The following is a 72,089-nucleotide window of genomic DNA, read 5'->3' as shown; positions in this document are numbered from 1 at the left end:
TGCGCCCATGTGTAGTGGTGCATATAAGTCACCAATATGGCGCATGCATCATGTAATGAATAGGAAAAGCCTTCATTTTGACAAGAAGAGGATCTGGCATGGGAGGGGAGGGAAGCCCTTGAGTAGAAGTGCAACTTGTTGTTGCCCCCACGTATATGCACCTCAAATCTGGCTGGCAAGTGTGAATTTGGCTAGTAAGGCTCGATCTCTTGCAACCATGGTTACTATAGCATATGTGGTCTTGGTTATCCCCCCTTGACCATGGTTATACCTTTTGTTCAATGCAACATTTGGAAACCTGGAGCCATCTGGATTTGCTCTATGTTAGACATGATGATTCTTTCTTGCTAAAGGTTTTGAAAATAGGTTTTGCAATGCCACTCTCTCTTCAATCACTTTCCCTTGGTGCTCAAGATGCATAAGCATCCTATCCATCCCTTTCAATGCTTTCTAAGAAAGTTGCCTTTGAGTTTTAATTCCTCTTTCCTACCACATAAGATATTTGATAGTAACATGCAATAGTTACTACATCAGTTTTCATGAGATCTTCGATCTCAAGGTGTAGCCTCTTATGATTTGTTGATATATAATGTGTACACACTTGCTAGACAATATGAAATGCATCATACTACCCTCCACTATCATGCAAATTATTGCTCTCTATGGGAAACCTACAGATTTCTCATGCATGATGTGGTAAGGAGTGCATGGGATAGGTTCGCAATAAAACTTGATATGCAAGATGGATGAAGTACAACAGCACTAAATTGTTTCAAACCAATGTAGTTCAAGGGCATCTCTCCTAATGTTTATACCTTGGCTTGCCATTTGAAGCTTGTGAGCACTTGAGATATAGGCTAGGAGTTACATGATAAGGTTGTTGAAAATGGGTCAGTGGAAGAAGACATGGCTATGTATGCAAAATGTGGCTTGCTCGCAAGAGCACAAGAAGTGTTTGAAATATTAATGTTTCTTGTCAAAGCTACAAATGCATTAAATGCAAGGAATTGAGAATGTCAAGAAGACTAAGCTCTAATGCCACCACTTGAGCACCATAGTCCTTGGGTATCTCTGGCAATGAGATAAGAAAATAAGGCAATAGAAATGATGATGAAGAGTGGGTGCACACTTGATGAATTAAACACACATGCCTTGCTTTGAGGAAAAAGAGAGTGATTTTTGGGTTTAAGGTTTAGTGGAAAGTAAGCATGAAAAATAGGAGACAATTTGGAAAGGTTGATGCTTTTGGGGAAGATATCTTGCAAGTCAAAAAAAAGAATAAGGTTGTAGCTCGTTGCTTCTACCTGTAGTAATACCAGATAGTAGAGCCATTAGATGAGAACCATGAAGCTTCATAGTTCGAATGCTCTTTTCTTATATGTTGTGAACGATCCTCCATGAACTTAGAAGTCCTTCTCTCAACTAGCGTTCCTGCCTTAAAAAGCAATGTGGGAATCAAGCTACAACCTTCTCCTTGCATCTAGTAAAATATGAGCTTCATAAGCCTCTTCATACACACTAAGAAAATCCACATATGCAATGGTTGACTCCTCCATCACAGACTCTTCTAAGGCATTTGTGGACTGGCTAGTCAACACATCAATAGTGTCTCCAAACTCTTTTTGCTTTTTTGCATCCAGTAGTATATGAGCCTCATAGGCTTCCTCATAAGTACTCAAAAACTCTCTATATACATGGTCCATCTCATATGCTTTAGGATCATTCAAGACATCTTTTGCAAGATGTATTATCTAGCATGAAATCTCTAATTTGTTGAGCATACTTCTCGTGGGCCTTATTTTTACCCTTATGACGTATACTTCCTAGATCTTCAAGGTATGGTTTGGACTAGCAAATAAGTTTGTAGCTCATATGAGACGTGGGAAACAAGGTACGACAGGGTATTCAAACTATATATTGATGTTTTGAATTTTTGACATGAGTCATTGAGCACAAGCATCAATATCTGATGCATATGCTTGTCTATAGTGAGTGTATGCTTAAAGTATATGAAGAACCCTCTTTAGAGTGCTTTTGGAACTACATAAAGGAATTATTTTGCTACTACATAATACACAAGAAATATAGGGCTGAAGTGTTGTGAGCAAAGAATTCAAGTATATGTGGCTTGATACGAGTGCTTTCTTCCCCAAAGGCTTAACCAAGCAAAGACAATTTCAAAATAGATTTGCGTTGTTGAACATCTACCATTGTAGGTGAGTCTTGACAACAAAAAGAAAGGTTTTTAATCACGGAATTCAAGAGTTTTGGGACTGAATAGTATCTGGGTGGCTATATGCATCATTTGAGTCATTTAGAGTGATCCAAAACCATTGTTTTGAATAAAGTACTTTGTATCATTGGTATAAGCTCCTTTTAGACTGAGATAAGAGTCTGAGTTATTGTCTCAAGAAGAGTTTTGTCTAAGCCATTGAGTTGGATGCAAAGTTTCTTAGCTTGATTGATTTTGCTCAATTGTACATAGAAGTGTTTATTAAGAGTTATGTGGAATTCTATCACAACTCTATAGAAACAGAATTTGTATCCTTTTTCATTAATTTGTCTATATAATGATTTATTAAATTTATTTCATTTTCACTAATTAGATATAAAGAAAAGTGCATTGGAGCTGGCCACTGATGAGTGGTCATAGGTTATGGTGGACCCACGCGGTGGGTTAGAGAAAAGATAGTTCACACTTCCACCTATATGACCCGATTGGGCGCCTGTGACTAGAACTCACGCATATCAGGGTTAGACTCGCACACAGAAAGGATTGATGCCTTGAAGTGTGGGCTAGATCCACCAGAACAAACAGTTACAATCAACAAGATGGCATGATCATGAAATGCTTGTATAATGTGCATGTGTGGGCTGAAAGCTTGAAATGCACATTTCTTTGCATAAGAAAGTCACATGAAGATTCGGATACCATTTTTGCGATGTACACGGAAAAAGCTTTCATATGACACCCATATTGGGGGGGTCCCTAAATTTTAGGAGATCCCTAAATTTTAGGAGGTCCCTAAAATTTAGGAGCCTCGAATTAGCCTAAAAATGCTAGTCCTAAAAAATAGGGATGTCATTCTAAAAATAGTAAGTTCTGTACTCTGACTGTGCTTACTAAATTTGGTTGTTTCTATTCTTGACAGTATTCAATCCAAAAAGGAAGGCCATAGAGAAGAGACAAGTGTCAAGACACTTGTCACACAAGTTTCCAAGTGTCCCACCACTTGTCACATCTCATGACATGTGGCTGGACACTTGTCTTGTGCTACTCCACTTTCCCCTTTTGTACTAGCTCTCCCCTCTCCTATAAATAAGAGCTCGTTTTTCTTCATTCAACATCATTTTTCTTTGCTGTAAACTCATGTACAGCACCCACAGATAGCCAGAAACTGGCCCCATCCATCCCCATCATCATCCCCCACTTCTCCATTATCAAATTCCTCCATATTCCATCTTCTATCACTGTTGTTTTACAAGACAGCAAGCCTGTAAATTCATTACAACACCTCCTTCTTGAGCTCTTTCTTCCATTTTAGCTACAAGAAGCAAGCTCTATCCATGTACTGCTGATCAACGATGGAGAAAGGCTGAATTCTCCTTTTTCTTCTCTCATACTGTAAAGAAATCAGTTCTTATCATTGCATAACAGATAATGCATGTGTGTTTGTACATCTTTGCATGATCTTGTGAGAGTGAGAATTACTTCTTCTCACTCTCAGGTTGATTGTAACTGAGCTCTTCCCTAAGGGACTTGGGTTGAGCAGAAATACATTCCTTCGGGGGGGGGGGGGGGGTTGCCCATCTTCAACCCTCAATCTTGTCTCCATTACTTTTACATTTTCATGGCAGTAATTTTGTGAGTAATTTTCATTTTCAGCTTTAAGTGTTCATTCTCTTTTATATTAAATCTCGAAAACAAGCAAATATCATAATTGTTAAGCATACTACGTTGTTCAGGGCGTTTACAGTGGTATCAGAGCTTTGGCTTGGTCCTCACCCCCAACACTGGTAGTGCTTACAACTATAAGTTTGTTTGTTTTCAGCCCTTGCATTGAGTGCTTGAGCATATTTTTTTTCTTTAGTCTCAATGGATCAATCGAGTGCTATCCTTCAAGCCATTCAAAGTCTTAGAGAGGAGAATCAGCAAATTCGTGAGCAACTTCTCAAACTAGAAAAAGTTGAGAATCCCAAAGAATTCAAGGAAAGAAGCCCATCTACTTCAAGGAGACAAAGCCATACCAATGAAAGGAGCCGATTAAGAAGTCCAACTACTTCTAAGAGGCAGTCCCATTCTACTTCAAGACAAAGAAAGAGATCACGTCGAAGCTCATCCTCTTCTTCAAAGTCATCTGGCGCCTATTCTGATGGATCCTCTTCTAGTAATGAAGAGTCACACCCTTCTCGTGGAAGACATCATCATCGTCAAAGGCGTCGACATTCTTCACCCTCGTCTCCATCTTCATCCCCATCAAGCACTTCATCATCTTCAACCTTAATATCTGAGCATGGACGAAGGCATAAGAAGAAGAAGAAGACTAAGTCACTATCTCAACTTGAAAAGAAGATCAAGTTCAGTATGTATGATGGTTCCCGAAATCTTGATCTTCTTCTGAAGTTTATTCGTCAATTTCAAATTTTGTATGGTCGTGACAAGTATAAAGAAAAAGAAAAGATTAAGTTTACAGCTTTACATTTAACCGACTTAGCCCATACTTGGTGGACGGGGTTGGAATATGATCATGCTGCCCCAAAATCATGGTGGTCCTTTGTTCACCTGATACAAAGCCAATTTCTTCCTGTTCATTTCAAAAGAGATGTAAAAATGGAATGGGATCGGCTTTGGCAAAGGAAAAATGAGTCACTTGGTGACTATACCAAGAGATTTTGGGAGCTACTTTTGAAGGTCCAACATTTCAAGAAGATCAACAGTTCGGAAAAGCTTAGGAAGTTTCAAGGAGGTTTGCATTTTAAACTTCGTACTGCTCTTAATCATTATCATTGTTCTAGTCTCAGGGAACTCATTGACCATGCTGAGACATGGGAAATGGAGCACAATGGCAACAAATCATTCCAAAAGAATGATAAGAAGAGAGTAGCTGATGATGAGGAATATTCAGCCCCAAATCAAGGACAAAAACAGTGGCAAAAGCAGCCATCAAATCAAAAGAAGATGAAGCCCTATGCACCTCCTAATGCTCCTCAATTTCGCTCCAATCTATACCCACAAGCAAAGCAATTTTCCGAAGAAGAAAAGCAACGCTTCATGAAAGAAGGGAAGTGCTTTAAATGTGGACAAACAGGCCACATAGCAAAGCAATGTCCAAACAAGGGACAAAGCAAGGTTTCTAACAACAAGCCTAAGTCGCCAGTAAAAATCAATGCTATCAGTGATGTAGTTGCAAACACAACTCACACTCCAGAGACACGGAAATTATTAAAAGCTTGGGGACAGTTGCAAGGTAAGCAAGCACTATTCTTGATAGATCTTGGGGCGAATGAAAATATTATTTCCTTGCAATTAGCTAAAGAGCTTGGATTAAAGAATGAAGAGATGGACACTCCGCCGGCAGAAGTTCGCCAAGCTTTAAATGCTGATGAAGGTGACACAGTGAAGACTGTGATACCCTACATTGGCAAGCTCAAGTTTCAAATTCAAGGCTACAGTGACGAAGATACCTTCTGTATCGGAGACCTTGATGGTTGTGATGTGATTCTTGGCATGCCCTGGAATCATAGAGTAGATTCAACCATCTTCTCTCAGAAAAAGAAGGTAGAACTCACCAACAAAGGCAAGAAGTACGAGATCCAAGCTGGAGTTTCTGGAGACACCATACCTATGATAAGCCATATGCAAGTCTCTAGAGCAATTAAGGATTGTGTTCAATGTTGTCTACTTTATGTCACTGATGTAAAAGATAATATGAATGCTGAAAACCAAGAGCAACTTCAGCTCTTGGAAAAGTATAAAGATTGTTTTTTGGAAGATCTTCCTTATCAGCTTCCCCCAGAAAGGCCAGAAGACCATCATATTGATATTATCCCGGGCAGTTCTCCTCCTAATATAGCACCATACCATGTGAGCCGTCCTCAACAAGAAGAAATCAGAAAGCAAGTCGAAGACCTACTCAACCGTGGGCTAATTAGGCCAAGTAGCTCACCATTTTGTTCACCGCTTCTTCTTGTTCAAAAGAAAGATGGCACATTCAGGATGTGCATTGATTATCGAGCCCTCAACAAAATCACCGTGAAGAATCGGTTTCCTATTCCCAGAATTGACGACATTTTGGATCGTCTAGGAGGCTCAAAGGTTTTCAGCCGCATTGATCTAAAGAGTGGTTATCATCAAATTAGGGTAATACCACAAGATGTACACAAAACTACTTTCCGCACTTCATACGGTCTTTATGAATTCTTGGTGGTTCCTTTCGGATTAACCAATGCACCAGCCACCTTTAATCGAATGATGGAGCGCATCTTTAGAGAGCATCGACAATATGTCGGTACTTTCTTTGATGATATTCTTGTCTTTAGCAAGAATGAAGAGGAGCATCATCAACACTTGGAAATTGTTCTACAATTACTACAACAAAATCAACTCTTGGTAAATGGTAAAAAGAGTGAATTTTTCATGCATAAAATAAATTACCTTGGGCATGTCATCTCTTCTGAAGGGATTCAGATGGATCTTGAAAAGATCAGGATAATCCAAGAATGGCCTCATCTTCATGATGTACATGAGGTGCGATTATTTCTTGGCTTATGTTCTTATTACCGCCGCTTCATCAAGCATTTTGCACATATGGCTTCTCCACTTCATGACCTTACAAAGAAGAAGATCTCTTTCCAATGGAAGGAAAAAGAGAAGGCAGCCTTCACAAAGCTGAAAATAGCTCTTACTTCTGGACCTGTTCTTATCATTCCAGATCTGGTAAAACCATTTGTGATGGAAGCAGATGCTTGTGGTGATTGTATTGGTGCAGTGCTAAATCAAGAAGGCCATGCCGTAGCCTTTGAAAGCCACCATCTAAATGATGTAGAGAAAAGGTATGACATTTATGAAAAGGAGCTCTTAGCAGTGGTTCATGCTTTAAAGATATGGAAACATTATCTTTTAGGCAATGAATTCCTTATTAAAACCGATCATCAAAGCTTGAAGTATTTCAAGACTCAAAAGCATTTGCAGGAGAAACATGCAAGATGGGAAAATTTCTTGTCTATGTTTCATTTTCAAATTATGTACACTCCAGGGAAACAAAATGTAGTTGCTGATGCACTTTCTAGAGTGCCTCGCATTGCAACTATTACAGTGGCTCATCATGAAGATTTTCAAACGATGAAGAATACTTATGATGAAGATACTGATTTTGCAGCAGTTTGGTCAAATTTACAGCAAGGAGGTTCTCATCCAGATTATTCCATCAAAGACGGTTACCTTCTCATGAACAATCGCCTTTGTGTCACTCTTCCTGTTCGACAAAAGGTGCTTAAAGAAAGTCATGAACCCCCTTATGCAGGGCATAGAGGGAGGGCAGCCACTCTAAGTGCAATTGAGTGCTACTTTTATTGGCCAACATTATGAAAAGATACACATAACTTCATCGAGGCTTGTCTGGTATGCCAAAAATCCAAATATGATAGGCAGAAGATTCCAGGATTGTTGCAACCTCTTCTAGTGCCCAAAGATCCATGGGAATCTATCACAATGGATTTCATCTCAGGTATTCCAAGAACACCTCAAGGTCATGATATGATTTGGGTCATAATTGATAGATTCAGCAAACAATCACATTTTATTCCATGTCATAAAACATTGAAATCCGCACAAGCTGCAAGACTTTTCATTCAACATATCTTCAAATTACATGGTATGCCTTCTGAGATCATTTCAGATAAAGACTCCAAATTCACAAGTAACTTTTGGCGTGCTTTATTTGAGAATTTGGGAACCACTTTAAAGTTCTCCTCAGCTTTTCATCCTCAAACTGACGGCCAAACAGAGGTGATGAATCTCACTCTTTTGGATATGTTGAAAGCTTATGTTAGTGAACATAAGTCGCAATGGGAGAAATATCTTCCATTATTGGAGTTTGCTTACAACAATACAGTGCACTCATCCACAGGGAAAGCTCCAAATGAAATAGTACAGGGTAAAGTGATTCCTCCTCCAATTATTCGCACTAAAGATAAGATTTTTGCTGCCGATGAGTTTGCTTCAGATTTAAAAACCGCAATGGATCAAGTTCGAGCCACTATCAAAGTTGCCCAAGAGCGACAAAAGAAGCAAGCAGATAAACGAAGAAGACCTTTGGCTTTTGAAAAAGGTCAATATGTCTTGCTAAAGTTTGATAAAAGCAGGCTCAAACAAGGTTCTGGTCAAAATTCATCTTTTCCAAAGCTCTCTAGTAGATACTTTGGACCCTTCAAAGTGATTGAGAAAATAAATGAAGTTTCTTATCGACTTGAGCTTCCTACTCATTGGAAAATACACAATGCTTTTCATGTAAGTTTACTAAAACCTTACATAGGACCAAAACCAAAGGAACCCATTACTGAAGATCCCCCAGAAGTTGAAGAAACCGAGCAACTCTTGGAACCTGAAAAGATTTTGTTTCTCAAGGATCGAACCACGAGAAGTGGCCTTGTGACACGAAAATTCTTACTAAAATTCAAGAATCTACCCACAACAGAAGCACAGTGGGTAGATGAAAAATTCATGAAGGATTACCCAAATATTCTACAGCAATATCAAGAAGCTTTTCAGCTGAGGACAGCTGAATAAAAGCCAGAGGGCTGTCACAACTCTATAGAAACAGAATTTGTATCCTTTTTCATTAATTTGTCTATATAATGATTTATTAAATTTATTTCATTTTCACTAATTAGATATAAAGAAAAGTGCATTGGAGCTGGCCACTGATGAGTGGTCATAGGTTATGGTGGACCCACGCGGTGGGTTAGAGAAAAGATAGTTCACACTTCCACCTATATGACCCGATTGGGCGCCTGTGACTAGAACTCACGCATATCAGGGTTAGACTCGCACACAGAAAGGATTGATGCCTTGAAGTGTGGGCTAGATCCACCAGAACAAACAGTTACAATCAACAAGATGGCATGATCATGAAATGCTTGTATAATGTGCATGTGTGGGCTGAAAGCTTGAAATGCACATTTCTTTGCATAAGAAAGTCACATGAAGATTCGGATACCATTTTTGCGATGTACACGGAAAAAGCTTTCATATGACACCCATATTGGGGGGGTCCCTAAATTTTAGGAGATCCCTAAATTTTAGGAGGTCCCTAAAATTTAGGAGCCTCAAATTAGCCTAAAAATGCTAGTCCTAAAAAATAGGGATGTCATTCTAAAAATAGTAAGTTATGTACTCTGACTGTGCTTACTAAATTTGGTTGTTTCTATTCTTGACAGTATTCAACCCAAAAAGGAAGGCCATAGAGAAGAGACAAGTGTCAAGACACTTGTCACACAAGTTTCCAAGTGTCCCACCACTTGTCACATCTCATGACATGTGGCTGGACACTTGTCTTGTGCTACTCCACTTTCCCCTTTTGTACTAGCTCTCCCCTCCTATAAATAAGAGCTCGTTTTTCTTCATTCAACATCATTTTTCTTTGCTGTAAACTCATGTACAGCACCCACAGATAGCCAGAAACTGGCCCCATCCATCCCCATCATCATCCCCCACTTCTCCATTATCAAATTCCTCCATATTCCCTCTTCTATCACTGTTGTTTTACAATATAGCAAGCCTGTAAATTCATTACATCACCTCCTTCTTGAGCTCTTTCTTCCATTTTAGCTACAAGAAGGAAGCTTTATCCATGTACTGCTGATCAACGATGGAGAAAGGCTGAATTCCCCTTTTTCTTCTCTCATACTGTAAAGAAATCAGTTCTTATCATTGCATAACAGATAATGCATGTGTGTTTGTACATCTTTGCATGATCTTGTGAGAGTGAGAATTACTTCTTCTCACTCTCAGGTTGATTGTAACTGAGCTCTTCCCTAAGGGACTTGGGTTGAGCAGAAATACATTCCTTCGGGGGGGGTTGCCCATCTTCAACCCTCAATCTTGTCTCCATTACTTTTACATTTTCATGGCAGTAATTTTGTGAGTAATTTTCATTTTCAGCTTTAAGTGTTCATTCTCTTTTATATTAAATCTCGAAAACAAGCAAATATCATAATTGTTAAGCATACTACGTTGTTCAGGGCGTTTACAAATTCTTGTTAGAGTTTTCTTTAATATGATTTATAGAATATCTTGACTCTCTTTCTCTCCCTACTCTTTGCGTCCCTTTTTTCCTAAACCCATATGGTTAGGCCTTCAATCTTACGCACTCCAACAATGGGCTTCCTACATGGGCTTTGAATCACCGAGAGGTGGGAAGTTTCCGTTAGATCGGTTGGTTGCACCCCTTTGGGATCTTCCATAGTGAGGGAGGGTCACATCTCTTTTGTCCCACCGTCTCCCTCAACATCTACCTTTTCCTCACTAGGTATCTCAACATGGCAGTGGCACTCTAATCAATCACCATGATGTGCAATACTTGAAGTAATCTTCTAGCTCATTCCATGTAATGCAATAGAATGGAAATGGAATTGATAAAATGGGTAAAAAGAGGGATTTACCATGCAGTGACTCACTACTTGACTTATCTTTTACAATGAAATTTCATTTATTTTTTCCATGGACAAACAAGTTATCAGTAAGATATTGGATTAGGTCAATAAATCCAACAACAAATGTATCTTGAGCAAAAGGGATTAAATGCAATGTCATAGTAAATTGATCGATTATTAAAATGAGAAGTGATTTATGATCCACTCAAGCAATGAGGGTTCAATCCAATGCTCACTAATTCTTAAATCTCTCTAGCAAGGGCTTGATAGCTCAATAATATAATGAGATTAAGAGAGACCAAGAAATAAGTACCTTTTTTGTAATCTGTGAAGCTTGATAAATCAATTTAAGCCAATAGCATCTCTCACATTACTCCCATATGATCCATAGCTTCAATGCTTTATCTCCTAGTGATTGATTCACTATATCAATCCCAAGAATAAATAAATCCTTCAATTTAAAGAGTATCCAGATCTCTTTAGCCTTCTATGATTTAAAATATGAGTGATTGCTAAAGAGCTCCCCAAATCCAAACTCATAAGAAGCTCTTTGTGCTGATGGATCTCCCCATATGACCAATTCTTGTTGCAGGATTCACAAGTAGCCCTGATGTAGATGATGTCTCTGACATTGAAGGAGTAAAAGCCCCAAATCTTAAAGCATTAATGGAGGAAATTCAGTTATCATTGTTGTCCATGCTTCATAATAGAGAAATGGTGCTTGAAGAGGAGAAATAGGCCAAATCTTGGCTTGAATGGTAAAAAGGAAGGTTGTAGATGGCTCCCATGAGCATTTAGAATGAGATAGAATCTTGAATCATTGACAATTGAATCAATTTTACTCTACTTTGGATAGTCCTCCCTAGCTAGGGTTTACCAAGCTTCAAGAGAAGAAGAACATGCCTTCAAGAGGAACAATGTCTTCCTTAGCTTGTTGCCTATGGTATAGACTAACATTGAGCAATAATAGATGCTATCTAATGCTTCAATTTTGAAAAAGATGAAGACATTTGTGTAGCTCCTAAATTGAAATATTCCTTGAAGAGGTAAGAACTCAAGCTTGTGTAATGAAGCATGGAAGAAGAGTAGTAAGGCTACTCTAGAGAGTACTTAAGCCCCCTTTAAGAGCTACAAAACATGTTTGGTCTTCAACTTCAAGATTAGGCCTCCACCTTGCAGATGGCCCCATTAGCATGGATTTGTCCTACAACTAGTCCAATGTGGGGATTGCCAAATAGCGAGTGAAAATTGGTGAGAAAGAGAGCAAGTTACAAGTGTGATTGTGCTTGTAGGCATTACCATAGTTGTAGTTTTATTAAGAAACTACAAAATATATCTAAAATTATAAAATGCAGGCAATAACAAATTGAAATGTTGTCATTGCGCTTTGTACATATCCCAAAAACTATGTTTGCATATAGATCATCCCCAAATAAAAAACTTTACGATACAGCCTGCAGGGGCGAAGGTTTTGTGTAAACAAAAAAGAGACTTACATCGAATCCATATAAATAAGCTATGCATAAACTTAGGTGCCTGGAGTTTTGTTTAAGCAAAAAAGAGGGAAACTAAGAGGTAAATGACAGCATAGAGAGGAATAATAACTATACATTTCTAGCATAGAGACAAAATAGCTATGTGTAGACATTTGAGGGGTTATGCTTTTCTTTATACACAACAGAGAAAAACTAAGAGAATCATTATAGCACTAAGAGTGATGATGACCTTAATTTGCAACTTGAGAGGCATAGAAAAATCTTGAAGACATCTACTTGAGATCTTGATGTAGCTCCCTTGTAGTGAATGCACCACGATGTATGAATTTATGTACTCCTACATTGAGTGCCAATATCTCTGTGAATATATAGTAAAGGTGAGAATATGCAGGTTGGCATAATGTTCTTTGTTACCGCAAGCATACATTCACCTAAGTGCCCAACTCTTGCATGCCACCATACAAGCCAAGTTTCTAGCATTGGCAATTTCAAAACATTTGTATGACCATCCTTCAACCAACTCCTCAAAGATTGCACCTCAAATTCAGCAACTTGATCTGAAGGAGCATTTTCCCAAAGCTACACTTCTTGGTTGTGAGGGGGAATGTATTTTTATGTGGTGTTGGAGACTTTAATTTCAACTCTTCTCGATTGTGAGCGGGAATGCAATTTTTTTCGTGGTATTGGAGACTTTGCTCCCAATTTCTTTGGAATAACCTTGTTGGGATCATCGTTGAACACAGCTCTCACTGCATGCCAGTTCTGGCCTAAGCTTCGTCACCCATTGTGAGGTGCCCACCCATCGGCTGTCTAGGCACGCTTTTAGCGATCTATAGAGAAACGAATCTAAGTGTCGCTGCCTAGCACTCCCATGGAATATTCCGGGTTTTGTCACCTAGGGTTTCCTGAATCCGCCTCACAACGGAACATTCACGGTCGAACCCACTAGGATCGACCTGAAATTTGGGCTCCTAGTGGCCAAGGTCTCCTAACAGCATTCTAGCGTCGGATCTTGGACATCTTACTTTACGCAAAGACACCCAAGCCGAAGCAGACCCATGCCACACTTTGTTCAAAGAGAATGGGAAACGAGAGGAATGCACTACTCAACCTCTCTGCCCGTAGGGCATAGTCCCATTCTGGTCCCCTAAAATGGCATGAATCAGGGTTCTAATCTAACAATTCCTAAAGGTCAAACAACGGTAAAATCTTGTGAGAATCCTCCCAGTTATCTAGGACCACCCTGCCGTAGAACGGACCCGTTAGGGGTTCCGCCCACCCGCTTCCCTTAATAGCTTTAGTTTTCTAATTAGGTCCTACCACATTTATGTGTGATACTTAAAGCTAGCTTCATTAATTAAGCCTTTTAGGGAACATGGTTCGTTCGCATAAATTAGGTCCTACCACATTTATGCGTGATACTTAAAGCTAGCTTCATTAATTAAGCCTTTTAATTAAACCATGTTCGCATAACTTTTAGGGAATATGGTTCATTCCCGTGGTTGGCCTTTTCACCACTCGACCTTCGGCTCATGAATTGAGCAGTGTCCTCTTTGGATTAATCCGCAGTGCGATCATGGAGTTGATCCACCCGTGCAAAATATCCTTCCTTAATTAAATCCTTTAAAATCAAGCATAAACAAGGCATTCAGCCCTAATATCAGTTTCTAGAAAAACATTCATTTATCCCCATGGCAACTTGTCATCACAGACCCTTGCCATGCATTTAGCATAAATCACAAGCACTTGGAATAATCATCCAAACAACAACTAACAACCAGTTGAATATAAAAGCATTTAGGATGTTCGATCAACTAACAAAACCAATTGCATTCTTTCCAAACAATGCAAGAATAGATTATATAACATTTCCATCGTATATTTGCTGTCCCCCTTGGGATCTAAGAGCAATACTATGCAAAAACGTTTCTTAACACTTCCTTCCTTTGGCTAGGGCATATGTTAAGGATTCAAACACTATTCATGATGTAAGTTCTATAGGTCACTTACCTTGATTGATAACCCAACCCTGAATTTGGATTGGCAAAAGTCATCATTATCTGACGGATCTCAAGACATCTTAGTTTTAACCCTTATGATTAATTTCTTGTACTAGCTCTTTGTCAAGTCATGAGGCAAATAGGAAATTATCCTCGTATATCAAAATATGTTATAGACATAATGTGTAAATACTTGATAAGATAAGTGCGAGATTATCTCAAGTAATTAGACTCCAACAGGTCTTGCCTTGAGCTAGAATCTAGTTCTTCTTAATATTTGGGCTCTTAGGCTAAGTACTTTTGAAGTATCTAAACTAGTACTTTCTATTCATGATTCTTAATGTCATATTCTTTTAGCAATTATGCTATTTATAACCCTTGAATATGCTTTAACCTAGCACTTGTATGCACAATCTTTTAATGTCGTTCTTTTAATGACTATATCCTTCATAACCCTTGACTAATTCTTCCTTGTAATTGCTCTACCAACAAATAAGCCATATGCAAGTAGGTGCAATTAACTTTCCTTGATATATGCACTTCGCAAGCTCCATCTTACGAATATGTGAGATGAAATGATCTATACTCGTGCATCATAGTATGGGCCTAACATATCTCATACGAGAATCAAAACAAGCATTTATCAATTTGGAAATACATTACTTACGACCGGTACCACAATTTGGATTGACGATGATGCCTTTGTCTGAAGCTTCGTCGTTGGTTATGGGATTGCCATCCGCACGTGACATTCTTCGCTTGGGGGCCATCATCCGTAAGTAGACTCAAGAGATTAAGAGGGTGGAATAGATTCGAGATAGGAGTGTGTAAGAGAAGATGGCTAAGTCGAGAATCAAGATAGAGGGAATTGAGCTAACTCTCTTCCTTGCAGCCTCTCGGAGTGACTCTTCTCTCTCTCTCTCTCTCTCTCTCTCTCTCTCTCTCTCTCTCTCTCTCTCTCTCTCTCTCTCTCTCTCTCTCTCTCTCTCTCTCTCTCTCTCTCTCTCTCTCTCTCAAGCTCTACCTCACAATCTCTTGGAGAGGTATCCTTCTCTCTACCTTTCTCTTGCAGCCTCTCAGGTCTCCTTATCCTTCTTATGCATTCCCCATGCCTCATATTTATAGTGGATTAGAGAAGAGGCCTTGTGGCTAAGAAGTGGAGCTCTTTGTGGAGGGGGATCTTGGAAAGATCAGTGATCTGATGCTCAGATCATAAATCTGATGGTTCCATTGGCTCCGAAAGGGGGATAAAACTCCAAGACACTTGATTAGAAAGCTCTTAGTTCACTCCTTCTTCTTTTCTCTATTTGAAGTGTTGTTTTCTGTCTGTAGACTGCGATCAGGCGCATGCGATTTCGCCAGTTATTTTTCTTTTTATAAAATCTCCAAAACTAACTTAAACATCACTTATCTTTTCTTTTAAATGACATCCAGTTCTAGAAATCTCCATATCTTTTTTTTGGATAATATCTAAAATATCTAAAATATACTAGTTTTGCCCAAAATCTAATATTTTTGGACCATCCAAACTATACACATTAATACTAGTGATTAATATAGCTCATAAGTCTCGTTCACATGTTGTAGCTTACGTGAAGGGTGGCTACAGTCCTTGTCAATCCACGAAAAATATCAGATTTATGACTCTCGATTTTTTAGCATATATTTTTAATTAAATAAAAATCCTTAATTATTAATGTAAGTTAGTTTTTACCTTAGTTAGTCTTTAGTTAGTAACCTTACTAACTTATTAATTGACTAACTAACTTTCAAACTAACCAACTAACTTTTACTGTGTGGAAATATTACACCCATAAACCCTCTAAAGGTTCCTTTCTCATGGCCTTTCTTTTCCATAACCCTGTTAAGTAGTTTCCAAAACAAAGTTGGCCTCTAAGTTCTCCACCTTAAAATCTCGAATTGCTATTGTTTATAGCTCTTATATATGTGGATTGTAAACATAGTAGGCCATAGTGTTCCAAATCCTTCATTGTTTTCACAAAATTAAAATACATCTAATACTTGGAAAGCTCTCCCCAAGGTCCCATTTTGTTTACCAAGTCAACACCACTTGTAGGGCCCTAGCTTAACATCTCGACATAACATCTCTCGAAAGATGAGAACTCAAGCTACTCATGAAACACCATGCTCTGAAAGTAGTCATGTGAACATCCTTTTTAAAGGTGAAGCAAAGCATCATAACCATCAATTGTCATCCCAACATCTAATGAACTTCATTTCTTCATCATGATATTTTTATTGTATCAAGAGTAGGTTTGAGTCAATAAAAGGACTCATATAGTTTTGTGCCTCCAGTAGGTGTGCTTAATAGAATTGACTCCATGACTATTTGTTTTGTTGTTTTCTTCTGCAAGGACTTTGGTCTCCCTTGCAAATCTTGTTGCAGATAATGTTGAACCTTTTCCTTTGTATCCTACATTGCTAGGTGGAAAATATCTTCTTCCACATGGTACATATGATATCCCAAATGAATGATTCCCTTTGTGATCCTCTTGTTGCCTTCTCCATATGGAAAACATAGGAATAATTTGCATGGACAAGTAGAAACACATATGGGAGGTGCATTGCAAAAGAAATGATTCAAGCTCCCACAAGATTAAATAATTGAGTTTTATTCATAAACTTTGATCATGTGGCCTCGCCATTGATACTCATTTCTTTGTCATATTCTCAAGAATCCTGAACGAATAGGATTTACAGATTGTAAATGTCTAGCACATTTTCTTTATCTAACAACTCTAAGAAAGGTAGAAATACTGCTAGTCATAGCACTTGTCCATACATGCCCATAGAATCTATTTTCGAGGCCCACCCACCATGATGAAGGTTGTGCATAAGGAAGTTCAAACAAGATGTTTACATCGTACCTCAATGGCAACTCCTCAATCCATACGATCTCCTTTACCATTGTGAATGTTAGTTTCAAGAAACACTTGTGTGCTCTAAAGCAAAGTTACAACACTATTAGTTGACTAGCTAAAATTAGGTCAAGATGTAGTAATTACATTGATGGTTGCACCATGCACAACAAAGGTTCTTCCAAATCGAGTATCCAAATTGTACACAAGATTACCACTTGCTGTTGTGCAAGGCATCTCAAAAGATAATCCACTAGATTGTGAGTCAGACACTTTTTGTTCCTAATGTTAAGTGACCTAATGTTTGAACAGGGGCCCAAAAGCCTCCCTCCCTCCCTCCCTCCCTCCCTCCCTCCCTCTCTCTCTCTCTCTCTCTCTCTCTCTCTCTCTCTCTCTCTCTCTCTCTCCAACATGAGTTGCACTCGAGCCAAAGTGAGCCATGGTCAAAAGCCGAAGGGAGTTACAATCAGCAGGTAGCCAAGCGTAAAGTGGAACCCCCATCACTAGCACATTTGAGCCATAGTGAGTCGCAATGGAGTTAAAGCAAGCCAGAGCTAGAGTAGAGCCAAAGTGTGTCATAGTCGACCATCAACAAAGTACGAAGCCAAGGCTTTCATTCATGACCTCAATCAGAATTATTATGGCGAAACTATGATTGGGCCATATTTAAGCTTGCTCTCATTCAAAATCGTTCCTAATTTTGATTGGGATATAGTCCACAACCTTTAGTCGGTGGTATAATCAACTTTGCTATCCTAATTGTTTTAGATGTAGTATACAAGGACTCTTCATGGTTTCAGGCTACAACAATCGAATTTAAGCCATTTCCCATGTGGAAAATCAAGCCTCTCCTACATTCTCTCACCTTCTCCAACCCATTCTCAAGTTATCTCAGCATTTCCCAACCGTTTAGAGATCACAACTAGATTTGGTATTCAACAAGAGAATTTCTGCTATAAACCCTAAATTTCTACATAATTAAGGTTTAGCAATGACCTCAAGACATGTATTGTTGAGAGATAGGCATGTGAATCCTATGTATTCAAGGGTGGATAAGGGTAGATGAGTGTGAATGGACTAGAGGTCAAAGGGAAACCCTAACCCTAGCTATCCACAGGCTATTTAAACAGCCTAGAGGTCACTCTCAAATGTAGAGAGAGTGTACCATTTGTACTTGTGAACTCATTAAGCAATATCTTCTTCTTGTACTTGAGCTCTCGCCCTCTTGTGCACACCTCCTGCTTTCTCTAATATTTCAACATGGTATCAAAGCTATCTCTAATCCATTGAACTTCCCACAATCACATATTGGCTTAAGTGCACAAGAGATTTCTATTTCCTCAACCTGTCCTCCTTTTCACCATAGCCAGTTCAGACCTACCTCCATTAGAGGAGCTAGTGTGAGCAAAGGAAGCCATATCTGCTCCTGATTCCTTCTTGAGATTTCTTCCTACACTTGTGGCGTAGCATCCTGGTATATCAAACCCCAACATTGTGGGCACAACAGCATGACATTTCATTTTTTCCCAAATTCGGGACAATGACATACATCAAGCAACAATGTGGGCAACACAAGGCACAATCCCTAGAGCTTTCATGGGGCATTCGTAGCCCCCCAAGTAGACTATCTACAATTAAAAGGGTTCAGAGAAGTGCCTTCTCTATTGCTTATACCAAGCAAAATTCTAACCGTGGTTTTCTATGGCAGCCATAACCAAAGCTTCAAAGGTTGGTTTTTTGAGTTTTTTTCACTCACTGAAATCATCAACAATGAATAATCATTGATTTAGATTCTGTTAGGTTTATTGCAGAGCTAAAATCTCTAAACTCAAAGCATCTTCAACCGAAGGTCACTTCTCAAGCCGGTTACAATCGGATTAATATCAAGTGCTTTATATATGCTTGGCAATGAGTGCTTCTTAGCACTACTAATAAATTTGTATATCACTTCCTACTGATTATTTTCAAAAATTTAAAAATAAACTTTAAGCATGATCTAGTAAGTGCCTAATATCATCATTCCATTTATCATTATAAGGCTATGTATTAGCTATAAACACATAGACCATTGTCATTATCCCTTATCTAATCTTGTAGAACATCACATTTAAGCCTAGTACTTATTAATGTCATTATCATTTCATTTGCTTCAGCACTTATTGTCCCATTGTGTAAAGGATTAGACACTGCCATTGCCTGGTGCAATCAATAAGACCTTCCTATCATAGCCATGGCCCATGCCGATGTTAGACCTCAAATCTGTTAAGTTCAATAGAAAAGACTTTCATTTGTGGCAAGTATGCTAGCCCTTCATCAAAGGGACCAAAGTTATTGACCCATCCAATCCGATCGATGTAGAGGATGATAAAATAGCCCAAGCCATAATCACGCTTCATCTAGATGAATCTTTGATTCATCACATTGACCAACTCTCCACTACTAAGGAGAAATGGAGTGAGCTTGAAAAGCTTTATGAGGCTAGAGAAAATAACTCTAAAATTTTCATCAATATTAATTTTAGCTTGGAGTATAAGCAAGAAGAAGACTTGGATAAGTTGATCTCTTGCATGAAGAGGCTCATGACACAGCTATCATGAGTTCAAGCTCCAATTCATGATGAAGATGCTATTACAATTTTCTTGAAAGTTGTAAAGAATGTATTTCCAACCCTTGTAATTACTCTTACAAATATCCCTAATTTGATCTTGAAAAGCACCATTCAATCATGTTTGGATGAGGAAAAAAGAAATAAAAAAGAAGGCAATACTAGTCAAGCATCCACTTCAATAGCCCATGAGCAACTCTTAGTTCATACCGTTTTCACTAAATGCTACTTTTACAATAAAAAGACATTGTAATCAATTGTTGAAAAAGATATCCTAACAAGATAAAGTGCAACAAATGTAAGAAGACATGACATATCACCAGTAAATGCCCTACCACCCTTGAAGTACCAAAAGAAATTGGAGGCCAAATTTATCTCCACAACACTTGATGATCAACTCTTCTAAATCTATAAATCTCTACTTATAAGCACTCTTGTAGCCTAATTTATAAAGGCATCTCATTTGTTTGAGGGAGGGAACATTAACATGTCTTATAATCCAATCACCCTGACATTAAGGAGAGGGATTGAGAGATAAGCATATGAACCCTATGTATTCAAGAGTGGATAAGAATAGATAAGTATAAATGGACTGGAGGGTAGGAAAAACCCTAACCCTAGCCATCCGAAGGCTATTTAAACAACCTAGAGTGTACTAGTTGTACTTGTGAACAACTCATTAAGTAAGATATCCTTATACTTGAGCTCTCTCTTCCTTTTGTGGACACCTTCTTACACGATCACTCTAGTATTTCAACATGTGCCATCACTAAAGGATATTATAGACTAAAATCAACACTTGAAATTCAAGAAATCGTAAGGAATTTCATATGTGAACTCATCCATTGTGAATTGCAAAAATTGGGGTAACTCCTAAGTGAAAATCAAAGGGCAATTGGCCCAAATTTTTACTTTTTTTTAGTACGAGGGGCTTTTGGATTAGCCAAGGAGATCATGGAATCTCAACTTGTATAGTAAGTGATGTTCTAGTATGCAAGGTGCAATCACATGTAACTACAACCAAGGAAAGCCCTTTCACTTTATCATTAAGTGAAGAAGTCATCCACTATAGCAAGTCATGGCATAGTTAGTGTTCAAGAACATCCACAAATAACTGCATCAATAAAAGTTTTTTACTTCCACTTTATCATTAAGTAAAGACCACTATGAACCCATCCTAAGAGCTATGCCTACTCTAAAGGAAAATGAAGAATTGTCTTTCGACAATGAAGAGAGTTCACAAAATGCTACTACTACACTATGTGAAGCAGCTTTATGATCACAAAAATCCTACACCTATGGTTTTTGAAACAAGATAGATAGACTAAGATAGTTTTAAAGAATAGAGAAACAAAGTAAGGCTTCTACTCACAATTAACATAATCTTGATAGCTTAGATTATGTGAGAAGAGAAAAGCTAATTTGAAAGAATAACTTGCAAATCCAACGTGAAAAGCAATCATACAAGCTAAGTACAATGGCATAAGCTAGTGAATTGATTAGGCAAGAGGATGCTTATTGGCACGAAGTGGGTTGGAAAGATGGAATACAAGGTTAATGGGAACCCGAGAAAGTACAAAACTAGATTAGTTGCCAAAGATTTTTTCATAGTTTGAAGAGTTTTATTTCATGAATCCTTCATCATGACTGCAAGGATAACTATGATTCACACAATAGCAATAGTGATTGCCCACAATAAGTATGGGATGAAATATGCCCCTAAAGCATGGTACTAACGTGTCCCTGGAGCATATTTAATGTTTAAAAGATATGCCCCAAAGACTAACTTATATTTCTATAGGAATGGTGAGAAGTCTATAGTGATTGTCATATGTGGACAAGCTTTGTATTACATGTGAGTACAGAGATATGATACATCAAGCTCAAAGGGCTTTGGGCATTGAGTTTGAAATGAAAAACTTTAGCTTGCATTAAATAGGCTCTCCACAAGCCTCAGTAGAATCATTCCAAAGCTAGGATGCTAATGCTCATGTACTTGGAAGGAAACTTGGTTAAGCACCTTGACTTCAGATTTATAGGAGATGGTGATTCCAAGAAACTAGGTTCTAGTTTTTGTCTCTCTTTGGTTTAGAAATTCAACAAGGAGCAATTGACAAGGCAGCTCATTTTCTTACATTGAAGCTTAGTGGTTGAAAAGAAATCTTTGTAAACATGGGAGTGCAAGATGAAGAGCCAACTATGCTGAGATGTGAAAACCAAAGTTACATATAATTGTTTCGCTACGTTCTTAAATATCAAATAAAAAATACGTATTCTTACACGCAATGTCTGCTACTGAATGCTTTTCCAAGTACATCTCTCTGACTTTGTCTTCTTCTGCACCTCTACCTCCTTTCTCCATTCAATTGTTTTTACTACTTTTCCTCGTTTATGTATGCATTCTAGTATTTTCACATTTAAAAGCATTTTTCTCTCCCTTTTGAAGGGCTATATAGTTTAATAAGAGATTCTCTGCCTGTAACCCATGCTTCTATCCTTGGACCTCAGCCTTATCTCTTCAGGTCATTGGCCTGCTTGCAGGGACTTCCAGGTCCAGCTGCCTCTTCTCTTTAAACATGTCACATGTACATAGACTTTAAGATGGTAGTTGTGAGCCTCATGTGCCATAGGCAACTAGTGGTTCCTGGCCTGCTGATGAAGCAGCCATACATGTGAGATAAGCCTTACATGAAAGCACATCATTTGCCACAATGAACTTTCCACACAATGCAACACCCAATTTATTATTGACTAGGTACAATCTGTCACAAAAGCAACATTGTTTGACCTACCATGTGGTTCTTTGGGAAGCCATAGCCCGCCTTCATGGCCCATATTTGGTAACTCTTCCAAAGTGCATTGCCCATGATCGTGCACGGTAACATATACAATAAGGCAGGTCTAAACAATGCTCTGCTTATTACAGCCTAGAGATAGCTCTACAAAATCAACAACAAACTCCTGTGTACTCTTCAGTACACTAGTAAGAGGGAGTTTGTAAAATACACATCACATGTCAGATTTCAAAGAAGGGGGAATCCATACGTAGCCATATGTTCTGACATAGCCAGCCCTCTCTGTCAGTTCATCTGCCTCTGGTGGTCCTCTGGTACCTTGTGCATAGACTGATGACTTGAATTCTCCATTATCAATGCGGTGCAACAAGGGTGTGAAAATCTCCCATGCAGCCTGAGGAATATTTGCAGGCCAAAATCAGTCTAAAACAGTGGGCTCATCAACCTAGCAACTGTTCTTTTCTGGGCACTGTAAAGACTGCACTCACCCGCAGTTCATCCCTTCGCACAAAGTGCTGCTGATCTCCACGAATCCTGGTTCATCAAACAATCCAATGTTAGAATGTTAACAGCTTATGGTTGAACTTTGTAAAGCAGTTCTATCGGTACTTCACGTGATCTAACTCCCAGGTAACAGACATCGGGAAATCTGGCATGAGATGTTAAATATACTGATCACACATCAGGCCTTTATAAAGATCTCCTGATTTACAAGGAGGCACATACAAAAAACAAATCGAGACTAGGTAATAGTTCCCTGATTAGTGAACTGAAATAAACAAATCTCACGTGTCAAGCAGCAGTCTCTCATAAGCCTCCGGAATCACTATATCTTGATAGCGTTGTCGATAAGATAGATCAAGTTCACTTTGAGTTGCAGACATTTCCAGCCCGGGTTGCTTGACCTGCAAGTTTTGTCCAATGGCAGGAAAACTTTTCTTTTAGGCATGGATCCTATATTGATGTACAAGCATGATCCTCTCACTCCATACAAGAATTACCGTTAGTTTCATGTACATTGCCTCTGATGGTTGCAACCTCATAACAAACTCATTTCGCCCTTGCTTCTGGCCTGGATTTCCATGATCATAATATGATAGAGAAGGTGGTCACACAGCACGTGCAGAAAACAGATAGTATGCAGTGAAATATTTTGATTTGATGCACATACACTTGTAGATATCACCGGGCACATCCTTGAACTGCACTCGGATTTCTGCTTTCTTGCTGTCCAAAGCCTTTCCAGCTTTCAAAATGAAAGGAACTCCTGATTACAAAAAATGGCAAATGAAGTGTGGTGGAGAAACCTTTCATTTAACCTCACTAGGCAAATCAAACCTAATGAATACCTGATTATGAAATATAACCTACTTGGGAATTGCACATGCAATGAAAGTGATAAGACTCACCATCCCATCGCTCATTATGGATGCGCAGAATTATTGTTGCAAAAGTCGGAGTGTTGGAGCCCTTAGGGACTGTGGGATCATCCAGGTAGCCATCATACTGTCCCAGAATGACTTCATCGTCTTTGATTGGTTGAACAGCTTTTAAGACCTGATAAGATTAGATGCGGTTGAGAGCTTGAAAACAGGACAATAGCATGAGAAATATTGCATCTTCGCACCTTCACTTTCTCATCCCTGATGTTCTCTGGGTTTAGAGAGACCGGTTTCTCCATAGCTACCAAACATAGAGCCTGAACACAGGCATGCCGCTTCATCAATCACCATCAAAACAGGCCTCTAGCCATGAATGAAACCATCCATCTTTTCCCATTACCTGCAACAAGTGGTTCTGGATGATATCCCGAATGATACTGCAATAAAAATGTGTAGTAGATACACAAATGATAATACGTTAGTTGACACAGTAAACCCATGAATCTCCAGCATGAAGATATTTTGAGGAGATCATACCCGTACTCATCAAAATAGCCTCCCCGACCTTCTGTTCCAAAGTCTTCCTTGAAGACTATCTGCATTCTGTGAGTTTTGTAAGTCGCAGCAGTAAAGGTAGCTCAATAACACTTTTGCTTCACAACATTATGCATTTTAAATTACTAATTCAAATCACCTGAATGTTGTCAATATTGTCTCGGTTCCATAGTGGCAAGAAAAAACGATTAGCAAATCTCATAACAAGCTGCAACAGTAAAATCCCCAATATCACTTGGAATGAGTTATTTCTTATCCATAGCAAGTCAACAGCACACAAGCCAACTACCCAAAAAGCCAGACTTACCAGATTTTGTACGATCTCCTTGCCTAGATAATGGTCAATCCGATAAATTTCCTCCTCAGTAAACAACTGGCCCAGTTCTTCGCTAAGTTGATCAGAAGAATCCAGGTCTTTCCCAAAAGGTTTCTCGACTACTAGTCGATTCCATCCACCTACACAAAAATATCATAAGAACAGAGATTAGTGGAAGCAGCTATCATGGAAACAGATACAAAAAGTAAACTTTCTGTCATACACCCCAAGAAGAATGTGATTGCAGATGCATTATCGAGGAGAGTGTAAGCATCGCATAATCACTATTAAGCATCACCAAACCTTACAATCTCATCTGTATGCTACAAATGAGGATATAACCAGGTTTGAGAAAACAGCAACTTTCCTGCATGTGCTCACTCACTTCAGCCAGGCACAGGTAAACATGCAGCCAATCATGTGACCCAATCAGCTCTGAGGACTCTATGCAAAGTTCAAACGCAAGCTAAGTCAACATGCCAAACAAGAGGTCAGCCAATAGAACTTGATAATGGGGTCAGTGTTACCAAACTAGATGCAATGCGGCCCGATGGTGTTGCAGATAGGCATTTCTTGACAGCCAACACTAGGTTAGAGTGAACACGTCCATAAGGAATGAATGCTACCAAGATTACCTCACAAGATGAAGGCACCAAGGACGTGAGCATGAACCAAGGATGAGAGATGAAGTGCAATATTCTGTTTGAGGCACTGAGTGCAGTGCTTTTTGAGATAGAAGGAGGTTGTAGGCCAAGTAGGGCATAATCCTCAAAAGCACCATAGAACACCAGAGTTCCTCCACAATACTAAGGTAGTTGCAATCACACTTGAGCAACGTATTGAGTGGCATTCTAATTTCTACGTTCTCCCCTAAAATAGTCATTATTGAGCATGTCCACATTGGTCCATAGGGTATCATCCTTGTTTGTATCTTTGGCAAGTTCGTAATAATATATCCTTGGTAGTGATCTCCTAGATGTCTTTTGTCAGTCAAATTTTACCCTCTTAGCAAACTATGCCTTCCTTGACAAAATATTTCCAAATGCCAATAAAGGTTTTTTCTCCAAGATTGGGAGAGCTAGCAACATATCCTCTTTGTTCAGCACAAGGAACCACATTGCACTCTTTTGTAACCTTCTTCCTAAGGCCCTTGGCAATGCATAATTGCTTTTATTGTTGGGGGTAAAGGTGCCTATGCTTACGCTACCCTATATTTACTATACACATCGTGACCGCACAACTGTACACTGCAGGTGGCAAGCGCCCATCACTATCACTTTTATTCTTTATTCTTTCAATGACTATTGAATAAGGGAATGCCGATCACACATTGTGACTATTGGAGTTCCCACATCTTATGTCTCTCTCTTGATCTCTGCTCCATCCGCCATAGCTTGCATCTCTCCTACTTCTGCTTGCTCATGCTTCCACTCGGGCTTCACCCTTCAACTAGTATCAAAGCCTACCATTCAAGGAGCTTCCTCTTCATTCACTTTAGCCTGTGACAAAGCTTTAGTTCAAACTTTCATGGCAGCCATCGCTTCAGCCCTTCAAGGTATGCATTAAGCTCTTTCTTCTTCCAGCTTGCTTTGGTCTTGTTTAAGCCCTTCTAGGGGATCATTTGAACTTCGAGGAATGCTCCATTGTGCCTTGGGTGACCAACAGTGAAGGTAGAATCCCCGAGACAACTAGCGTCACTTGTGCTAGCTGTCCCAGCTGCCCCGCTTTTAGTTCTCAACATTGATCCCCAGCTTCCGGCTTGCCAATACAATGCTTCTTCACTTGGATAACCTCCCCAGCATTGAGCATTCGCATTTGGGTGTACATTGGAGCTGAATATCTTCAGCCATTGACTGTTTTCTCAGGACAGGTCTGCTGTATACCCTATGGACAGCAAACAATAGGCTTCATAATACATGTTTAATGCTTTGGTGATGCTATTTTGGTGCCCAGAAGGTATGGCAATGCTTTGAGATGTTATTTTGCTTGGATAGCTCAGTTAGCTCAGTTTTGCAGAAGTTCATTGCTGTAATAACAGTTTGGGCAGCAACCTACTAACAGTAACCTTTATGCATTTGAAGTCTACATGCTCTATGGATATACCACTTGAATATATCGATGCTTAGCATTGATGCTTGAACCCGAATATGATTATGGAATGCTTTGGCACTCGGTTTTGAGCTACACTTGATGTCTTGGAACTTTGGCTATATACATCAATTGCTTCAGTGATTGACATTATGGGTTTGAAAACTTATTCGGGTCTTATCTCCCAAATGTATTAGTTGATGTCTTTGGGCACCCGGATGTTATGTACTTAATCTATTGACCCTTGCATTGCTCTTTTACACTCCAAATACGCTTCAGTGGATATGCTTTGAGATATTTATATTTACTTGAATATTTTGCATTAGAGCCTTGGATCTTCTATGCAATTGAGCTTGGTCTACTGAAACAGTGGGACTCTTGTCTTATGTACATGCTCTCCTGGATACTCTTGGATGTATTTACACCTACTATTGGGCTGATTTGATTTACATGCTTTGGACACCAACACTTACCTTTGTCAGCAGGATTCAATAATGTATACATGCTTCTTGGTTATGTATTGAGCTTCACTACTCTCTGCTCAATCAATTGTGCATTTGACAAATCTCTGAACTTGATCTTGAGATTTCTTATATACGCAATGTTTACGCCTCCGGGATGTATGGTTACTAACTCACTTGAGTTTATGATAGACTTTAGTACCAGCTATATGCCTATTCACTGCTAGTTCCTTTTACATATCTTGATTGTTGCCCGGATATTCATGTTAGTGGGAGCTTGGTATTTCTTGATTATTTGCCCACAGTGGTCTTGGCCATACTGCTGCATTTATTGAAGCAGTGTTGTAATTACAGTTTTCAGTATTGTCTTGGAGAACAAACATTGTACTCTTGAAATCTATTGCTTGCAATTGGTGGATATCTCTATACTTTAGTATTCCCTCCTGTTTTGCCTTTGTTTTGGCTGAGTTTTGGGGCTAATTTGCAGTCATTTACAGCAGCCCATTCTCTTGGATTTCAGCCCATTCTCTTGGATTTTGCATTGGTATACTACCATTATGGCTAGTTCTTCGAATAATGGTATTGTTTTCAATATTGAAAAGCTTGATGGCACAAATTTCACCTATTGGAAGATGCAAATATGGCAAGTACTAGTCCAAAAGAAGCACGCTAGACTGTTGAAAACCAAGAGATCAATGTAGTGTAGCCAAAGTCAAATGATGAGTACGTCTTAGCAGTTTCCTCTCTTGATGCTTCTCAGTTGACTAATGCTTCGTCTACATATTCTCAGTGTTGGCTGCTTGATTTAAGAGCTTCCTTTCAGGTTACCCCACATAGGGATTGGTTTCAATCCTATCACAGCATGACAGGTTCTATGCGACTGGGAAATAACTTGGCCTTGGATATTATTGGCATTGGGGATGTAAGGTTGCAGTTTTCCTCTAGCAGCTCTTTTACTCTGCATAATGTAAGTTATGTACCGGCTTTGACCAAAAGCCTTCTATCTATTGACAGTTGGATTATGCAAGCTATTATATATCTTTTGGTGATTCTGCATGGAAGATTACCTATGAAAATCTTGTCTTTGCTCAAGGTACCAAGACTAACAACCTCTATTCTTTATTTGTATTTGACTCTTAGGACCATATTTTGGTTATGGCTGATACACCACATGTATTTTTATGGCATCATCACCTTGGGCATGTGTCCTTAAAGAGAATGAAAATGCTTACTCGTTATGCTATCACGCATGGTCGCTCTAAGGGTCTCCTTTACCTATAGGCTATCACAACAGGCGTATATATAGAAGGTGCTTGAGCGATTCCATATACAAGGTGTTAAGCCTACTGACTATCCTTTACCTTCCCATGTGAAAATCAGTTAGACCAATTGTCCCCAATCAGATAAGCAAAAGGCCAAGATGACCAAGATCCTTTATGCATCCACAGTAGGTAGTTTAATGTATGCCATGATAGCCACTCAACCTAACATAGCATTTGCAATTGGAGTTATGACATGTTATATAGCTACACTTGGTCGGCAACATTGGGACAGCGTGAAGGGTAGCATGAGATACCTAAAAAGCACTACAACCACAGACATGTGCATTTGCCATGGTAGCCAAGATACTACACTCATGGGTTACATTGATTCCGACTATGCAGGCCATGCAGATAGAAGAAAGTCCACCTCTTGGTGTGTCTTACCTTTACTAGAGATGTTGTTTCTTGGATGTCTAGGGTGCAAAAATGCACCACCTTATCTACTACTGAGACAAAGTATATTGCAATCATTGAGGCTTGCAAGGAGGCCCTATGGTTACACTCCTAGTAGCAGACCTTGGTATTATTGTTACTCCTACACTACATTTGGATTCTATGAGTACCATTCAGTTGACTAAGAATCTAGTCTTCCATGCAAACTGACGAGAATCCTACAAATTTGCTCACTAAAGGTCTCTCAACATAACATTTTGCCTTTCTTAGAAAGATGAAGGACGTAGGGTGAGATGACGTCTATTCTTCATCTTGTTGTACATTATGTACATTTGTACTTTGTCACTTTTTTTCTTGTTCACTCCTCACTTGAGACACATTCACCTTTAAGTGAAAGGTCTATGGGAGTAAAGGCGCCTATGCCTACCCTCCCCTCTATTTACTACATGCACCATGACCGCATGCCTGTACATTGTAGATGGCAAGCACCCATCACTGTCACTTTTATTATTTATTATTTATTATTTCAATGACTATTAAATACATGAAGGCTAGTCACATGGTAACTATTGGAGTTCCTACATCTTGTGTCTCTCTCTTGCTCTCTTGCTCCATTCACCATAGCTTGCAGCTCTATTGCTTCCGCTTTGGTGGAATTAGAAGTTGCTATAATAAGGCACGTCAAGAGATGAGAACCCACAATTCTAGAAAAGAATATTCCCTCTACTAAAACAATGAAGTTCAATCTTCCAAAAGAGAAATAAAACAATACAAAACACAACAATGCAATACATAGCAATCTAGTACCACACAGAAGGATATAAAGACAATTGGAGAAGTTGTAGAAGTAAGACCAGATATCCAAGAGATAGAGGATGTGAAAGTACCTCTAGTAATAGAAGATGTTCAGATGTTTCCACTACTAGAAGAAAGAGTAAAGATGAAAGTGTATGTGGCCTCATGCTTTGACTCAAGCTTCACCCTTCATTTATTTCATCAAAAATCCTTCCTTGTCATGCAATATCCAAGTCAACGTGTCAATCCCACCCTCGACATGGAGCTAAAAGTTAGCTAGCAATTGCCATGATGTAAACCTTTGTGCTCTCCTAGCATACATGCTAACTAAGTATAGACCTGCATGCTTGCCTTTTACTCTAGAAGCTAACAGCTTTTTTTACCCTATGGACTTCCATATTAAAGGCTTCTTTCATGTGAGTAGCTTTAAGGATGTTCATTCACAATAATTGTCACCAAGTTCTGCATTTACTTTTGTTGCACATATTGAGAGGGATTTTATACAGATGTGCACTCCTGCAAATTCATTCTTAAGGCCATAGACTGATGCTTCTTTTATTTTCTTGGATTTTGTGAGGTTCTTGTTACACAGATAAGTGGTATGTGTATGAACATTTGTTAAACAGATATCAAACTTGCTGGCTTCCGCGTTTTGTATTCATGAGTCGCTGTCAACTTTATCTAATGCTCTTTCCATGCAAGGTAATGGTGTAAGACATTTCATTTTCTCATTTCACTTCATAAATGATCCCGTTAATATACTGATCGGCAGATCCACTTTCTTCATAGTTTCACACTACTCATGAAATGTGGTTGTGTTTTAATATTCCTCACAAAGCTATGCTTGAGTGCTGTGTGCTTAGTTGGATAGCTCTCACTTCCTTCTTCACCAAGAAAGCGATACATGGAGGCCATGTACATGAAAGTGGAGAGCTGGCATGGTGTCACAGGGTTGTGAATAGTTTAGCTTCCGACAATTAAGTTGTGAAACATGTGTGGTGCACATGAGGGATTAAGTTAAATGTGTGCATGATGACATACAACCTTAGCTTGGGTAGTAGGGGACATTGGTAGAAGTTGTGGTGGACAAGTACCACGAGGGCACCTTGGATAGATCTTGGCCAGAGACATTGAATAGCCCCTTTGGAACAACTTTTGGTATCAGAGGAGTTGGGGAATTAGATCGTATGATATCTCTAACTAAGGTTTGTGGAAGTTTCAGCACTTACAGGTTCAAAGAGATCAGGAATTTAAAATTGCGGCTCGACAATTGTCAATGACCAAATCTTGCCAAGTATTTTTCATTTAATTGAATTACTAATGGCTGGAAATTCAATCTGGGTGGAAGGCATTGTGGGTGAGAGAGAGCAGCTGAGCCACTATGGCAACAGGGCAACCTGATCTGATGGTGGACATGGAGTATTGGACCATGGAAAAACCCTAATTTACAGCAGGTGACAGCAGCTGAAGGGTTGTCAGCAGCACAAAACAGCATTTAATGCAGGTGACAGCATTTAATGGTGGCAATACCGCTTGATGCGTACTTTGATGCAGGTGCCCTGGTTTTGAGCATGTTCAGGGCTGAAAATAAGAGAAATCTCTCCCCTATTGTTTCTCTCTCATCCTTATCTAATGCATGTGCAATTGGGTGAAAATTGTTTATGATTCGAGCCTCAAAATTTGGACCTGATGTGTTTCTATACCTCAGTGCTGAAGATTACTTTAGAGCATAGAGGAAAGACTCATGTCCTGGATGCCAAGCTTAAGGGAGAATAGATCTCTTATATCAAATTTGCCTATTTCTAATGTAATGGAAAAACCATCTTTCTCCATAGTTGGCTTTTGCTAAGGATAAAGTAGTAATGATGCTGAAGTATAGTTGTCTGAGTTGGATAAAGACAAGACTTTATTGCAACAGTATAAAGAATTTTTCTTCAAGTCTTTGCCTAGAGAACGTCCACCCAAGAGGCTTGAGGATCGTCCTATTGATCTAGTGTCAAGCAATACTCCAGCAAACAAGCTGTCATACAGAATGGGTGCAGCCTAGCAAGAAGAGATTGACACAGGTGAAGGACTTATTGAGCAAGGGGCTGATTCAGCCTAGCTCATCCCATTTTCGCTCACCTAGCAGAAATTGCTCTCCTCTTCATGCTTTGCAAAGCCTTTCAGATGGGCTGAAAAAGAGATTGCAACCTTCAATCACTTTAAGGGAAAGCTTACTTCAGAATTGTCAAGGTAACCACAAAACATTTCAGCCCTGAAATCTTTCATGCCTGAAACATTGAGTTTCAATACAAAAAATTTCACCCTTGAGTAGGTCCTAAGTGAAATGCCACATGAAACAACAAAAAAATACATTTAAAATACGTATATTCAGCAAGGGTTCAATAGAATTTGCTTTTTCCTCTTGGAGTGAAACGTGTATGTGAGGCATGGCACACTGAAATGTTTGATTAGTGAAATGTGTTTGGCATTTCCTACCATGCTTCAGATCCAATTTAAATTTTGCCTAATCTCCGGAGAGCCTTTGTGGTACAGTGTGATGCATGTGGGAATAGCACTGGTGTACTTCTCATGTAGGATGGCCATGTGGTCCTCCAAGGGTATAGAGTTTTGCAACATGCTAAAAACAATTTGCAGCTTCATGAGAAAGCTGATTTTGTTGTTCAGATTGATCATCAGCCTTTACGATCTTTTCTCACTCAAACAAAAGCTGTCTGAGAGGCATATGAGATGGGTCAACCTCTTGTCCATGTTCAACACAAATTTGCCACAGTTGCCCAGAGGCAGATTTGAGAACAGGACAAAGTGCACAGGAAATTATTCAGAAGATATCACCAGCCCTCGGCTGCATCACAGGGGGGTCGCTTTGTGCAGGCCCCAGCCCTCCATGGCAGTTTGACTTCAGCAGAGGCCCCATGTGGAGGACAATGGGCTTAAGCCTAGCACACTGCTTCATCAGAGGCATACAACAGAATTTCACAAAGCTAGATGCCACACTGCACAGATTAACATACAGTGCCTTGGTGTGCAAGGTATCTAAGTTCTGCAATGGGAGAAACCTCTACAGGTAAATTTTGGATTTCACATTGAAATCAGCCATACTCTTTAAGAGGATAGTGAAAAAGCATGCATCACGCTAATCAGTCAGAATCACAAGACGTTGAGCAATCTGACAAAAGCTGAGGCCTTGTCAGTTTGCACGAGAACAAAACAACTTGGCTTTCCTGATTCATGTTTTATAGAAATATGTCTTCCTGGTGCTTAACCATCCTCACTTTCTGTTTATTTTACTTCATTGACATAGGTGCTCTGCAATATGTGAAAGCTTCAGATGCTAGTTAAGGTCAAGAGGAAGCTATACAGAATCAAAGCAACAATTCCCAAACAGACAGAGATACAGTACCATTTTGTTTAACTCACCAGTTCCATTTTGTTTAACTCACCAGTTCATAATGTAAAACTACGCAAAAAAACTGTCGACAATCTTGCTTCAAATACAGCTCTGTCTAGAGAGTCTGGCTTAACTCGTGTGCCCATTAGCACAACTGAACTATGGGACCATGAAAACACCAAGTATTTTGTAGACAACAAACATTCCTCCAGCAATTTCCATAAGTATTTTCGTGCTTAAGTGACTTCTACATGCTCCTTGTGTCTTGGTCAGTATACAACAAGGTCATTAGAAGAAAACTATCCGTAATGCAAAAGATGGCTCAAAAGAAGCTTACACTTATTCATGCAGTTATGTTTTATCATTTTGCTCACAACTGGATAGATCGATGGGGGTAACGCAAGATAGAAAAGCCTTCTTGTTGGACCATCCTTGCCACTGTTGTGCTCCTCATAATGAGCAATAGCTTCATCAAGCTTTTTAAAACCCTTCTCATTGTCATATGGACCGGAAATGTATGAAATCTACAGCACACATTGTTAACAAGTATGAGGCATATCTGAGCTACAGTTGGCACAACAAGAATCCAATAATTTCTCTCACAGAGAAAGAAAACAATTCAGTTATGCTCTTCTACAAAGTGAGTTGTAACCGAAAGACACCAACCAAGTTCAAAAAGGTTGCCACTACAGTTTCAGGGTCTTTGCTTGGGTCTGTCTTTCCTGGCTTCAAGTACCTTTTATGACACAATTAAAACCGGTGAATGCAAGTTGAAGAAGAAATGATACATGCCACATTGTGAAATCTGACTTAAAATCTTACCTCAAACCACTTCTGTTAAAAAAGAAAAATGAGCAGAATTGAAATAAGACTTTAGACTCAACACTAAGTAAGCATACAGGAAGATAACCAATTTAGCATGGGCTACACGAAACTTTTCACAGCACACTAAACTATTCATAAACAACGGAGATGCACTCGCATCTTAACAGGGTGCACAAGCAAAAGCCCAACAGAGTAGTCCACTGATATTTTTTGCTCCAACTAGAATCCTGCAGAAACACCCTAAACAACCATGGATGAAATTCACTAAAAAATCCAGTGAATCACTTGTTACTCATATATTGCATCTGCTCATATGTCAAATTTGAGAGCTGCTCACACCACATTTCTCTTTTAGAAAATTTGCTTCTGAATTTTCCCACTGCATCAACTTGGGCCTTACTCAAATCTCTAAATTGCAAAATAAACTGTGGAGGATAACATTACTCAAATCAAACAAAGAAGCAAATGGGCTCAGCAGCATAATTAGAGCAGCAAGTGTCTACATCTATCTGCATAAAGGCTCTCAAGCAGGTTTGGGGCAGATGGGGAAAGAAGCCAAAGCAAGGGCGGTGTAGCACCACCAGGGGTTACCATCCCGTTGTGTGAAAAATAGGCTATGCTAAACCCGCAATGAAGAAATATTTGTCGACATCCCTGATAATGCTAGGTGCCATGGGGATGTGATTTACCTCTGGAGCTCCTTTCTAGCAGGTCCAAGACATTGCATGAGTTGTGCCGGGCATGGACAAGTTTATAAGCCATTAAGCTTTTGTGATCTTTTTCAGGAAACAGAGTATTAATATGCAAGTTTGTGCACACACTTAATTAATTGCGTTTAAATCAACCTTATTCAAAGTTTAGTTTAATTTATTAAATGCACTCTTAGGCCAAAGTTTCAAACTGGGGCACTAACAATTTAATTCAAAAGCTAACAAGGATGCACTATCGTGCGCAAGAGCATTGCCCTTTTTCACTCACACACACACACACACACACACACACAAAGCACCCTTTTTCTTTAATTTTCTAAACTAAACTTTTCTTTCTCCAAAACCGAGATATCCACACATTTCAAGGCTAAGTGGACCACTTTACTGAAGTTAACAGTGGGCAATTTTTTTGGGACCTGCACCACCTTGTCAACGCACCATTGTTTAAGCATATTCCCTAAAGGGAAATGCTTATACAAAACGCAAGGGAAGCAAGAAAACACAATGCATGTCATGGAACATAGATTTTAATCATCATGAAGGCTTTATAGGCCGATCATGGATGCCACCAACATATCCATCACCTACTTTAGTTGATCGTGCCGTTCCCATTGCCAATCGTGCTGTTTACACCACAACCAATGTCATTTCTGGACATGGCAAAGTTGTCGTGTGCTTAGCAATGTAGTTTCAAGTTTCAACTTTCTAAAGTTTTGTCCTCCAATACACGGAGATCTGATGGATTATGTAGCTTCAAGGTCTACGAAGCCTAGGAGTGATGCAGATGATAATATTTTTTTCAAAGCACAACTGTTCAGTGCAGTTGACAAGTTTAATCAACTCTTTAGTGTCATGGAGACTTTTTCCCAACTTATGAAGAATCCTAAGTCTGTAGCATTGCTTCATTCTTTGGAGCCAGTAAAGGGGGGAGCAATAAGATCCACCAGTTCGGCAGCCTAGTATAGCTGGGAGACAGCCCATTGGTTACTGGTCAATTGTTGGATGGCAAACAATGGTCCCACCAGTGCAAAGTGTTCAAATTCAGTAACTTGTTTTTGCTTTGGGTGCTGCAGTTAGTGGACAAGATAGTAATTTTCAGGAAGAGCAGCAAGCACAACAAGCCATTTGGCCACAATCTGTGTGCATCCAAGTTATTTTGGGGGAGGCTCTGTGTTTTAGGCTATAGCAATCAATGTTCCGGTTGGCCAAGTCTTTGGTGGTGGTATGCAGACCAGTATGAAAGGTAATTTGTTTGCTAGTATGCAATCCACCCAATGTCATGTGTTCAAAAGCACTCAGCCAGGTTTTCAAAATCTAGTCATGTAAATTCAGGTTTTCAGGATCTAGTCATGTAAATTCAGCACCAATGTTCAGGGAAGTTGATCAAGCAGTTGGTAGTGCAAGTCAGCCTAAAGCTTTGCAAACAGATTTCTATGGCAGTCTCATTCTGAAGGAAAAGTAGCGGACTATAAAGATGGAGGACAATCGGTAAAGTTCAAGATCTTCAATAGAGTGCAAGACATTATGAAAGTTGTGTCCTTCATCCAACAATTTGACATACGTTATTCAAAGTGGGAACCATACTGAGTGGTTCAGGGTGCACAAGGCAACTTATTTTCTCAAAAAGAATGTGCAATATTGATGGGAAAATGTTTTGGTTGAGGGAAAAGCACCAAAAGATTAGGTATCATTCAGGCAAGGGTTTTGCCATGTGTGGCTCACTAGCACCTTTGAGGTGGAAGTAAAGATTGGCTGGAATCAATTGAAAGCAACAAATTGCAAAGATTTGGCGAGTGCAACAAAAAGTTTTCAGAACTTTGCTGCTTGTTAGTTCTTCTCGAGAGGTTACCACAGAAGAACAAACAAAAACTTATTGTTGCAGCCTGCCCAAGCAGGTACATGACTACTATACAAAGACTAAAGTAGCACAACATATTTCAAATAAAATAAATATCTTTTTCATTTTAAGAATCTTTTTGGGGCTTTTTTGCAGAGTAAAATTAGGCAAGACACATGATAACTTCATGTAATGCAGGCCTTTAACTATAGTGGCTCAACACCCCTCTCCGGCCTAACTCTACCCACTTTTACCCAAAAGGTCCCACCCCAAAGAGACCAAGGAATCAGACCAAGGGTGTCACCATGGATTGCCTAGGTGCCTACTAGGATTGATGGATTCTTCTTGTGCATAGCTCAAGTGGTTTTTTTTTCCTTACTGCTAGATGCAATAATTAGTCAGTAGGATTCCCCCTAAAGAACAACTATGTGGCAATGGTGTCGGTGACAAAGATCATAGGTAGCTCAAGAGGGAGCAAAAAGTGTCGGTGACAAAGATCCTAGGTAGCTCAAATGCGAGCAAAACGCAATCTTCCACTGTAGTCTAAGAAAGGAAGAAAGGGTAGAGATTTAAATCAGCTTGTTATATCAAGAAAATGAAAGAAGCAACTAGGAAGGATAATTATAGCCAAGGTGATATTGTGGAGATATGCGAGGGGTTTGCAGAAGAAAACACCAAGTATATGACCACGATTGAAACATAGAGAACTCAAACACAAACACAAAAACGTAAAACGCAAAATGCAAAAAACACAAACAGAGAAGAAAGAGAATTTTGAAGTGAATGAATGATAATGAAAGAGTGTACAAGATGCTCAAGGGCAGAGCTGTCCAACACCCAATGGCTCTCGTGGGAGTGGGCTGAGGGAGTAGTCGAAGTGCTGGAAACCAAAATGCAACAATCTCTAGGTCTAGAACTGGTAAATGCAGCAATCTAACTACTTGAAGATGATGGCATTTAATCACCAAATGCTATAGGAATCTAGGCAACAGCAGAGGAAGGTGAAAACGACGCTAATTGGGCCTAAACCCTTCATTGCAATAAGTGCAAGCTACAGCCTACACTAGAAGTGGTTAGACAGCATGGCAACCAGCTCAAACTATAAAAGAGTGCTGAGTAGCGAGGAGAGTGAGCACGACTTGTGGGTACAATGACGAGTGTACCTCTTTAGGTTTTTTAGATAGATATATATATGAAAGCACAAATCTGCTGAGAGTGTGTTCACACCTGTGCACATATAAAAGGCACAATAGCCCTTTACCAACCTCCCACCTAAAGGCAATGTGCCTTAAGGGGAGAAATGAATCAGCTAAGTCTAGGTATGTACAAAGCTGAAATACATATATCTATCCAACTCCCATCATTTGTCGGCAATGAGCAAACCGCTCTGCTAGAAGACCCTTCGTGAGAAGATCTACACGATTGTCATCTGTATGCACTTTGACAAGCTCAATGCTCTTGCTGTCAAGTACATCTCTAATGAAGTGATACTTCACCTATATGTGCTTCATCAAGTAACTCAGTAATGCCAAGCTCTCCCACCAGACGTGAAAGCCATAAAGCCTCCTTGCATGCCTCAGTGGCAGCTACATACTCTGCCTCTATAGTAGACAATGCAACACACTTTTGTGGTCTGGAGATCCAAGAGACTACTCCTGTGAAGATAAACACATACCCAGAAATGGACTTTCTGCAATCTGCATGACCAGCATAGTCTGCATCCGTAAAGCCAACAACAGATGCCTTCTCCTTTCCAAAGCAAATACACAACTCCTTTGTGCCTTTGAGGTATCTCATAATACCTTTCACTGCTTCCCAATGCTTTTTACTAAGGTTTGCCATGTCTCTGCTAACCACTCCCATTGCAAAGGCAATGTCAAGACGTGTAGCAACCATGCATACATCAAACTGACAACAACTGAAGCATATGGTATCCTGGCCATTTCAGCCTTCTCATCATCAGATGTAGGGTTGTCCTCTGCACTGAGTTTCACATATGGAGGCAATGGAACCCCAATTGTTTCCCCCCCTCCATATTGAAACGCTGCAAAACCTTGGAGATATACTCCTGATGAGATAGATAGAGTAATCCTTTTGACCTATCTCTGAGTATTCGCATGCCAAGAATGTGATTTGCATCACCAAGATCCTCCATGTTAAAACCGCCATGAAGGCTTTGCTTCACTGAGTCCAAGGCATGAGTATCCCTGCTAGCAATCAGCATGTCATCAACATACAGAACCAAGATAATCAGGTTGCCATCTGCTACCTTCTTGGTGTACAAGCAGTGATCCACTTGACTTCTATGAAAACCTTGAGACTGCATAAATGTATCAAACTTATGATACCATTCTCTTGGTGCTTGTTTCAACCCATATAAACTCCTTTTGAGTTTACATACAATCTTCTCTTTCCCTTGTGCCACAAACCCTTCAAACTGCTACATATATATGTCTTCATGCAGATCACCATGTAAGAATGCAGTCTTTACATCCATCAGTATGAGCTCCATATCTTCAGCTGTAACCAAGCCCAAAATGGTTCTCAATATAATCATCTTGACTACCAGAGAGAAGATCTAATCAAAGTCAACTCCATGTTCCTGCTTGTACCCCTTCGCAACCAATCTTGCTTTGTACTTTGGCGAGGAACCAAAAGTGACCTTCATCTTATAAACCCATTTGCATGGAAGGGTTTTCTATCCTTTAGGCAACTGCACCAAGTCCCAAGTGCCATTTTTCTCAAGAGATTCCATCTCTAACATGGCTTTATACCATTTCTTGCTGTCCTGTCTGTCCATTACTTCCTTGAAGCAAGACAGCTCACCACAGCTTGTCAACATGACATAATCTACCACATTGTTTGCACCATGAACGAATCTATCAAGTTATCTAGTAGCCCTAGACGATCTCCTAACCCAATGATCATTGTTTGTTGGCTGTTCCTGCAAATTTCCATTTTCAACTAGCTGTCCTAGCATTTCAACCTGCAAATCAACATTAACAGTTTGTTGTCATGGTTGTTCCTGCACATCAATGGCTCGTTATTATGGGCAATAGTTGGCTGATCATTTCCAGCATTATTTTCAGCATTTGCAAGTCCATTTACAGCAGGTATTTGTTGTTGTACAGCGAGCATATTTTGTTGTCCAAAGGTATTTCTTCCCAAAATACAACCCTATGGACCTCCTCAATCTTTTCGGACTCTTTATGCATGTGATCTTCCCGGAAGATAACATCATTGTTGCGTACTACTTTCCTTTTCTCGGGATCCCATAATCTATATCCCATTTCTCCTTCATCACCATATCCTAGGAAAATACATTTACAGAACTTTGACTCAAGTTTGCTACGTTTTTTCTTACATATGTGCACAAATGCTTCGCAGCCAAACACTTTCAAGTGTGCATACGAAGGTGGCTTGCCCGACCACGCTTCTTGGGGAACTCCCTCCCCCCCCCCCCAAAAGACTTGTTTGGTAACCGATTAATCAAGTGTACGGCTGTCATAACAACCTCTGCCCAAAAATCATGAGGTAAAGCAGCATGAGATAGCATTGTACGAACCTTATCCTATATGATCCGATTCATACGCTCTGCAACTCCATTTTTGGGTGGATTATGAGGGGCAGTGAGCTCCCTCTTTATCCCTTTGCTGTCACAAAATACCTAAAAGGCCTTGGACACATATTCCCCACTATTGTCAGAGCGAAGACACTTAAGTGTCTTATCAATCTAATTTTCAACCAATACCAAGAATTTTTTAAACTTGTCAAGCACTTCGTCCTTGCTACGAATAGGGTAAACCCATACCTTCCGTGTAGCATCATCGACAAAGATGACAAAATATTTCCTTCCCCCTAAAGATAACCCTAGCATCTGACATACATTGGAATGCACTAACTCTAGAAGAGAAGATTTCAGCGAAAGAGACTTCTTATGAGACGTCTGTGCATGTTTACCATAAACACAATGCTCAAAATCAGCATAATGAAGACAAGGCAAGTAACCCAAACAAGAAAGTACTTTCATTCCAATTTGACTCATATGTCCCAATCGGCCATGCCAAAAAGAAACACTCAACTGCTCGATCACGGCAACAACATGGTCACGCACACTAGATACATGGAGAGGATACAAGGTATCACTTTTACAACCTCTGGCAATCACTCTAGATCCCTTACAGATCTTCCATTCCCCATCACCAAAGGTGGTATGAAATCCATCCTCATCTAGCTGCCCTATGCTAATCAAGCTCTTCTTGAGCTGAGATACATGCTATGCATACTAAAGTGTAAAGACAAAACCATGTTGAAACTGCAACTGCACACTGTCAATACCTGCAATGTCACATGCATAGTTATCCGCAAGATGGACAATACCATGTCGACCCCGTGTATAGTCAGAAAACCACTCACGATGAGGGGTGACATGAAAGGAAACACCTGAATCTAGAATCCAAGTATACATGTCACCATCCGTATCTGCAAGTAAAGCATGTGTACTAAAGTGTGAAAAGAGACCAAGAGTACATCATTCTCACTATCACTGTCATAAGTGACTACATTCATCTCTTCGATTTTGACACTGCTCTTTAACTCTCTTTCTTCTCTTCCTTACTATCATCTGTCTTTTTGCTCTTTCCTTTCTCTTTCTTCCATTTGTAGCAGTCACATTTGAAGTGACCCTTCTTACCACAATATCATCCGTCTTCTTGCCCTTTCCTTTCTCTTTCTTCCATTTGTAGCAATCACGTTTAAAGTGGCCCTTCTTGCCACAATGATGGCATTCGATATCCTTGCCACGTGATTTACTGCGTCCCTTACTATCAGATTTGCTTTTCTGCTGTGATCTGCCCCTAGTATGCAAAGCATTGAAAGACTTACTCGATGCATTCTTCTGCCGATTCATTTCTTCCATGAGTAGAGCACTCTCTACATCAGCATACAAAAGGATCGCATTAGAATTGCTCATAGCAGTCTTGAATGTATCCCAACTCTCTGGCAGAGTGCAAAGCAAGAACGTAGCCTTAAATTCCTCATCAATCATGAACTTCAAGGCAACCAACTGGCTGAAAATGGAGTTAAACTCACTCAAGTGAGTAGACATTGTTGTACCCTCTTTCATACGCAAATCCATAAGCTCGCTTTGGCGCCGCTGGTCCTCTACACGACTACTTACTGGTCTTCTGCATGACCTATGCTACACATGTTTGCAAGTGACCTGTTCTGCCTCACTTGTCGAGTGTTGTTTGTAGACTTCTGTCAGTCCTGCGACCTAACACTCCTTGGAAACGCGAACGTTGTAACCAACACTCTGATACCAATTTGTTATGCCCTGTGGTGGGAGGATCGAGACACGCACTGCTTTCACATAGCAAAGAGACAAAGAGAGAGTGCAGAGTAGTGAGCACGACTTGTGGGTACAATGACAAGTATACCTCTTTAGGTTTTTTAGATAGATATATATATATGAAAGTACAAATCTGCTAAGGGTATGTTCACACCCATGCACATATAAAAGGCACGATGGCCATTTATTCCCAACAAGTTGATGCCAAGCAGAAAAAGTCCCAAACGCAAATAGTCTAATGGTCGTCAGGTAGGAAAGAGAAGTCACTAGCTATATAGGACAAATGCCAAGTGAAAGAAGCTCCAAAATGTAAAACCTGCCGAAGGAACACAATGCCTGAAGCAAAAGAGAAAGGGTGAAGGCGGCCACGAGCCACAAACCACAATATCCTCCTAAAGGGGTGTGAGCGCAATGGAAGGGGCTGGTGAGAGAAGGGAACAGTGTCTAATGACGGAAGAGGGGTGAAGAACGACTGAAGAGCATGGTGGTGACCGAAGAAGGTGGTGATGAATGAATGGAGTGATTGCCTATTTATAGGCATAAGCTATCTAGTGTGGCATACCACTGTGTGGGCACCCACTGAAAAAGTGAGTAAAATGTGGACACCAACCCTTAATGGGGCTATTAGTGCGAAGTGATGCAGCAGAAATGAAGGGGGAAATCAGTAGATTATGCTAAACCCACAACCTATCTTTGCCTTCTCTAATGAACAAGGTCTTTAGCTCTCTAAGCTTCTGCACTTTGATACCATGTCAAAATGTGTGATGATATACAGAGACAATAGGGTTTGCAGGGAGAAACACAGTGTGTACGGAAAACATTAAGAGAGAAGAGAAACTTTGAAACACATTCGGGCATTGGGCTATTGAAGTAATCACTGGAAGGTGAAAGACATATGTCGAGGGAGCAAACCACAATCCTCTAATGTCAGGGAATGACCTAGACAGCAAAACGCAAATCCCAGAATGTCGAAGCCATCAAATGCAAGGAGAGTAGCCCAGATGCTGACACCACGTGGATAATGATGACATCAGATGTGATGCAGAATCTCCCAAGCTGCAAAACACAAATACCTGAGGTGTGTCAGCAAGCAAACACCAGGGATGAGAAGGCAGTCGCAACATGGAGAATGTTGTCGCCAAGTGTAGAGAGCTGACGCCAAGCAGAAAAAGTCCCAAACGCAAATAGTCTAATGATTGCCTAGTGGAAGAGAGAAGTCACCAAATGTGTAGGACTAATGCCAAGTGGAAGAAGCTCTAAAACACAAAACCTGCTGATGGAATAGGGCGCCTAAAGAAAAAGAGGAAGGGTGAAGGCATCCACGAGCCACGACCCGCGATGTTCTCTTGAAGGGATGTGAGGGCAGTGAAAGGGGCTAGTGAGAGGGAAGGGTGTTTGATGATGGAAGAGAGGTGAAGAATGACTGAAGAGGGTGGTGGTGACCAAAGAAGGTGGTGATGAATAAATGGAGTGCCTGCCTATTTATAGGCATAAGTTGTCTAGGGTGCCACTAAAAAAGTGACCAAAATGTGGGGGCAGTCAGTGCAAAACCCTAAATGAAGTGTGTAAATTGAAGAAGTGGTTTCTCAACAATTAGGGTTATACTTATGGAACACGGACACTCTCTAAGACCAAGCACTATTCAATGAAACTTTAGGTATTTTACGTGTTTGGGGACCATTTTAAAAAGCTAATCAATTTATAATACATTTTTTAGCTTAATACCCTTCTCATGTCCAAGATTGGAACCAAAAAGGAATTGTAAATACAGCTCGAGCCCATAATCACCCCAGTGTGTCCCACCCCAAAGTAGTTAAGGCATCAAAAAAAGGGTGCACATCGGCTGCCCAATGGCCTAAAGCCTACAAAAGCAATGGTTATCTTACATCGGAAACCCAAATATCACCCCAAACAGACCAAGGCATTGGACAAAGGGTGCTCATCAACTGCCCAATGGCCTACCAAGACTGGCAAAGGCTAGTGAAACTACTTTGAACTCTCTTTTTTTTTGGATATATGGTTTGCAACCTATCAAGTTTTTTACCCTAGGGGGAGAAAGAAAGGGATGGTTAGAGCCAATCACATTGCAAAACAGACAAGCTCAGGATCAAGTATTGTATCCTAGGCCGGTGTCAATGAGACGAAGGAAAAGAGTGAAGAAGTATGAAGGTGTGGTGGTAAGGTGGTAAAAGAACGGCTGGTGGAAACAACTCAGGATCCACTCAGAGGTGCTCTGCGCAATGAGATGCATAGAGTAATCCTACATGATGAGAATGTGTATGCAGCAGGTGTCACTTGGACAATGTCCCTTATGGAAAAATGGTTCACTTGCCCAAGTACCCTTTCACAAAGATGATGATACTCATGCAATGCAAAGGGGAGGTACAACAAGGAAGAAAGACTGATATCGAACCCGAGTGCCAAAACCTACAGAATACCAAGGATAGAAATTTCCTCTCAACCATCGATGTCAATGCCAAATGAGTAAGAGGAACTTAATGTAGATCTTTGTGTGGTGCAAAGAACCATGAAGAAGAATGAAGAGGATGATAAATGTAGATTAAATGATTAAATGATAAAAATACCTCAGCTAAAAGGAAAGAAAGACAAATGCCAAGAGAAAAAAATGTCCAAGACCCGATCTAAACAGAGAAGATAATCTCTCTTCTCCATGTTGATGGAGGCAATACTCATCAAGGTGAGAACGAAAAACCAAAGCTTCAGCGCAAGCAAGATTGGTAAATACCTGTAATGTTAGTCCTAAATTGAAATACAAAACCCAACATGAAAGATTTCAAAAAGAAACCTACCTACTACTTGTTTCATATTGAGATGCTTGGGATGTGCTGAGTGTAGAATGCAGTGAAAGTAAGTCAAAAAGTGAGTGCCTAGGTGTGCAATGGAAGACTTTAAAAAACAAGGCTAAGCTTAAGGAAACTAGCCTAAAGTTCCTAAAGATGCCTAAGAAACTAGCCTAGGGGAAAATAATGACCAAACCAATCAGAGATGCCATGAGGCACTGATTGAGGGGGAGATTTTGGATCCACTACACGAATGGCCTAACCACAAATAAACACGAATACCAAAGGGTGGAGAAACTACACTACGTCCCTAGGAAGACCCTTCTCAACCTCCTTGGAGTGGCAATACCACTGCTGGAAGGGGCTGAGGTTGATTTGGGAACTAATAATGGATTAAGCTTTGGTATGGATAGAATACCCTTAGTTGTGAATGGTGTGATTTTTGGTGTCAATCCAATACCCTTGGCATTTGAGAGATGATAAATCTCATCTGCAGAGAACTCCAATTAAGATGCATCTTGCAAAGGAGTACAAGATGAAGAAGAGCTAGGCCTTGATGAATGATCCCTAGAAGAAAAATTACTAGACGGAGCATTGTCCTCCAAATCAATACCATAATCCCTCAACAAAGCCGCCATTGCAGAGTAGCCTAAGAAAACATCACAGGATTCAAAGATGGAGTAGTTTGAGCCACCATGAATCAACATGTGAAATATATTGTAGTCAAGAAAAAACCAGGCAATCCATGATAGCCTTAAGTGAACTCTTTAGAAGAGTACTGGCTCTAATACCATGTAGAAAAAAAACAATAAGTGTATGATCACAACTAAAACACAAAGAACTCAAACACAAACGCAAAATGCGAAATGCAAAAAACACGAACAAAGAAGAAAGAGAACACTAAAGTGAATTGATGAATGTTGTAAATGAATGAATGAGTGTACAAGATGCTCAAGGGCAAAGCTGTCCAACAATCGATGGCTCCTGTGGGAGTGGGATAAGGGAGTAGTTGACGTACAACATCCATTAGAGATGGATCCCAACCATTGTAACCACCAATTGAAGCTAAGATGATGCTGAAAATCAAGAGTGCAGCAGGCTGAAAACCAGAACACAGTAGTCTTTGGGGTTGGAACTGGTAAATGCAACAATCTAACCACCTAAAGATGATGGCACCCAATAACCGAAGGCTATAGGAAGCTAGGGGATAGAAGAGGAAGGGAAGATGATGCTAACTGGGCTTACACTGCAATAATGCAAGCTACAGCATGCACTAGAATCGGCTGGACCACAAGGCAGCCTGCTCAAAATATAAACACAGCTATCAGGAGTGAGGGGTAGAAACTGGTTACCAGCAGTTAGAATCAGTAGGTAGCAGCAGTGGACACGTCGCCAGAAGCTGTTGATGGCTTGGCAGCAGCCATGATGGGCTAGGCATCCACTAGAGGGAGAGCTGATGGCTAAACCCTACATGACAAGGGATAGACTCATAGTTACCTGGAATGGGGAACGGGAACGGGAACGGGAATGGGAACGGGACCCCCTAGAATGGGGGGAACGTCCAAGGTGGGAGAACGGGAACGAGGGGAACAGCACATGTCTTAAGTGCCCCAAATATGGCCTGCATGACCAAGTTGCCCCAAAGAATGTCCCTCTAATTGCCCCAATACCCCTCAATGCTCCAAATTGACCCGAATGTCCCAAAATTGACTTGATTACCCCCATAGCTCCAAATTGCTCTGAATTGCCCCAATTATTCTAGTTTCCCTTGAAATTAGACAAAATAAATGGATGATTACCTTGGAATTGAGAATAGGCTGAAATTTGATTGTGATTTGCAAGAGTTCATAATGCACCAAATTTAAACTTTGCATGGACTCCTAATTGGCTTGTGGGTTGTCTTGACACTTTGAATATTCAATGAGAGAGAGAGAGATTGGTGTGCGCACATAAGGCGATGGAAATGGGCGACCATGTGGTAGAAGAAGTGTGATACAAGCAAAAAGAAAAAACGTGAAAAAATGTAAATTTTTGGTCAACAGGCTTGGAACGGCCTTGGGAATGGCAGGGAACGTTCCCTGGCCGTTTCACCTCCTCCAAGGGTCCGGAACGCATTAAACTGTTCCTACAAGCCGGAACGGTTGTTCCCTGTTTCTATGGATAGATTGGATGGTAGGCAGCCGGTCTATTTGTAACACCGCACACTGTTTAATGAAACTTTAGGTAATTTACAAGTTTTGGGACTGTTTTAAAGAGCTAGTCAGCTTATAATGCATTTTTTAGCTCAGCATATAGTTGTAGATGCCCAAACTTGACCTCGAGAGAGAAACCACTAGCTCTATCTCCATATTGGTGAGAATACAAAGATATGCTTGATCCTAGGCCTTGGGAGAGAGGATACACTCCTGTCGCCATGCTTGACAAGATGCGAAGCTGCAAAGGAATGGCTAAAAATCCATGGTTCCAAACTAGGAAGAACCTCTAGATCATGAGGGTTGATGAAGAAAAAGTGGAGGATTGCGGCCAAGTTTCTTCGCCCTCGTACATGGACATCTACAATTGGATGGTCATAATGGACTGCAACCCCCTATGAAGGATGAGATAAGCTAGAAGAGCATCCCAATGCACAAGAATCACTAGTATAAACCAAGAGATCCCCTCTTGAATCCCCATTTGAAGGATATAGGAAATCCCAAAAATTATCGTCAATGGCCTCTAAGAAAGTTGGATTGTTCATCAAGAGTTTCGAAGGTGTCTAGGATTGGGGCTGTTGTGAAACAAGAAACACAAAGCTACTGTAACTAGCCTTCCTCCTCAGATAGGGTGGTAAATAACCTAAATAAGAACTATTTACAGTAATTAACAAATTCATAAAATTGAAATACACACTTTACCATATAATCTTGGACATTGGACACCCTGTTGGCCCCAAAACTAGCGCCCCTTTTGGTATTTATTTAACTTAATTGAAGAAGAAGTTGATGTACAATGGGATTCTCCCAATTCCTTTCGATATTCCAACTCCCCTTGCTATCCAAAATGATAACAAGTCTTGAATCTGATTTGCCACTTGATTCAGGCAATCAATTGGCCTTAACCCACTTTGATGGAGATGAAAAATGCCCCAAATTCATTGATTTATTGATCCTCCACTTGAATTTGACTAAAAACAGCTTCAGCCCTATTGAATCCAAGTCTTTGAGCTTCCAATTTCTGGCACGCTTCCCGAGGCTGCTACTAAACCCTAATTTATGCTGCAGATTAGGGTTTACAGCTGAGAAATCTGAAATTTCTCAACCTCTGGTGATCTCAATGCTGTAATCTTTGAAGCAAGGCTGTAGAAAGGCTGGGAGATGAGAGAGAATGCTGAAGAGAGAGAAAATTCAGACTTTCTTCGCAAAGAACTGAAGAAAATCTGTCGTTAGCTACTGCCCTGTCTCAACAGCTTGTAAATGCAAAGAACTGAAGAAAATCAATCATTTACTGCTGCCGCCGTATCTCAACAGCCTGTAGATGCTGTCACCTGCTGTTAATTGGTCTTCTCCTGCCCCTAGCTGCCTCAGAAGGTCCTCCAATGGCTACAAATCAAACCAGCAACATCTTCTCCCTCTCTCTTGCACGCTGAATACACTAAAATGCCTCTCTCCAACCTCTAAAGACGTTTTTCAATCTTGTATGGGCATTTTTGACAAGTGGCAACCTTCCCAAATGGTTTTTCTAGCATTATCCATAATTAAATATTAATTTTCAATCCTTAAATACTAAAAATTAATCTAATAATTATTCTAGTGCCCTGAAAAATAATAGAACTAGCCAATAATTAAATTGGCTAGGCAACTTTCATTCCCGAGTGTCTCTCCGCTATCTTTGACTATCAAATTGGCGTTAGGTACCATTAAACCCCACTTCTCTAGTGTCACCAACTAACACTTATGGCCAAATGCATGACCTGGGCCAACAACTGGCACTAGATACCACCAAGTACCTATCGACATAACTTATAGCAACTTTTGCCTTTGACATCCCGAGACTTCCTCGGGTCCCAAGCTCGTAAATTTACTCTAACCCCAGTTACACCTCACATGTGCAACATTTACTTAACCATATGATTCAAAATTAATTCACAGGTTAAGTGAGGTTTCAAAAATACATGTCCTCATGACAGCTACCAAAGTTAACCTTCCAATAATGTGTAGAAGAGGGTTGGGAGCAATGGCTACTACAAATGATCTCAATGCTTGGGTTGAAATCTATGTCTATGGAGTCATACAAGGGAGTAGAAATGTATAGCTCTTGTGGAGCTACGAGTAGCCAATAGCCAATATCTCGAGGGGGAGTGGATTGTAGAGATGAGGGTATCCAACAACCACTCTCTCAACGGAGTGGAATATGGAGCCAAGAGTTGTGGAATCCACTGAACCCAAAAATAGGTAGAAGAAACCTCCATACCTAGTTGTATTTGTCTCTAGGAGGGCTTATTGCTTGGGGGAATCCCGTGGCCGCATGTGCTTGAAAGAACTTAGCACCCATTGTATGCGTCTCATTGCCTTGACCATAGTACTTTAATAGCCAATGCAGAACAATTTGTCACCTGGAATGCGATTTGGCGCAAGGGGTAACCAAAAAAAAGACCTTACTTAGAAATGCATCAAAGAAGAGAGGAATATATGAAGGGAGTGAGCCCTGAAGTGGAAGCACTGAGCGGATGCAAGAGCTATGGTAGAAGAAGTAGCAAGAGAGAGAGACACACAAGATGTGGAAACTCCAACAATCACAATGTGTGACCAACCTTCCCTTTATTCAAATGTCAATGAAAGAAGAAAGAATGAAGTGACAGTGATTGGCGCCCACCACCTGCAGTGTACAGGTGTGCGGGTAACTAATACATGATGTGGATATTGTCAGTGTAACTAATACACAGGCGGCTAGGCGCAGGTGCTTTTACCCCCAACAACCTCCCACTTAAAAGTGACTGTGTCTACAAGTGAGGAAAACAAGAAAAAAGTCACAAAGAACAAATGTACATAAGTAAAACAGGATGAGGAAAGACATCTCATCCAACGCCTATCAACTTCCTATGAAAGGCAAAACGCTCTGTTGAGAGACTTTTAGTAAGTAGATCTACAGGATTTTAGTTAGTTGAGATCTTGACAAGCTCAAGGGACTTGTCCTCAATAACCTCTCTAATAACGTGATAACGCACCTCAATGTGCTTCGTCTTCTTATGGAAGACCAGATTCTTTGCCAACTAAATAGCACTCATAAAATCCAAATGTAGTGTAGAGACCGTATCAGTAATGCCAATGTCTACCACCAAACGACCTAACTAGGTCTCTTTACAAGCCTCAGTGGCTACAACATACTCTGCCTCTGTAGTAGATAGAGCCGTGCATTTCTACACCCTAGACATCCAAGAAACAACACCTCCAGCAAAAGTAAAGACATAGCCAGATGTGGACATCCTATTGTCTACATGTCCTGCATAACCAAAGTCAGTGTACCCTACGAATCCTGTATCCTTGCCATCATAACAATGCACATAGCTACTATGCCCTTCAAATACCTCATGATACCCTTGATGGTATCTCAATGCCGTCTCCCAAGTGAAATCATATAGCATGCCACAACTCCCACTGCAAATGCTATGACAGGACGAGTGGCTATTATAGCATATATCAAACTACCCACTGCGGATACATAAGGGATCTTGGCCATCTCAGCCTTCTACTCATCAGACTGCGAATAATCGGCCTGACTAACTTTCACATGAGAGGATAAAGGACAACCAATAGGGCTTACTATCCTGCAGATGAAACCACTCAAGGACCTTCTAGATATTCTCCTTCTATGACAAGTAAAGGAGCCCCTTAGAGTGATCACGCGTAATGCGTATCCCAAGAATATGTGAGGCTTGTCCCATGTCTTTCATCTCAAAGCTCTTCTTGAGCTGACCTTTCAAGGCATCCAGCTCATCATGAGCACTCCCACCAATCGGCATATCATCCACATAGAGAATCAAAATCATAAGATTGCCATCATGAGCCTTCTTCATATATAAACACGGATCCATGTCACTACCAGAATATCCCTATGAATGCATAAAAGCATCAAACTTGTAATACCATTCCGTGCCTACTTAGGCCATAAAGGCTCTCAATCTGCACACTAGATGTTCCTAGCCAAGGTCTGCAAAGCCCTTAGGCTGCTCCATGTAGATCTCATCATGCAAGTCCCCATAAAGGAAAGCCATTTTAACATCCATCTAATAGAGATTTACGTCAAGTTGAGCAACCAAAGGCAGTACCAAGTGTAGCGTAGTCATCTTCACAACAAGAAAAAAGACTTCATCAAAGTCCACACAATGTTCCTGCTTGAAGCCCTTAGCAACCAATCTAGCCTTATATATCGGCTTGGGGCGTCCAAGGGTACTTTTCAACTTGTACACCCACTTGCAAGGCAAAGCACGCTTGCCACCAAGCAAAGAAACCAAATCCCATGTATAATTTTTTTGCAGTGTCTCATACTCTGACTGCATGGCCCTCTCCCAAGAGTAACTGTCACCTCTGCAAATGACCTCATCATAAGTAAAAGACTCACCAACATCTATAACCATAACATAATCCATAGAGGTCGCAAAATGCTCAAGCTGTCGTCTATCTCGAGTAGATCACCTCAAAACAGACTGTGGAACCTGCACATCCTGTGGAGCATCAGGGATCTACGCCACTGGAGCATAAGTTGCTGTTGCAGACTATCTAGCTGGCTGTATAGTAGAAAGAGACTCCTCCTGAAATATCACCCTACGTACCTCAACGACGTGCTCAAGCTGCTTATCCATTTTCTCCTAATGGAAAACAACATCATGGCTGCAGATGACCTTCCAAGCCTGTAGATCCCATAGGCAATAGCCCATCTTACCTATATTTCCATAACCAAGAAAGATGCATTTCATAAACTTAGGATCCAACTTATTGTACTTGTCCTTGGGAACATGGCAAAAAGCCTTACAACCAAAGACACGTAAACGATCATATAATGGAGGTTTTCCAGACCATACACCCTCTACAACCTATTAGTCAAGAGCAATACATAGGGACCAATTAATCAAGTGTACGGCAGTAGTAACTACCTCAGTCCAAAAATGTTGTGGTAAGCCTACCTAGCTAAGCATACTACGGACTTACTCCCGAATAGTTCTATTTATGTGCTTAGCCATACCATTCTGCGGTAGGGTGTACAAGGCAATCAATTGACGCTTGATTTTTCCCTCGTCACAAAACTGCTCAAAGACTTTAGAGACATACTCGATCCCATTATCTGACCTGAGGCATTTCAACCTATACCCACACTGGTTCTCAACCAAAGTAAACCAACGTTGAAATGTAGCCAAGACTTTTGATTTCTGCTTAATAGGATACGCCCAGGCCTTATATGTATAGTCATCAATGAAAGTAACGAAATACTTCACGCCATCTAATAACTTGCAAGGCATGGGACCACATACATCCAAATGAACAAGAGCCAAAGGCTCACCCATTGTCATACCAAACCTTTTATACGTATGCCATATAAACAATGATCACAAGACTCAAAATACTTATAGTCAAGGGTGAAAGATACTACAAACGGATAAGCATTTTCATTCCTTTCAAGGACATATGCCCAAGGCAATGATACTAAAGAGATACATGTAGAACTACATCTTCTGCCAAAACAATATCAACGGACCCAAATATAAGCAAGGGATAGAGAGTATTTGACTTAGCACCACGTGCAATGACAAGATTCCCATGGGTTATCTTCCATAAGAAATCACGAAAGAAGACAACATAGCCTGTATCATCCAGAGTGCTAGCAAAGATAAGGCTCTTCATGAGAGCTGGTACATGACGTACATTGTGAAGTATGAACATACTACATGAACCAAACTATAGTTGAGCATCACAAATACCAACTATCTCTAATGCCAAGTCATGACCCAAACGAACAAATCCAGTCATACTACGATAGGAGTGAAACCTCTCTATGAGGAGTCATATGAAAGGAAGCCCTTGAATCTATCAACCAACGCTAAGTATATCCTAACAAGGCATCAGTTAGCTGTGAAGCATCAAGAAAAGAAGCTGCAAGTATAAAATCATCATCCAAATCAGTCTGCACAACATTCATCTCTTCAATCTTAACGCTAGACTTGCTAGGGACAATGCTGCAATCAATGTTTTTATCCTGTACTTTACCCTTGCCCGTTTCCTTGCACTTACCCTCGCACATTTTATGGCACTATGACCGAGTATGTCTTGCTTTTCCACAGTAATGACAAGTCAATGAGGACTTACTGCCATGGGACTTACTACAAGACTGTCCACGTGACTGAGAACAAGATTGATGAGAGTCTCTCCCATGGCGATCAATACCATTCCTACCATTATTGCCTCTAATTGTCAATGTATGAGAGGTGCGGAAAGCATCGACATTCTTTCTATTAACCTCTCTGTTCAAGAGTGCACCTTCTATATTCTGTAACTTTAGCCCTTCAATAGACATGTTGACACGCATAGTAGTACGAAATGTATCCCATGATTTAGGCAGTGTAACCAAGAGAAATAACGGAAGAAGATTACCCTTGAATTCAATCCCCTGCGAAGACAAATGGCTGAGAATGGAATGAAACTTATTTAAGTGGACTGACATGGAAGTGCCCTCCTTCATGCAAGGTCCATGAGTTGCTTCAACCAATACATCTAAGAAGCAGGGCTCTGCTTGTCATAGACATTATAAATCTTATCCCATAAATCCCATATAAATTGCCCATCAAGGACAACATTATAGAAAACCTGCTTAGATAGGGATAATATGATCGTGGACTTACATAGCTCTTTCAATTCAGCCCAACCATCTACATCAATACGTTCGAGCTTGACACCCTCATGTTTCAAAGGTCTAATTTGCATTTTCCACACTAAAACTTCCCAATTTGGGCCTTCCAATAGCTATAGTTGGTGCCATACATCTCGTCAATATTAAAGATAGCACTATCATTGGAACCACCAGTCATAATGAGACCAAGCAAGTGCACAGAAGGGAAAAACAGGCCGCTGTAATAACATGCAAATTAGCCCCAAAACCACTGCCAAATCAAGTTGAAAAACAAGGGCTACTGACCAAGTAATGAACCCACAAACTCAGTGCAAAAAAACTGTCAAATGGAGATGACTACTCACATAGACAGTGCAGTAAACTGCAATTACAGCATGCTGAAAATGAAGTACAACAATAAGAAATCAATGCCAAAGAGGGGCAATCATTGATACAAGACAAAATGCAACTACCAAGGAATAGCTGCAACTAGCAATGAGTGAATATGCGACTAACACCAAGAACTATCAAAGAATCAATGTATCAGACTAAGATACATCCCCCATAGACATAGCCATCATGCATAGAGTAGGTCTCACAGGTAACAGAAGAGACCAACCAAAGGCACAAATGACTGAGCAATGTAATGGAAGCCCAATACATAGCCAACCAAGATACATACATCACTGACAACAACATAACAAAGACAGGTGCCGGCCCAAAAGCAATGTCAAATCAGTCCACTAAGCATCAACTGCTTACATAAAACATGACAAGAGAACGTACATGTCACCAAGTCCCACAATCCCACTATAAGACCCTCAAGCTCAACTACATAACCAAATGCTTAATGTAACACCCAAGTGTCAACTAGGCTCAATACATAAAGCCCAATTGCTACCACTGCGACAAAGGTCGAATGCCAAACGAGCGAACAAGGCTCAAAACATCATGAGAAAGGCATCCATACATCCAGGATCCAAGTAGCATATATTCGGAAGTATCCAACCCAAGTAACTTGCAAAGCTCTTACTGTAGCATCCCATGACCATACATAACAGTGAATGACAGCCCATAGCAAAAGTCAAAGCTCCAATCTCAACTCAAGCGCATTCCGAAAGCATAACCAAGTATGGGGCATCAACCATAGATATCAATGTAGCATGCTGAGTAGTCGGTAAGCATCAACATGCAATAGGCATGAAGTTTCTCTAACAAAATAGCATTCAGCTCTACTTATTACAGCAGTAAAAAAACCTCTATAAAACTGGGCAAATGAGCGCTCAAATCAGTCCAATAACATTCCAGTACATTGACATAGCATCCCTAAGTGATCCGGCATCAAATAGACATCCTAGGAAGCATAAATGAACCACTTGCAATGTACAGGTGTGCGGGTAACTAATATACAGTGTAGGTACTGTCATTGTAACTAATTCACAAGCGGCTAGGCACAAGCACCTTTACCCCCAACAATATACTGAATATAATGTACCCTTCAAGGAGGCACATATACTCCAATAGAGTAGGGAGCAATCATCAACCATGACAAGCTATAGTGGAGTGACCAGTCTTGCCACAACAAGTGTATCCAATGGTCAATGTTGCAACTTGGGAAAGGAAGTCACAACACCAATGTTGCAAACCTGAACAGTAGGGTAGGATGGTCTTCATCAACGGAAGGAGCAAACACAATCCCCCAAGCAGCAAGATGTTGGTGGACACTTTGGAAAGATGTGGGCAGCAGTGGAGGGAATAAAATGCAGTCCTCATAGAAGCAAGATGTCAGCAACAACTCCAACAATAGAACCCAAGGTCTGCTGGATGCAAAGCAGATCCTTGATTAGTAGATGAGAGAGAAAATGATGACATCAGTTGGCTGTCCTCCAAAGCAGCAAAATGCAGGCTGCAGTTATAAAAACTTAGGCTGCACCGATGGCAATCACAATATCATAAAGAATTGGATGAGACAAAGACATGGTGTGCCAATGATGAAGACTCAAAAGACTTACAATCGGTTGGCCAATGGTTAGCATCATAAGCATCACAAATGGCTTCCTTATGGTGCATAGTTGGTGGTCACCTTTGTGTAACAAAGCAATTGCAATCGAACATCGTGATTGAAAGTCATGCTCCACCATATGCAAGGCATCAAGACACTGATGCACCAGTGGAATCAATGGAGTCTATCTTTTATTGGCCAGCTTTGAGGCATGATGGCAATGTCTTTGTGTACGTGACATTGTATGTCCAAACACTAGGTATGAGAGTCACAAAGCACTAGGATTGCTAGATCCATTGCTAATTCCAAATACATAGTGGCAAAGTATAGCTATGGATTTTATCTTTGATCTTCCTAGGACACCTATGGGGAATGATGGGATTTGAACTATCATATGCAAGTTCAGAAAGTAGGCCCATTTTATTACAGTGAGGAAGAAGATGAAAGTAGGCCATACAATGGGGTTTTTTATGTATAACATCTTCAAGTATGAAGGTATGCCATAGTATATCGTCAATGATAGAGATCCAAGATTGACAAGTGTGCTTGGGAGCCAAGGTTCACTTCAAATCTGCTGATCTTAAATCTTGGACTGAGGTGTCACATGAGAGTTAAAGAGGTCAAAGCCTCCCAAAGACCATCCTGGTGGCCTCAACTAAAGACACAAGAGCTTGCCAAATACTTTGAGCTTTCAAAGGAGGAAAGACTATAACAATTCATAACAGCTTGGAGGAAATTATTTTGTGCAGATTTGTAAAACCTCTGACTCTGAAAGATGGACCTTTGTTTGATGCTTTTATGACATTCTAGCCAAAGATCTTGAGACAGCCTGATACCATACTTATGTTCTTCTTTTGAAGTGTGGATTAATGATTCTCTCAGAAAACAGCTTTAATTATAGCTTTGAAAGATAGACCTTGCCATGCTTAAGCTAAAGGACAATATTTCTGTGCAAACCAGAACATGGCCAAAACATACCCTCGCAACCGATTATGAAGGGCTTCATCTGTGAGATCTGATCTTGCATATCCGAATACACGCACTTGATCGGGTGGCAAAAAACCCTGAACAGAAACATACAAATCTCTCTCTTGAGCGCACACAATCTGCACGGGCCCTCAAAAAAGACAGATGAAAAGCTCCCAACCTGACGGTACAGATTGAATAGAGCTGGAAATGTCTTCTTCTTTGCAAGGTCTCCTGAGGCTCCAAACACCACAATCGAAAGGCATCCACCCTCGGAAAGCTTGTCCGAGGACTTCTCTGCTCCTTTGAAGCTCTGACTTTGCTGCTGCAGAGGGGGGGCAACTGTGCCTGATGTTGGACTCATCTTGTCTTGCAACTGTGTTCAGGAAACCAGCAAACTCATCATCAAGCCAAGTTGTGATCTAATTAGGATCAAATTGCAGTATTCATGTCCATCAGGGATAAGATGGGATTAGTAACATACGCCAAATTAATGATCACAGCTTCCTTACAAACTGAAAGGCATGTTCCCTTATCCTATTACAACTCCAGAAAATTTAAATGTGTATGTCATTGATGATGTCCTGCAGAGATAATGTGTTAAGTCATCAATTGTCTTCCGCCATTGCAATTATTGATGGTTATCTCTATTGTGGACGTTTTGATTGGATTCAAAAAACAAGCTGGGAAGCTGAAGGGATGTCCGGAATAGACATGGTCGAATACAGGGGGCTGGATCGATTGATACCTGCGAGCAGCTTTTGATGGCAGACAAAGGCAGGGTTGCGCTCTATGGGCCGGAAGGAAAAGACCAGATGACGGATCGAGGAACAGAAGACAGGATCGAGAGAGAGAGAGAGAGAGAGAGAGAGAGAGAGAGAGGTGATTTTGCGAGAGAGACACGGAGAGAGAGAGAGACCAGGCTAGTGGGTGGGTAAAGGTCCACAGATCTGCCTTTCAAGCACACACGCTCGCGCTGTCGCTCTCCCTCTCTCTCTCTTTCTCTGTCTGTCTCTGTCTGGGTGCGCGCGCGCGTGGCTGCCTCTCACTCAAAGCCCAGGGAGGGAGGGCGGGAGGGAGGGAGAGAGAGAGAGAGAGTTTGTGTTTGGAGGGCGCCATGCCATGTGGGTCAAAGCTGCAAGTGAAACACAGCTGCTTTCGTCACACTCCTCGTCACACTCCCTTAAGCCCCCCCTTCTTACGGGCTTTGGTCAACGTAACACTTCGTATATCAATCTCGTGTAAATCGTATGTGATGAGTGTAATATATGTATATTAATGTGTGTAATTCATTAATTGGTGACTAACCCCAGGCAATCTAGGGTCAAGGGTGACATTTATGTGGCACATTTGGCCCCTTCGAAAATGTGACACAGAGGAATCTTAAGGCATTCATCGAGGCAAGCTCGAAAAAAAGAACTCTCCGTCAACAAAGAGCCATTTCAGAAATTGAAGCTACAAAAAAGATTCATGAGGTCAAAATTTCCATGTTCAACTATAGCACATTTTAGCTTGTAAAGGAGTACAACATTCACCTCGTCATTTTCACTTTCAACTAATTGTTTTTGTGCTTAGAACACCACGATTGGCATCCGGTTGCATTCAAGAATCAACCTACTCCCTCAGCATTATTGGCCCAAAACATGCAACCTCAAAGGGGGCCATCGCTTTGCTAGCTCATTCATTCTAGGGAACTATATATAAGCATATATAACTTGTTGGGATTGGGAACCTTGAGCATCCAAAGCCTATAATATCATCAGGGTGGAGCTTGAAATAGTAAAAGGGGGTGTCTCATCACTAGCTCACTTACCCTAGTGCCTACACCTACAACATTATTAGGGTGGAGCTTGCAATAGTAAAGGAGGGTGTCTCATTACTAGCTCACTTACCTTAGTGAGAACCACATGGCACTATATAGTACTTGCCAAATTTCATAACCTTGGACGTTAAAGGCCAATCTCATCATAATAGCACTAGACCTTTCATTATCAAACTAAGAAATTCACACTCCGCACATGGGTTGTGTGCAAGCCACTCACATAAGCCTCTATGGTTCCACATACGACCTAATATCACTCATTGCAATTGTAAAGAGGCACAAGGGGGTCAATATAGCTAAATGGTTTCACTATCACCCACCTAGGCCACGTAAGGCTATTTGACTTAGAACTCTTTCAATTGAAAAATAGATTATCATTTTGTCTTGTCCATTTTTTGGGCTTAAGGCTACTCCAAAAATAGACCAATCTCCTTCAAATAATAAGCCTTCACCTTTTTAGGCACAATTACGATGGTGGTTGCCCCCTCTTCTTTTGCTTGGCATATATATAAATTACTGCAAAACTAATACTAGAAAATCAGCCATGTTGTTAGTTGTGAAATCAAGGCTTGTATATCATTGAGAAGCTTTTGGAGACAGTCTCATGTATCTCAAGAGCATAACTTTTGTTTCCCTTTCTTTGTTATTCCCAACATGTTGCTTTAAAGAAGAATTTGCCCATGCTAATGGGGGTGGCCCTTAACCGAACCCATAAGCAAGGGATATTCTATGAGATAAAGGGTTGGTTGATCATTTTTCTAAGGTATTTGACAAGTTCTATAAATGTAATACCGTGATAATGGGGGTAGCCCTGACTCTCAACCCATAAGCAAGGGATATTATATGAGATAAAGGGATTGATTGCTAATTTTCATCATGCATTTAACAAATTCATTCAACATAGTTCCAATCTAGTCTCTCATGGGATAAAGGGCTCTATTGATCATTTTCATCATGCATTTAACAAGTTTGTTCAACATGGTTCCAATCTAGTCTCTCATGAAAGCATTGCTAGATAAGCACTCCACAAGCCAACAAAAGTAATCAACACAAATATGTTTGAGAACATAAATGAGATAGTGTAGTGTATTTCGCCACAAAATTGACAACCTATTAGGAAAATACTTCAAGTCACCAAAGTATTTTCACCCTAAATATTCATTCGATTAGTTGGTGTCACCCTGTTGATCCTTTTTGGTCCATATATGTTCTAGACATGCAAACTCAAAAGTTCCACTCTCTTGGAAGGGGAAATTCATTTTAAATGTGTGCCTCACTTGAAAAGTGTTGCATGGGAATCATCAATGTTTTATGGTTTAAATAGTTATTTAGAAATACGATTGTGAGAATTAACAAGTGCATTCATTACTTACACCATGCATAGTAGCCATATGCATATCAATCGCATTCTTCTATCCTTGAAATATATTTAAGTACAACAATCTAGCCATGCACGATTTCTCTTCACCTATGTTAGCAAGTGCATGCCAACAATATTCAAGTATTTATGCTCCTCAATAATAATCATCTACATTTTTTTATCATACCTATCTATAGACAACCCACTAGCACATCTTGTTGTAGTCTTTCTCGAGCTTCCAATAAAGAAAATTAGGTGCATTCATGGATTTTAAAAGCTTCTGATCGGTGGCTTCATCTCCGTTCATTTTCAAACTTGTAAGCACCAAATCCAACAATTTTCTTGTGGACAAGAAAGTGGGGGGGTAACAACCATGATGTAGCATGGAAAACACCTTTGAGACTTATGTTTCCAAATCCAATTAGAACTCTTGACATGTGTGTGAGTTAGCATTCAAGTCCAACTACAACTCTTTACATTTGTGGGTTAGCGTTCAATGCATGGGTTTGCACTTGTGCCACACTCTTTGCCTTTCCTCTACAACCCACCATAACATATAAGGACCAAAAAGGTTGTGTGGGTAACTTTTCCTAGATGTATTTAATTGCTTTTCTCTATGCTAGTGGATATAAGTCATTTGTCCTATTCTTTAAGAAATTTGCATGTCTATCCTAAAGAGTAGAGATTTCTTTAAACATATACTACCACATCAGTTGTGAGCTTAATATAATGGATTATAAAGACTTCTTATGCTACCGATGGAGCATAAATTACATGTAATACATTTTCAAGGCATAAATCCAATCTAACAAAGTTAATAGTCAACCTCACAATCTTTTTTTTTGCACATATATGTGATTACAACAAAGCTAAGCCATTTTCAATGTCATATACATACCCATGATGCTTATGTATTATTATGGTTTTTAAGGTCACCATCTTTGCATGATAAGCCTCTAAGGTAATGCTAAAACAATGCATGGGATTGTTGGAAAATAAGTAGCCCAAGGTTTGAGCAATAAAAGAAGTAAGAGTATCCTAGAAAGTATCATAAAGACTATAAGCTCTTCAAATTTTCTTTTTTAAAAGGTGGCCACAATTTGATAGTAATATATGTGCAACCTTGACCATGATAGGATGACTATGTCAAAAAGCTACAAAAGGTCTCTTCATGGTTAAATCACAACTTAGGTTATTTCTTCCCTTACTTAGAAGATATTCATGAGATAAGATTTCTAGACAGGAACCAATTGGATTATCCTCAAAGTAATAGGGTCAATTGAAGGTGATGCTCCCCGAAAGCAAAGTTTAACTCGTCCTAATTTAGTGACAATTTTGAAGAAAATATGTTTTTTTTTTTAGTAGCTTGAAGCTATGATACAAATTCTTATGTACTAGGGTAAGGGGGGCAATAAAGTTGCGGCCCTCAGTAGTGTTGTATTTTTTTGGTACTTATAGGACCCAGTAAGAGTGAGTTGTGGGTGGTGAGATGGTTACACTAGATATTTCGTGTCACCTCTATTGGATGATAGGGGTCCAAACCCCACTCTTCTGTTGGTGCACCCCACCTGCCCCTATTTTGTAATGTCCTCACATGCCCTTCTTTAACGACTGCTTTTTTTACTCCTAAATCACAAATTGTGCTTCAATCTTCAAGAATAGTGCATTGCAAGTGCCCAGACTTTTATTACACAATCCACATGTTGGGTGATAGATGTAGTCCATGCATTTAGTAAGGAGACATAAATTTTTGGAAGATTTTGATTGTTGTTGGTATAGCTACTACACTATCAGCCCCTTTACCCTACAAACAAGTCTAATGTAGTTAAACAAATGTGCCATCCACAATTTTGTCTAATATTTTGCATTTGTAAAAACCTTTACACACTACACCAATGAATGTCGCTTTATTGGCTAGTTATTGTCATTCTTCTGTGAACCCTTCCTTTATAATGAAGTTTCCTTGATATCAAAATACCCCTAAATTTCTTATTTGAATGACATATGATGTATACAATTAAAGTATTTTAAAATTTTATGTGACTCACTTAGAAAAAGAAAGATCTAAGGGGGACCATTAGATGTTGCTCTAGTGACCCCTTTACCCTACTAAGTGAAAATACTTTTCTTTGCATAATTTTTTTCCATGTTACTCTTACAAGTATGTTTGTTTTACTTCAAATATTTCTAGTGAATATAGAGCTCTGGTGGGCATCTTAGAATTTTGATAAACCTTAAAGATATCCTAGCGTTCTTACATTTAAAAGACCATCTAACATACCTACCTATCTAATAGTGACTAGATGTAGGCTACTTGGAAAAAGGAAGAGGGTGGCATGGAGCTTGAGGAAATGTCAAACAAGTTTATGAGGTTGGTTCTTGGTTTCTTGTAGTGTATCAACTCCCTATAGCCATGGACTTGCCTAGTCACGTTCTTCATCATGCAAAGTGGTTGTCAACCTTAAGGAAGAGATCACTTAGGAGGATAAGCTATTGAGCTCCAAAATCAAGCTAATAGTCAGCCAATTGGAGGTGACTAAAGCATCGGTGATGTGTTAGAGGAAGGTGACTAATGAAGCTACTTGGGCGGGGGATCGCATGGGAGGATCCATCTCTCTCGTTGTAATTCACATACAACATGCAACCTTTGAAGATGGGTATCTTCAAGTGATAGAGAACCCTTGGATTGCACCAAAGGTGTCCAAAATGGGGGTCTGCAATTGGTTTGACCTATGGAGTTGGCCCATTTGACAGAAATCTACAAGACTAAGTCTTAGAAGAGGTCCATCTCACTAATAGAGAGCAAGACTGGTTGTAGGTAGCATTCTAGGAGAAGAGAGCAAGTGGCCTACGACTTAAGTGGTGGCTAACTCCAATTTGATTAATAGCTTGGTGTGTCACTCAAAGGCCACCAAAGCTCAGGAGAGAGGCTCACTTAACCCCTTAGTAGAATGTTTTTTGAAAGAGTAAAGGGATTTTGGAGCAAACATTTTCCTTTAGATGAGTTGAAGGTTTGGAGGAGAAGGTTTTCATGAGTGTGGATGGCCACTCTATCTAACAAGCTTAACTTGGTAATTTGGGGACTCCTATTTCAGAAGCTCTCCATGAAATATAAAGTGGGCAAGTATAGTCTGATTAATCCATTATGGCCCTTTTGTGGAAGACAAAATGAGGATACATTTCATCTATTTTGGACTTGTGCCTACTTTATAGAATCTGGAGGAGCTAAGGTGATGCTTCAATTGAGTTTTCATAGCATAATTAAGTGCAAAGAGGCCTTCCTAGGTAACATAGGAAATATGATTAATGAGGCTTGGCAAATATGGGCTATCATTAGGGGATGACTATTTAGAACGTATGGCTTGCTAGGAATGCTAGGGGGCATGGGAGCCTATAGGATGGGCAAAATGATATCAAGAATGTTTTTGAAAGAAGCCCAAGGGAAGCCAAAGCTCTTTTGAGGTTTTCTAAGGGCCATAGTCTTGTATATAGAGTTGCAATCCATGCCTTTATGAGAGTTTGATCCACTTTTGGATGTTGTAAATATTTTTCAATTTAATATAACACACACTTTTGCATTAAGAAAAAGAGCCTTGAAGTCTATATAGTTCATTTAATGTGTCTTTTGAAGATATCAACACAAATGTGAATTGAACATTGGGTTTTACAAACATACAAGCTCCACATAAGAAATAAAACTTTTCCACTTTTTTTTAAATGTGGCCTAATTATATATTTCAGCAAAAGGGTAAAGTAAAAGTTTTTACAACATGGCATCAAGCCATCAAACTAAGCTTTTTGCAAAAAAGCCTGTCAATCCAATGAGAGCTTCTAAGCTACTTCATCAACACTCTAATTTCCAAAGTTAGTAATTCCCATCACACACTCATTAGGAGGTTTCTTGGTCCTCTCCCAAAAATGTTATCATTTCTTCTCCCCCATATAAACTTGAGAACAACATCACTAATCATGGAGATTAGTTTTTAGTTGGCTTCATCTAGATTTCTAAAATTAGCAAAAAAGGCAACAGACGTGCTGAATTGATTCTTGAGGTTGCCTTCATGCAACAGCCACTTGATTCTACTCCAGATTGGCCTCGTGTGGACACATTCCCAAAGAGATGTTTTTCTCATTCTTCTACTTTATTGCAGAAGGGACAGAGTGGCGATATTTGCACATGGCAAGCCAAAATCTTCCTCGTTGGTAGTCTCTTAAGAAGGAGACACCATCTAAATACATTTAGTCTATAAGAAGGAGTGGCTAACCACACCCTAATCAGTCGTGTTACCAAGTGAGCAGCCTTGTACGAGGAAATATCTTCTTCTATCTGGAGGAGACATTCATACTTATAATTGGGTACAAGTGTGCAAAGTCTCTTTTCTTCCTACAGTGACCAAGTCTTTTACCATGATGTATCTCTAGGGACTGAATCACAGGAATAGACCTTAGCATGATTGAGGCTGCCTAGTCATCCCTGACTTCCAGGAGTGTAGAAGTAAGCCAATCCTTATGTTTGTTGGTCAACTTTGAAACTGCTCCACTATCCAATCAATATCATGAAAGCAATGATTCTTCTCATCCCATATGTCCAGTCATGTTCTAATCCCCTGGAGATAGAGGGTATGAGCCATTTTGCTATCACACAGTGCTGGGGTGCTCTATGGCTCATAGGCAAAGGAGTTAAGCCATATACTCTATTGAGTGGTGCATCACCATTTCTATTTCATTCAATAGGCCATGCTGCCTCTGCAATTGTCTCATGCCACAAACAAGCCAAGGCATGTGCAACTTCAGATTGCGGGATTCTGATTGGTGCATGTATACAGCAAAGGATATCTTGCTAGTCCACTGCCTCCTAGACCATGCATTTGATAGGCACATGAGAAATCCAATGCTGAATAAGGATTGCCCATGGCTGTCCACTATTGATTTGTTTTAGGAGCTGTAGACATAGCCTATTAGATTTATCATGAAGAGATTCCAATCCTGCACCACCATCCCTCCTATCAGTTGGTAAGGGTATCCCAGCTAACCTGTGGGTGCAGCTTTCTGTCTTCGTGTATCCACAAGAATTTGCAAAAAAAAAAGCTCTCAACTCTCAACCATGAAGATTTGTTGAATCTAATCAAGGACCCCAAGTAGATAGTGGGGCTGTAGTCATGATGGTCATGATGACTGTGAGCTTACTCACAAAGGTCAAGGGAACATGCTTCTAGATGTCCACCTTAGCCTCTAGCTTAATGTACAGCCACCTGAAGTGCTTACTCATGGTGAGTCCTAAGATATTGAATGATTTCCCATGGGTTGAACCATCCTAAAACCATAGTCCTGTAGCTAGGAATCAGCATCCTTCCAAGAGAGAAGGAGCAACTCAGTTTTGGCTTGACTAATCTTCTGACTAATCTTGGACACTGTGAGAGTTGCAACTTTGTTAAGACTTCAAGCAGACCATCGATAGACTACTTATCCGTGGCCACAATACCCACATTGTTATCTACAAAGAATTGTGTTGCCACCTATGAACCATTAGGGAGTGGTAGTCCCTTGATCACTCCATCTTGGACCCTCTTGTCAATTTTCCTAAGTAGAGGATCTGTAATGAGAGCAAAGAGGAGGGGTGCTAGTGGGCACCCCTGCCTAATTAATCTCTTCAGTAGAAAAGGAGTAGAGATTAGTCCATTTACATTGACAAAAGTAGAGGCATTTTTAAACAAATCTTGTACCAAACTAATGAATACTAGCCCAAATTTGAGTGATTTTAGGACAGTATTATGAAAGACCAACTAATCTTATCATAGGCTTTGTCTAGGTCCATATTGACCAAGATAAAGTCTATACTTAGGCTTAGAGCGTGATCTATAGAGAAAACCAGATTTAAGACTGCGTCCTGGATGCTCCTACCAAAGACAAAGCCAAACTATTTAGGGTGTACAATTTTGGCTAAAAGATGCTTGATTCTTATAGCAAGAGCTTTGGCTAGCACTTTGTATGAGAAGCTCAACATCTTGTCAGTGGTCACCAATTAGCATGTTTTAGCTTGTTGATCAACTTTGAGACCAGCTTGATGAGGCCTCGATTATGACAGTTCAGCAAGGCCCCAGCTTGCCTAACATGATTGCCCATATGACAATTCAGCAAGGCCTATGATTGGCCATATCAACCAAGTCTTGAGCACATGTGTCCCATGTCTTTTGAAAAAACTCAATGGGCAGTCCATCAATTCCCGGGGACTTGCCCACCTTCATTTGCATCACCACATACTTCAACTCCTCCTAGGAAAAAGGCCCCTCCAGTAGTCCGAGGGTTTGAGGGCTTCCTTTGGAGGGATAGGCTTGATTACTTCACTTAGGAAATCATCTAGCTTCGTGTGATAATCTTCTAGCTTCGATGGATCTGAGCCAACAATGGCAGCCAGATGTTCATGAAAAACTGCAGTTATCCCTTCATCCTCATAAATTAAGTCTCCACCTGCATTCTCTATGCAAACAATGGTCCCCTTTTTCTATTTTCTCTTAAGCGAGTTGAAGAAGAAGGTATTCATTGCATCCCCATACAACTCCCAACTTCCCCACAACTATACTTTGGTTGCTTGCACTAAAGTTTCCACCTGTTCTTTAAGATAGATCTCAACGTCACTTAGGAGCCTTTGTATGCAGACATCATTCAAGTATCGCACTAGGGACATATTCAAGGCATATCTTGCATTTTCAGCATTAGCCAGTTTTTTCCTTCTAGCTTTGCAACCAATCTTCTTCCATGCCTTATGGTGAAATCCGTGATAGCCTTTAGGCATTCAGCCACCTGAAGTCTGGAGGAGTAATATTGGGATCCTGATCTCTCATCCAAATTTTCTCAACTTCATTGCAGTAGTATTGGTATTCGAGAAACGAAGTATTCATCTTGAACAAAGGAGGGCCTCCCTGCCTACTTATTACTGAGGTAATCATCCTCAAGGTTATCAGAAATTGGCACATGATCAGAAGCAGTAATATCGTGCAGTCCTCTAAATGACAGCATATCCCCAATCCACCAACCACCTTGTGTAACATAGGCATGATCTAGGTGCACTGCTCTCCAGGTAGGACCAACGTGCCTATTGTTCCATGTGAAGAAGTTGCTCCCCTCATACATCTTTGCTAGATCCTTGAGGTCACAAGAGAGAACAAGGTTGTCCCATGCTTCTCGTTCTTCAATGATCATATTGCCTCCCCCATGGGATCTATACCTAGGATCAATTGCCATATTCCAGTCCCTTGCAAGCAAGCAAACTTGATCAGCAACAACAAAGTTCTTGATTGCAACCCACTACCATGCCCTCATATAGCTGAAGTGTTGGATGCATATATTGAGGCATCAATTAGCCTCTCAGACCCAATCTTGATGGCAACAACAATGCAACTACCATCACCCACCTTCCAAACAGGTGTAGGGACAAGTTCATCCTTGATACAAAGCATTGAGCCTCCTTTACCCGTGCATCAGGGGTCTATGAAGATAGAATGGCATGGGATCTTCAGCTGCTTGCAAGCCTCTTCATCAAGCTTAACTTCTTGGAGTGCCACCACCTGAGCCTTGTGCCTTCTGATTAGAGCAACACATATTTGTTTGTGCAATTCAGAGCCCATGCCCCTAACATTCCATGAGCATACCTTCAACTTGGGTGTGGTATTCACCATGTCATTACATGTAATATGGCTCATTTAGTAGTTCATGATTCTCAATAGGAGCAAAGAAGTTCCTATCCGCTAGCGGGGTTCGGGCCAATTTCTTGAGGGAAGTTTCAGCCTTGTCCTTGTGACCTTTCTCCTTCGAGGTGCTTGGCTTAGGATGCTGATTCTCTTTATTACTCTCTGAGCTGTTGGGCGGCCTCTGCTTACTAGGCTTATGTTTATCAACTTGTTGAGCTTTATCTTGCTTATTTTCTTTTGCTGCATTCTCCATAGGGGCTTTACGTCTTCCTGGTAGGCTATTTTGGAGTTGATGTTTCAATTGCATTGTGTGATGGGCTAGCATGCAAAGTGCTCTCACCCCCTTTGCCAACTCCCTCATTCCACTACGTGTAGTAGCTTCACCCTGCCTATTGGGAAACACTTTCACAAAATGTCCACTGCCCTTACAGTGATAGCATCAATCTAGAAAGGGAGAGAATCTGACCTGAAGCAACACTTCAAAGCCACTAGGGTCTTGGATTTGGATACATTCAGGCGGTTCAATATGCCTATCCCATAGGATACGTACCTTTCACTCATTCTTGAGAAGACCCCATGAAGTTGCCACAGAGGGGGCATAAAGCACACGATCCAAGGTGCTTGCAATCGTTTCCAAGCTTCCTCATCAAGGCATGGCGGGAGATCAATGAAGGATATCCAGATTGGACATTCATGTTGCAGCACGCCTTCTGGAGAGAATGAGGAGCACCATGGTAGGGCATACACAAGGTTGCCTTGGTATCCAACCACTAAAGCCAATAACCAATCGCGCTCTACTTTCGATGATAGTAGAACAAGGTAAAATACTTTTCCCACAAACTTGAATTGAATCGTAGGTATGTAGCCTCAAACCAACGACAAAACTCATCCTCCATAGGAGGGTGACCCATTAAAATATAAGAACACACCTGTTGACATGAGGCTAGCATATCTTTGTTTGACCCGGTGTCAAGTGAAAGGGAGATAGTAACCTTACGAAGATGCGATGGGTTGCTAAGCTTAGATTTGCAAGCTTTATTGTATCTCTTTTGATCTTGCAGCAGGGTCATTTCTACCTCAGCCATGTCAACATTGGGTGTTTGTAGCAGGATCTTTGCATTCGTCTGCTCTATGCGCTAGCGTTTCCCTGTCTAGGTCTGCAAACAAGGATTCCCACTAGGTATCACATTAAGGCGCCATCTCAGTGTGGTAGCCACCATTACTAGAAGAGAGATGTTTTGACAGATGACCAATCCTTGTGACTTGCAAGTTGCAGGTTGCGACATGTCCTTTCAAGTGTTAGTCATGTGGTATCCTACATGCTTTCAAGTGCCCATTTCAGACCTTAGATGCACAAATACATCTTGCAACAACAAAGCCACACTTACCTTATCTTTTTTTGTTGGAAAATATCAAAAGACCATGTAAACTAGAAACTTTGGAAATGAGGAATTTATTTGCTTTGGCCATAATTTATAACATTATTAAATTTCATTCTTTGTGCTAGTTTGAAGAGCAAAAACACTTACAAGATTGTTAGAAAGGTTATTGATGACACATAGGATGATTTTGCTAATTTATGAAGCAAAAGTATATCAAATTTGATGCCTCGTTCCAACCCAAAGCTTGATGATTGATGTTGTAACTTTTGATGGTAAAGGAGAGCCCACAAGAAATTCATAGGGATTACCTCAATGCTAGGCTTATGCATCAAGTCCATAGCAAATATACTTCCTTGGAGACAAAACCCTTGAGTAGCCTTGAGACATTGAAAACCTTGCATGGATAAAGTACTAAGAGTTGAGAATATCTATTGAATAGACAACTGACCATTATACTTCCAAATCTTCCAAGATCTTGTGTTTATTGTATTGCATTTATGCCCCAATTTGTCTTTAAGAACGATATCTAGGTTTGCATTCACCATTAGAGCAAAACCCTAATACCTCACTCCTTGAGGTAAAGACAAGGAATACTTTGAGAGTAGACATAAAGCATTCAAAACAAGCTTTGATAACTTCAATATTGTGAGGTTTTCTCTTGATAATTTAAGAGGATCTAAGAATGGGATAGTGACACATGGACTAGCCACCATAAGGAAAGGAAGAGTAGGTTTTGTGCCCTGAGACACGCAATATATGAAAAGGACTTAACTAGTAGAAGGTTTTATTTTCCAAAGAGTGTAGTAGATTTTTTGTTATTAGCTAGCAAAAGATTTATTTGACATCGTGGTAGTTGAAGCAAGGGCTTGGGCCAATTGTTTTGCCTTGTATTTTTTGAGTTTCTTTTGACATGTTATGGGGAGAAAGAGAGAAACAAATGTGTTCTATTCATTTCGGGGGGGGGGAAGTGGGTTGAGCTCCAAGAAAGCAAGGTAACAAGTAGGTGAGAGGAGGAGGATGATGAGCTGTTATTTTTGAAGCAAGGGAATAGGAAGAAGAAATTAATGGTAGCCATGTTACAATAATAGGGGATGACTAGACATGCTTGTTCTATCTTCTTCTCATCCCTTCTCATTCACCTAAGGCCACCCTCAATTAGTGATGTCTAAGGCCCCTATTCTCATAGCTCCCATCTCGATTAGTCTTAGTACCTCAAACTTAGCAGGGCCCTCACTCAAATGGCATGCTAACTAGAATTGCCTCTTGGCCTCTCGGCCTCTCACTCAAACTTCTCAGCCATGAAACTAGTCCATGCACATTTCAGACTGAGAATTGTCATGGCCCAATGAAAAAAAGTTGTGCTCTTGGCCCATGGGATGTGTGTGTGTGTGTGTGTGTGTGTGTGTGTGTGTGGCCAATGTTCACATTCTTGACCCACTTTTTTGGCCTATAGGCAGTTACATTTACCTTGCCACTCTTCTAGTTTCCAACACCATCAAGAAACTTTATGTGGTCAATGTTTGGTTTAAGGCTTGCACACCGTGTTTACATTGCAATGTAGCTAGCTAATCCAATTTTGGAAGAAATTCCCAAATTTTCACATTAACCTTTGGAGTTGTCCTTATGTGGTTCTAAACCTTGTAATGATGATGAAGATGGATAATATGAGACTATACACAAGAGGTGATTTGATGTAAATCATAGAATGCAATCATAGGAATATTTGATGTTTGAATCTAAGGTTTGAACATTGGAATTAAATTTCAGGTAAGTAATCAAATATTTACATTTCAATTTCTAAGGGATGGAAAGGCAAACCTTGTGGTCTCATGGCTATACATAGTAAAGATTAGAGTCATTCATGCGTCCCCATGGAATGGGCTATAGAGATGCATCTTGAAACCTTGCAATTGCACACATAACTAGTGCCACACCATCATCTTGAGAAGTTACTTGGCCTACATCGAGTGGCTATCCCCTAAACCATGACTGAGCCGAATATTAGATCCATGCAAAAACTTCTCAAGCATAGGAGACCTTGGGATTCAAGCCTAAGAATGACATCACCTAGCTTGTAGGTGTCAATCATCTTCAGTTGAGGATTTTTGCTAAGTACATCAAGTTGAAAAATACTACAAACTAGTCAATAGTCATGTACCTCAAACTAAACTTGACAAGAGCTAGAGACTTCCCCTCACCAACTCCACACCCAATTTGTAACCCACAAGACCATTTTCATTTCCACTAAGGACATCTAGCTTGTAGATAAGCTTATGTTCTTTGAAACCAATCTCTAATGAAAGTTCATCCTAAGTTGTCTCGAGTTACCAAGGTTGAGATATGCAATAATCTTGACACAAAGGGACTTACGAGGGTCTTAACTTACCGGGGTTGGGATAGGCAATGATCTTGACACAAAGGGACATACAAAAGCCTAGTCAAACCTCTAGACATCCTATTTAAGGGCAAGATGGTCCTGTTTTGTAGAGCATAGGATGTTCATCCTCCTTTGCACTATGTCTCGAGTATCTCAACAAATCACCTCAAGGGTCTAAGAAATTGGACATACAAACCAAGCCACCCAAGGGGATAAGAGAACTTCGTGAAAGCCCTACACCCCACAAGCAACTTATATCTTGAGCTACTTCTTAAACATCACTAGAGCTAGGTTGGACTTGAGAAGGAACATAACAAGGGACAAACTACTATTTGACAAGAGGGGAAGATTGAAAAAAGAGGCTCACTTGTGTATTAAAAAAGCCTAAATTGAGGGCAAGGAATTACTTGCAAACCAAGCCACCAAACATCTAGAGGATCCCACGAGTTCTTAACGCTACCACCCTAATATATCTAGTTCAATTAGCCTCTAATCTCATCAAATTCGTTTGTGAGTAGTTAGAACCCTAAGAGTATCAAAACAATGACAAATGAGAACACACTATGTCCCTTAGTTCCTTAAGGAGACTCACATGCCAAGGGGATTGAGTGGATTGTAGGGCCACATTTTAGGAGTGCATTGAGATTGAAAAATTCTTTATCATCACAAATCCAAGGGCCATATTGAACTTTAGGGTGGACTCAATTAATATTATCATGTCTTGCCTTCTTGAGTCAAACTCAAGTGTGGCACTCACTCTATTAACCAATACTTGCAAAACATTGTAACTTTAGGCATTGTTACTTGACCTTGAGAAAATAGACAACAACATCTTAGGTGGCATGTTAACCCAAACCCATAAGAATATTGATCCCAAGTGAAACCCCAAGGCAAGGTCATGGTTGTGGTCAATTTTGCCTAGTGCAAGAATAAAAGGAGGACAAGAAACAACTATTGTGAATCAAGATCCACAAAACAT

General features: G+C 40.2%; 1 protein-coding gene across 4 annotated transcripts; it reads right to left on the bottom strand.

The window, feature by feature from the left end:
• Nucleotides 1-21,821: 21,821 nt before the first annotated feature.
• Nucleotides 21,822-57,537, bottom strand: LOC148028420 (glucose-6-phosphate 1-dehydrogenase, cytoplasmic isoform-like). 4 transcript variants are annotated; one of them, XR_015692727.1, is made up of 17 exons: nucleotides 57,230-57,536; nucleotides 56,663-56,857; nucleotides 56,494-56,579; nucleotides 33,801-33,870; nucleotides 33,472-33,658; nucleotides 24,673-24,821; nucleotides 24,505-24,573; nucleotides 24,348-24,406; nucleotides 24,211-24,247; nucleotides 24,056-24,127; nucleotides 23,838-23,985; nucleotides 23,600-23,695; nucleotides 23,430-23,500; nucleotides 23,218-23,333; nucleotides 22,917-22,962; nucleotides 22,426-22,822; nucleotides 21,822-22,285 (listed from the first exon to the last, which is right to left on the bottom strand). XR_015692727.1 is itself a non-coding variant. In XM_087690223.1 (17 exons), exons 3-17 carry the CDS (start codon nucleotides 56,843-56,845, stop codon nucleotides 22,643-22,645), a joined length of 1,569 nt encoding a protein of 522 aa, XP_087546349.1. In that variant the 5' UTR covers nucleotides 56,846-56,857; nucleotides 56,966-57,065; nucleotides 57,230-57,537; the 3' UTR covers nucleotides 22,351-22,642. The 4 variants fall into 4 exon arrangements, 2 of the variants coding, with proteins under 2 accessions (XP_087546349.1, XP_087546348.1); XR_015692728.1 differs by having other exon boundaries at nucleotides 21,822-22,282; XM_087690223.1 differs by lacking the exon at nucleotides 21,822-22,285 and adding an exon at nucleotides 56,966-57,065 and having other exon boundaries at nucleotides 22,351-22,822; nucleotides 57,230-57,537.
• Between the last annotated feature and the right edge of the window lie 14,552 nt (nucleotides 57,538-72,089).

The sequence above is a fragment of the Lygodium microphyllum genome, chromosome 12 (assembly GCF_053477565.2).
Source record: "Lygodium microphyllum isolate KBCC chromosome 12, Lygodium_microphyllum_v1.1.10, whole genome shotgun sequence".
NCBI classification, from domain to species: domain Eukaryota; kingdom Viridiplantae; phylum Streptophyta; class Polypodiopsida; order Schizaeales; family Lygodiaceae; genus Lygodium; species Lygodium microphyllum.
The sequence above is the reverse complement of the archived record's forward strand: the minus strand, read 5'-3'. Positions and strand labels throughout refer to the sequence as shown.

Coding starts and splice junctions, on each gene's coding strand:
- LOC148028420 (XM_087690223.1), bottom strand. CDS start 56,845: ATGAGTCCAACATCAGGCACAGTTGCCCCCCCTCTGCAGCAGCAAAGT. Junction 33,871..56,493: donor CTTCATAATCGGTTGCGAGG/GTATGTTTTGGC, acceptor GTGTCATAAAAG/GTACTTGAAGCCAGGAAAGA. Junction 23,334..23,429: donor CAATGTACATGAAACTAACG/GTAATTCTTGTA, acceptor CAAAACTTGCAG/GTCAAGCAACCCGGGCTGGA.